Genomic DNA, 72089 nt, shown 5'->3' with positions numbered 1-72089 from the left:
TATTTCTGCAGGGGACTTCGAAGGGCTTGTTAACTGCCGCGCGGTATTAGCTGAGCGGTCTGGGGTACTACAGTTATGGACTGTGCGGCTGGTCCCGGCGGATGTTCGAGTCCTCCCTCGGGCATGGATGTGTGTGTTTGTTCTCGGGATAATTTAGGTTAAGTAGTGTATAAGCTTAGTGACTGATGACCTTAACAGTTAAGTCCCATATGATTTCACACACTTTTTTTTTTTACTTGTTAAGTCCGTGCCACGTCGTGTCTCTCTACTACGCGGGACAAAAGGAGGCCCGACACGAAGTTATGAGGTATCCCACGACTTTTGTCACCTCAATGTATTACTATGACAACTTGTTCCAAGCTTATACAAATACAATGATGAGCCAAAACAATGCTACGACCTGCTTAATGCGATTTGGCGCACCTCTGAAACGCTGCACAGCAGCCATTTTGCGCGATGTGGTTTCGACAAGTCCTCGGTTGGTTTCAGAATGTATGTGCCGCTAGATGTCTAGACACAGGTCACGCAGTTGCCGTAAATAACGGGCCCGTGGTTTACCTGCGCGGTGCAGCACTGTATAGCGTCCCAGGTTTGGTTCTTGGTTCCATTTCAGGCGTATTTGGTGGCCAATTCATCTGTGTGAGTTGATTATCACGCTCGTCAAAAAATTGTAGCCTGAATATAACCTAGTGACATCCTGCTAAAGATGTCAGCGTCGTCAGACAAATCATTAAGCATGACGTGATGTGTGTTGTCCTAATAATGTTCAACTAATCCACAGCTCTCACAGTGCCTTCGGTTACTATCACAGATTCAAAGAAGCCAGAGTGAATGTCCTCCATAGCTTTACAATGTCCCCATCAGGCGGCTTCCGTGGCTCGGTGCATATTTGGAGCAGCCGCTGGCCCGGATGACGGTACACCAGAACACGACCACGAACCTGGTGTACATGAAACGTGATTCATCCGACCAGCCGACACGTTTCACGGATCCACGGTCCAATGTCAACGATCTTGTGCCTGCTGCAATTGTAACTCCTTATGTGGTTTCATTAACATGGAAACATGAAAGGCTCCTCTTCTGGGAATCCTTGTGTTCAGTGATGTGTGCCGAACAGTGTGCTCCAAAACACTTGTGCCTGCACCAATTTTGTACTCTCTCCTTCACATTCTGTGATGATGCAATGACGTCAAACATCTTGCCCTTTGCTCATGGTTTCACCGTCTGTCAACCATTTTCCATTGGTGTTCACAACAGCAGCATGCAAACAGCCAAGATGCCCCTTGTGAAAGTAACTTACGTTCGCAGATTTCCCCATTCGAGGCCCCTATCGTCCCTAGGTTGATTCGCCATTCATCTCTGCTCTCCTTTCCTAACTAGCTCACGAACGTGCCACACCACGCAGCAATATTCAGTCTCGCAATGGACAGCGGTTATAGCTTCTGACTCATCATTATGTAACACAAGAGTGAAATGCGCTGAGCCAACGTAATTACTCTTAATTAGAACGAGTCCTACACCACTGTTTCCACTTGGAATGTGAATAACGCTGTCTGACTATAATTCACTTGAGCCGTGTGCGGTTCACGTTGTTGCCATTCATAGCTTGGCATCTTGTAATAGCGATAGTGGCGTCTCGTTTTCTTAGTGTGTTCACTGGCGCCACTACGTTTGCTCGCCTTGTCTGTCCGTGAGTGGCAGCAGCAGCGCTAATCGATAGCGCTTACTGTGGTGCCATCTTTGAAGCGGCATCTAGTATTTCCGGGTTGTCGTGTGTCGATCTCATTGGGACGGAGCAGCAATGAGGTCCGGCAGACAGTACTCACCCGACCGATGGCAACACACATGCACTGTCCGACGGAAGGATGTGGTCGCGAGAGTGCACAACCACGTCAAGGACCAGATTCAGCAAATTTTACTTCAATGGACCGTGATATTCGAGTAGTGCAACTTTCGCCTATGTGTGTGTGTGTGTGTGTGTCCGCCTGTCGAAATGCCCTCATGGCAATAAGATGGCAGTCGACGATTTATACTGGGATCTTTCCCGTGACTGACTTGAATGGCCGACCGTTGGTTGGTCGTTCGGTCAGTCGTTGCAGCGGTCCACGTGCATTTGGTCTTCCGACCGCTCTTGGCTTCTCCGTGTTTGTCCCAACTTGTAATTCGTTCGTGTTGTTTCACAGTGACTAGTTTTAGTATTGTGAGTTGTTGGTGGAATTGTTTTCCCGGATCTGTGTGTATCTTGTGGTTTTGAATGAGCAGTTATTTTAATGCTGTCTGCGTACAGGATTTATTGGGGAGTCGCGAAGTCAGCAGGTCGGTTGGGGACGTAACAGCAAACAGGTCCGTGCAGCGCGAGAGCAAGCTGGGGCTGCTGGTGGCGTGCTGCCACTGCCGGATCGAGGAGGGGTAGCTGCGTGAGCGACGACTTCGTTGCACACCGAACCCTGGACGTTTAAGCTGAGTGAAGAGTTAACTGCTAATGCAACCTAGACTATTCTGAGATCTTGCCTTTGGTCGGCAGATTGTTGGCCACAGGGCTCTGAGCCTGGCGGCAACGAGTCAAGTGTTTCAAGGCGGTGAAATATTGCAGCCGTCTCTCTCTTCTTTATTCATCATTGAATTTATTATTATTCTTATTAGTGAAGTGCAACCAGCGGTATTTTCTGCCTTGTGGTCGCTAACGCCCCAGTTACCTGCCCTGGAGGTTAGCGTACTTTTCTGGCAGTGTACCTTTCCTCGTCGTGTTTATGCTGTTCGACAGCCTCTTGTACTGTACTGCGCATATTTTTTTTTTTTTTTTTTTGGGGGGGGGGGGGGGGGAGGGGGAGATCTACCTGGGTTCTAGAGTTTCCTTCGGCCTTCGGTGTTTTCTGAGGACATAGTGCTGCCTGTCTCTTCGCCCTTGCCTAAAAATATTCCAGCGTTATACAGGTGATCCGACGTTATGCGGATCCGTTAGTCGGTCGATCGACGCTTAAGCTGCCTCTAGTTTGAGTTGCCATCCTGTTACGTGAGTACAACTCTTGGTTGCTTGTCTCACCTTACCTTATGTTTGAGTTACCTTCCCAGGCCAACTCATGGAACACTTGCTGAGAACTGTTTGTCTTGATTCCTTAGATTGTGATGTTTTTTTAACGATATTTGTAATTTTCTAATTATTGTTGGTGTGGCCTTCAGCCGAGCAATAATTTCACTTCTTTGGTGATAAGGCCTTCATTCGTGTTACAGTAAGGTTTTTTTTTTAAACAAACTTGTTTTAAAAGCAAGGGATTTATTTTAAAAGTGCCATTGGAATTGTTTTCCTGACTTATAACTCAGGCCTTCAGCCGTTTGTTATTTGAAATTGATTGTGGCCTTCAGCCAAGTGGTAATTTCACTCCATTTATAATAAGGCCTTCAGCTGTGTTACAGTTTGTTTTAAAACGAAGTATTTATCTTAACATGCGCTATTTGGAATTGTCCTTCTGACTTCTAATTCAGGCCTTCAGCTGTTTGTTGTTTGAGGCTATTGTCGGTGGCCTTCGGCCCTAAAGTTATGGATCTTTTTCTGTGATAAGGTCTTTGGCCGTCATACAGTCAATTGAGTTTTTTTAAGAGATTGTTTTAAAATTTTAGTTTCTTCAAATAAAGTTTACGTATTTGTTGTGCAACCGAGAGTAACTGATTGCGGCCTATCCACAACCGTAACTTTATCCTGTCCCATCCTGTGAAACCAGCTCTCATCACTGCATTGACAGACATTGTGAACTGAAAACTACACGCTAATGTGCCATATGCTTGTCGAGGTATGACTGTTGCTGTTTGCAGAAAGGAACGCCATACACGGTGATCAATTTATCTCGAATATCTTCAATGTTTACCATGGCCATTGGGTGTCTGTAATGCGGGGAAATGCGCACCACAGTGGCGACTCGACCAATATGCCACAACCTCTGCTACTTGATACAGCATCCTGAGCTGCGTCTCCAAACCAGACATTAAATTTCGTTGCTTCGAAGACTATGTCCCTCAGTCAAAAAATTCGCTCAGATTTGTCTCGTGGCGACAAACCAAAAATCGGCCAGAGTTCCCTTGTACCTAACCCCAAATTTATGGTGCCACGCAACTCTTACAGTTGCTGCAATAACCGATCAAGACTCCTCTCCGGATGTCTAATTGCGACCTATGTCCTCTCTTGACAATATGCAGTCTTGAGTCGCTTCCAAAGCCATATGCTCCATGTAGAACTGGTTGAAAAGCAAAATTCTATAAATGGCAGGCTGTGAACGTTGTCTTTCGCCAGTAGCGCATTTTTTCATGCCCGTTACTACCTCCCTTCAACAGATGGGCAGACCGTTCTCAACTAATACTCTCTCTACCACGACATCGAACACACACCGTCTGGTCCACGCCTCGTGCCACAATCAGCTCGCCAATGACATCGCTTCTCTCTTTGAGCGAGAACGCCAGCGTGGGATCCAGCACGTCACTCAAAACACCGCAAGAATTCTTCGAATGCCTGGGTGGCAGATGTCTACCCGTGCCAACCTGTTATCGCAATAGAAGTGATAAATTTTCTTTCACAGGTCAAGACGGCGTTCTCTAGAAGGCTAAAAGAAAAATCTTGTTAGGGCTGCCAGTGAAGGCTGAGGCGGGCTCTGTTCTCTGCAGAGATCAATAACGAGCACCCTCTGCTGATGCTATACAGCAGAGAACCCGTCTGGGGGCCTCTGCATCGAGCTGCCGCTAAGTGTGTGCTGCATGTCCCTGCAGAACACTGGTCTGTCTCCCGCTGCTGTGATCCATCCGCAACTGTTCCACGCACAACGGGAAGCGGACTCTTCGCCTATCAGCCAGCATACCTGAGCTCATGAATTCAGTACTTCTAAATTCCTAAATTGCCTGCCATAATGTAGCTGTTTTTCTACCAACAACAGCGGCGGCCAGCACACTCAATAGCAACCTTAGCTAGCCATGAGGAAGATGCATTTTCAACATGAGCACAATTCCAACACCTTGAAAAACAGCATGCAGAACTACATTACAACCAACACCGAGTCTGAGCAATGTCAGTCCTCCACGATGTTCATTGAATTGGTCACTGTTTCTTTACCGTGACACGAGTTCCCTAATCTGCATACGGCCCAAAACTGAGTGAAAGAGAGGCTAGCCCAAAGGACCAGCCACCTTTTACGACCCTCTGCTCACATAAAGTTTGTGTGTGGGGGAAGATGCACTTCAAAATATCTTAGTAGGTCTTGGAGAATCAAAGATTTTCAAACTGAAATATCTGCTGAGCCAACAAATCTAACTAAATGTGAATAAGCAGAGACGCACACCAAAGGGGGAGCCAAGTTTGTTAGCCTCCACAAGAAAAAAAAAAGTATTTAATCAACACTCAACATAGAAACAATCTCAGGGACATCAGAATAGATTTGCTTGCATCGTTACTTTAATTACTGCAGGATATGACGCTTAAGGCTATGCTGGCTGTTGGGACCATTGTTACATTGGACCAGCTTATCTCTTCAATCGTTTCCAACACAATTAAATATTTAAAAATGACAGAGGACAGAGAGGAAAACGATGTTTATACAAAGTAACCCTTTCTTGGTTAACGGGATAGATATGACTCACTAATGAAATACGCAGGTTTCAGCGTTGGTACATCTGTATATCACATAGGCCTACGTCTAGTGCTTGCATGTAGCGAGATGCCGTCAGAACTTGGAGAAAAACACTAAGTACCATGGGGTTGATATATAGAAGGCTATGAGCAATCAAATGGGGCGGAGTGTGTTTATAGGTGGTACAAGGTTCCAGTTTCACGAAAATCAGATGGAACCGCCAACTTCTCCATTTCAGTAATTCTGCTGGTTTGTACCTAATTTATATGTAGTGGGACGTTTATTCCCCATAACATAGAACGTAGAAAACGTTGGTGTTGGTGTATCAAAGCCATCTTCAAATTTATGTTGAAAACTTGTGTGCAATATTTGGCGTTTTCGTAGTCAGGAGAATGAACGCGTTTTGGTACTGATTTGTTATTTTTTTCCATAATTACCATCTAGATAAAATCACTGAGAAATTAAAAATTTAACTATGATAATCGTAGATTCACATGAAAATATGAATCTAATTAGGTTCATGGGACACACATGTCCCGCCTCACCAATTTTCAAAATCAATCAGCTCAAATTTTTTTTTTGGTACCTGCGGCATATTATTTTTATCACATAGGAAGACAGTTTTTGACATTTTATTTTTCAGATATACTCAGAATAAACTTTAACCATAAAAGGGTTAAAGAGTATACTAATTCATTTCTGTTACTTCACAAAATAATGGTCTCCCTCTTTCACTTGTAACGATTTGAATGGACTGTGTAGCTGGTCCCGGCGGAGGTTCGAGTCCTCCCTCGGGCATGGGTGTGTGTGTTTGTCCTTGGGATGATTAAGGTTAAGTAGTGTGTAAGCTTAGGGACTGATGACCTTATCACTTAAATCCCATAAGATTTCACACACATTTGAACACACAACGATTTGAGTTGACCGAGGGTCCGAGCAATTTACAATTACATCCACCTCTAACACTCATACACAGAACAAATATAACAAACTGTTAAATATTGAAATCTGTCTAGGTAAACAAAAGATAAGAAACACTAAGAATAGCTACTGGATGCAGTTTTTTCTTAACTGGAGCAAAAATTTAAATTAATGAGCACATGGTAAAAATACAATTATCATAATAGATGTTGAAGTAACTAATATCAGCAAAAATGAACATTTCTTTAACAGCAACAGAATTTCTGATAATGACAATGAAGATGACAAGTAGTTACCCAAAAATATTTCACTGATCAACAATGTCAGCCGTAGTCTAGGTATATAGTTTTTGACTAGTAATCAAAATGTCCATGGTCCGGGGTTCCAACCACCCCCCCCCCCCCACTCCTTCAATATTGAATAAAAACTATCAATAATGGCGGCCGAAGTCTTCCGGCATACGAGTCATCCTTGTTCTGCCAACGGCCTTGTCAAAGGGGCCGGAGGAGCCTCATGAGAAAAAGACGCCTTTCAACACGATTCTCACTGCCTATGCTACAAGAAATCCTCTGCGACAACAAACCAATCGCCTCGTACTAAGACATAGGGCGCTCACAAAAACACAGAGAAAGGAGTCCATACTGAGCATTAGCGACAGACACACATCCATGACGTGGACACCGAATCGATTACCTCACAAAAATTCCACCTCCTTAAAATTCCCTATCAGTGCTCATTCGTCACTAATTCCTAATCTATGCGTCCATGAATGCTCAGCTTACTCCCTCTTCCGGATGCACAGCCAGGCACAACTTCCACATTCCTGTGCCGAGTGCCCATGTTGCCTGCACGTGACACACACCTATTTCGCTATGTTACACAGCGCGCTATGACCAGTCAGATGAAACTGATTACATTTCGTGGGACGTAGATGGTCTGAGTCTCTCGTGTTGACCTCGAACTAGCCGAAATCTGGTACAGTAGTCCCCTGCACTAATCTAAGGCGAAATACCGGATGTTGTGACATGCTGATTCTATCAACGCGTTTCCAAAATCCGAGCGATCTGTAAACAATGAAGTTCCTTTGACTGTTCTCTATCTTAGCCCTCACAATATATCGTATACGCAAATTATTATTACACAAATATTAACGCTTCCAAAATAATCAACGCTGGTGGCGACACCTTAAACCAGAGATCAACACACACACAAAGTATTGAGCTAAAAAAGGACGGAAACACCTGGATTAGTACATTCGCGCTAGCAGTGCCAAGTCCCACAGATCTAACTGTTGCCAATCCTGTCAAATTGTCAAACTGAAAAACAGAAAAAAAATCGCGTTACTATAAAAAAATTCTTATTTCACAAAAAAACCATCGAAAACAATAATTATGCATTTAATTAAAATTATACTCTTTATAATTAAGCAAACTTACACATGACAACCACTACGCATTTGTCTCGTCTGCATAACAAAACTATAGGGGACAACAATGTCTCTAAGTTGCAAGATATTAATTCAGACTTTCCAAAGTCAAGGTCACAGTATTTCTCGAAATTAAGTTCTGACACAACATTACTGTGCCCTTCTAAGTCCTGCGATCAACTTCAGAATTTGAATCCTGTTCAGTTCTATGCAGACTACCAAGATCAGGATTCACAAGTTTGGCTCCCTGCTCCAATTGTAAATAAAATGTTAGAAGTTACGGCTACAGAAAACGAAATCCTGGTACAGGGTTTGCCGATTCTGTGCACAATGTCAATGATGTGAGTATATTTTGGTAATGTAGGATTCCACTCCTTGCCTCAGTCTGTCAGATAGTACTCTACGTGAAAGTCACCCTTCAGCAACACCACTACAAAACTACAAACAGTAGCCATTTTACTTTGTGTAATTAATATTTTGGCCCTAATGGTGAAACTGAAGTGGACGTAATATAATAGATGCTACACTGCTTCAACTACCTCCCACATGAACCACTTTAAAAAAGTTTGTAGCCTCTGATTACTGAAATTAAAGATGGTGAATGTGACTACAGATTTATTATCAGAAAAAGATAGGAGTGAAGGATGCTGTATGTTAACTGGGGACCTAGAAACGACTGAGAGGCTCCGACCCCGCCGCAGCCGCAGTGGTCCACAACCCCACGACGACTACCGCAGTCCACTTCACCCCTCCGCTGCCCCACACCGAACCCAGGGTTATTGTTCGGTTCGGCCCTCGGTGGACCCTCCCCCCCCCCCCCCTCCCGTCCCTCCCAGGGAACGTTTCACACCAGACGAGTGTACGAGTGTAACACCTATGTTTGCGTGGTAGAGTAATGGTGGTGTACACGTATGTATAGAACTTGTTTGCGCATCAATCACCGACATAGTGTAACTGAGGGGAACCAGCCCGCATTCGCCGAGGCAGAAGGAAAACCGCCTAAAAACCATCCACATACTGGCCGGCTCAGCCGACCTCGACACAAGTCAGCAGGGCGGATTCGTGCCGGGGACCAGGCGCTCCTTCCCGCCCGGAAAGCCGTGCGTTGGACCGCTCGGCCAACCGGTCAGGCTGAAAGATTTTAACTCGACGTAATTACTCTTACTTAGAAAGAAGGTGAGACGTACTGCTGTGCAGTTGATATAGTCAGGAATGGCTGGGACCCTACAGCGCGGTACCCCCCTTGGAATGTGGATAATGCAGTCTGACTATAATTCACTAGACTAACAGAGACTGTGTGTAAGCTTATTGTTATATCGCTGGCTTAGTTGTGGAGTATCTTTGCGGGCAGCCGCGCCTGTAGAGTCGAGCGTGGGACACAGAACTGTTATGTTGTGTAGCGTGTAGCTCTGCATGTGAGAGGCATTGTTAGTATGACAGTTGAAGTGTTGCTACAAGTGCTATTACAGTAAAGTGAAAAAATAAGCAAATGATTCAGAGAAAAATGCGTCAAGAAGTAATTTAAAAATGAGCAGTGCTGCTGATAAAGTATATGTGTATCCTCTCGTTGCGTGTCGTACCGTACAGTATCAGTCATTGGCGCCGTGTTCGATTTCCCAGAATGAACTGATGTGAATCGGTAGAAATTAGTTACCATAAAAGAGTGCAATCATGTGCCTGTGATTTGTAGCGAGCGTGAGAACGTGCGTTCGGTCATCGCGTTGCCGCATTATCAACAATTAGACGTGCCGCGACGTTTACGCGCACGCTCTAACAACTGAGAACTGTGAACTGTAAATTTAACTTTGTGAACATTGTTAAAATATCATTACTAGTGTCAAGGAGGACTGGTACCAAATATCTGTGTATGCGCGACGAGCGTAAGAACTTTCGTGCGATCATTCGGCTTCCGCTTCATCAAGAACCACCCGCGTCGTGTCGGTTACGCGTACGCTCGTCCCAGTGATATTATGGACAGATAATCATCAAGATTGTTAACTGTAATAAACAGTTACGACTTAGAGTGTAAACAGTGCAATCTGTGATTTCTTATCGTCTCAGAATATACACTCCTGGAAATTGAAATAAGAACACCGTGAATTCATTGTCCCAAGAAGGGGAAACTTTATTGACACATTCCTGGGGTCAGATACATCACATGATCACACTGACAGAACCACAGGCACATAGACACAGGCAACAGAGCATGCACAATGTCGGCACTAGTACAGTGTATATCCACCTTTCGCAGCAATGCAGGCTGCTATTCTCCCATGGAGACGATCGTAGAGATGCTGGATGTAGTCCTGTGGAACGGCTTGCCATGCCATTTCCACCTGGCGCCTCAGTTGGACCAGCGTTCGTGCTGGACGTGCAGACCGCGAGAGACGACGCTTCATCCAGTCCCAAACATGCTCAATGGGGGACAGATCCGGAGATCTTGCTGGCCAGGGTAGTTGACTTACACCTTCTAGAGCACGTTGGGTGGCACTGGATACATGCGGACGTGCATTGTCCTGTTGGAACAGCAAGTTCCCTTGCCGGTCTAGGAATGGTAGAACGATGGGTTCGATGACGGTTTGGATGTACCGTGCACTATTCAGTGTCCCCTCGACGATCACCAGTGTTGTACGGCCAGTGTAGGAGATCGCTCCCCACACCATGATGCCGGGTGTTGGCCCTGTGTGCCTCGGTCGTATGCAGTCCTGATTGTGGCGCTCACCTGCACGGCGCCAAACACGCATACGACCATCATTGGCACCAAGGCAGAAGCGACTCTCATCGCTGAAGACGACACGTCTCCATTCGTCCCTCCATTCACGCCTGTCGCGACACCACTGGAGGCGGGCTGCACGATGTTGGGACGTGAGCGGAAGACGGCCCAACGGTGTGCGGGACCGTAGCCCAGCTTCATGGAGACGGTTGCGAATGGTCCTCGCCGATACCCCAGGAGCAACAGTGTCCCTAATTTGCTGGGAAGTGGCGCTGCGGTCCCCTACGGCACTGCGTAGGATCCTACGGTTTTGGCGTGCATCCGTGCGTCCCTGCGGTCCGGTCCCAGGTCGACGGGCACGTGCACCTTCCGCCGACCACTGGCGACAACATCGATGTACTGTGGAGACCTCACGCCCCACGTGTTGAGCAATTCGGCGGTACGTCCACCCGGCCTCCCGCATGCCCACTATACGCCCTCGCCCAAAGTCCGTCAACTGCACATACGGTTCACGTCCACGCTGTCGCGGCATGCTACCAGTGTTAAAGAATGCGATGGAGCTCCGTATGTCACGGCAAACTGGCTGACACTGACGGCGGCGGTGCACAAATGCTGCGCAGCTAGCGCCATTCGACGGCCAACACCGCGGTTCCTGGTGTGTCCGCTGTGCCGTGCGTGTGATCATTGCTTGTACAGCCCTCTCGCAGTGGCCGGAGCAAGTATGGTGGGTCTGACACACCGGTGTCAATGTGTTCTTTTTTCCATTTCCAGGAGTGTAGTTGTTCATGCCAGACGTAGAACAGTGTTGTGTTTTGACGTTGAGTGGCTCCCCTAACTCGCTTGCGTATTTCGATAGATAATTTCAGGCAAGCCAGCAGCCAGCTGTGGAGCAGAATAGTACGACTGCCACGGGATTATCAGGTACGTGGTGTGGACAGGGCGCATGGTCCAGAAGTGAAAACGGTTTAAAGTAACCCCACCCATTTGTACTCCCGGGCGTGTTACATGTGAACGGAAAACTACACGCTAATGCATCGTATAGTATATGTCGAGCTACTACTGCTAGTGTTTGCAGGGACGAATGCCGCGTGCGGTGAGCAATTTATCTCAAACAGTCCTATCAATCCGGAGCATCACAGTGCACCGTCGGCAGGCTGCAATGCGGTAAACTGTGCACCACAGTGGGAACTCGACCGACGTACCACATATTATGTCCTGAATTACTTTGGGATTGCCAGTGAGGACGGTGGTGGTTGGGGGGAAGCCCAGGTGGCAGTCTCGGGCCACTTTTCGCCAGTGCCACGCTACCTGCAGCTGCACAAAATCCCCCAAGTTGCCAAGCCTGTACCACACACCGTAACACTCCCTGCTTGCAGTGGACTCAGTTGCAGTCGGCTTGCTGTCCTGTGTGTTGGCTGCACTCTGTGACTTTTTGTCTGTTCGTTTTTACGGTTGTAGGAGTTATTCTTTTATTTACCGTTACCGTTTTCGTTGTTACCGTTATTCATTGTTTCCTTTATTCGTTGCTAGTTTTACTCGTTGTTTCCGTTGTCGTTTTTTTCCGTTTTCCCTGTTACTATTATTCCTTGCTTCCATCATTCGTTGTGTGGTACTGAATGATGTCAGTGGGAAGTTCGTCGAAAGTTATATGTAGAAAAGATCGACGTCGTTCTCTTGTCCAAGGGATTATGAAGACATTCAGGAGACATGCTCTGGACGTTACGTGCTCATTTCGAGAATGAAAACCTTAATAGTAGTCCGCTCCTCTCTGTTACCAAAGCGATCGACAGAACTGCTGCAGCTTTGAATATAAGCAAAAAAACTGTTGTGAGAATTAGAAAGGAAATGTTCGACAAAGGAAAAAAAGCTGAAAACCATTGAAACTTAACACCTGTGGTAAGAAACATCGTATGGATAAGTGGATTACCAGTACCGATTCGTTTGCAGAGAATGCAGTTCATCGTAATGTTTATCATTACTATCACAGAAACTGACATCCGACGCTCAGGAGTCACACTTGGACTTTTTCAAAACAGTGGCACAGCTTTACACAGCCTTGGCTTTCACTACGGGCATTTATATGGCCTAAGCTGTTGATGGAGAGAGAGGATGTATTGTAGCTGCATGGCAGTGCCGATTTTTAAGGGATAAATGTCAAGAAAGTGGTGTGGCTTGACGAAACATGGTTAAATTCTGGTCACGTTGTTAAGGAGCGCTGGGCAGATGACACAGTTAAAGAAACAATGTCAATGTCTTACGGCAAGTGGTGCACACTTACCTTTCTTCATGCAGGCATTTCGCAAGGTTTTCTGCCAAACAGTCTCCTGCTTTTTGAATCAAAGAAAACGTATGATTATCACGAAGAAATAAAATATGTCACATTTACAAAGCGGTTCGAAGATTCACTAAAAATCGTATCTTAGAAAACCGTCCATAGTTGTTCTAGGTAATGTTCCTTACCATTCCGTTGTTGATGGGGCACTTACCATGACAAACCGAAAGAAGGACATGATTGCTTAGCTTCTGCGTCATAACGTAAATGTAAGTGATGACCTTAAAAAGGTAGAGCTTATGGAAAAAATATCTCGCCATAAGCTACAGGTCCCTCCATATGAAATCGATGAACTGGCAAAGAAACTTGGGCATACAGTCGCTAGGCTATCACCTTACCATCTCCATTCCAACCCAACAGAGTTAATATGGGCCCAAATTAAAGGTTACATTTGTAAGAATAACAATAAATTTACGCTCTCTGCAGTCGAAGCACTCACATGAGCTGCTGTCAGGAACGTCGCTGCTGATGGCTAGAAGAAAGCCGTCGAATATACGTAGGAAGCTCTTTTGGAAAGTTCAATGGAGGAGATGACAACAGTGACAGTGACGATCACAGTGATAGTGACAATTCAAGAAGCCACCATAGGGACGGGAGTGATATCAGAGGAGTTTTTCCATCATGGAACACAGGCAGGTCCAGCTACTTCTTTGGCGTGCGCAGTTTACATACGTACGTACCTACATAACAAAATTATATCGTTGTAGGTCTTGAAATTTTAATAACATGGACTTAATAGCAACTAATTCCAAAGGAAATTAATCTCAGGAATTCAGTGTGTACCACACAAAATAAATATTACTGTTTACACTATAACTCCTGTAATACAGAGGCCCTGTTGTTTGTATCGCTTTTGTTCTTTCCAAACAATAGAGATTGGCTCATTTTCTCGTGCCGAAACTGTACCGGCGTCCGATTAGTAGTTAAAGCGAGAGCGGACCCGTGTGCGTCATATTTAACTCAAATTATCTCACATTAGATATCCCAGGCAGAGTTCCAGTTTAGAACATGCGAAAAAAATACATCTTGAAGATTTCATTCAATGCAGTATTCACCTAACTTCAGCGACAAAAAAGTTTCCCACATGGCTAAAATTCGGTTACGTCGTGAGAAAACGCACTTTCGAATCCGTCCTTACATCATCTTATATTGCCACAGATAAACTGAAATAAAAACGTTGTATAGCTCTTCCATAACACAATGATGAAATTTTCATATTTATAAAGTGAATAGTTTGCCTGTTTGCGCGAGTTGAATGAAATATAAGTTACGTACTTTTCCGTGCGGGACGTGGCAACTCTGTTCTGCGCCTCCACGTGCTCATGCTGAAGGGTTAATAGAGGACCCGGAGCCTCGTCTCCAAGCCAGAGACGAAATTGCTATGCTTCGCAAGCCAAGGTTCTCCCTCAGAAAAATCGCTCAGGTTTACGGGAAAAAAAGACATTGTCAGGACTGCCCGTGAAAGTTGATGCGCCCTCTTTCCTCTGCAGGTATCAATTATTAACGCCCTCTGCTGAAGTGATCCGGCAAAGGACCTGTAAATTCCCTGGCGCCTGCCTCTGCATCGAGCTGCCTCATGTCTCACTAAAGGTGTATCCTTACAGAACGCTGGTCTACCACCCCCCTCCCCCCCACCTTACACACACAGCTACGCCCTATCCGCCACCATTCCACCCGCAGAGCGAAGCGGTGACCGAGAACCTTCACCTCCAGCCCAACATACCTGATCTCACTTTTTCATATTTTCTAAAGTGGGTGCTATAAAGTGGCTGTTATGCTATCAACACTAGCAGAGACCAGCACGCTCAATAGAAACGTTAGCTAGTCATGAAGATCACGCGTTTTCAAGATGAGCACAATTCCTTCACCTCGAAATTTAGCATGCAAAACTACATTACAACCAATACCGAGCCCAATCACTCTCAATCCTCCACACAGTTCACTGAACCAGTCTCTGTGCCTGCTTAACACGACACAAGTGCCATAATTTGCACAAAGCCTGTAGTTGAGATCACTTAGGTGAAAGAGATGTGAGCCTGAACGACTAACCACCTTTCACGTGCTCTGTCCAGAAGCAGTGATTTCGATTTTTCGTCGTTTCCCTAATTCGCTTTCAGAAAATGCTGGAATGGTTCATTCAACAATTCGACAGATGAACTTATATCTTGTCACTCCATAAGTGTGTATACTCATAATTATTTTTTTGAGATGGCAAGGTTAAGGTCATCAGGCCTCCTCATACATCTAACCAGCTATTCTACTTATTTTACATTACAATAAACATATTACACATTACATCTAATGCAGAGTGTAATATTTAAAAATTACTATAGTGCAGAAAACAACAGCGGAGAAAGACAGAAGCACACAGTCTGCATTCGTTTACAAGTACAATAACAAATAGAAATTATAGGAAGATACATTCAAACCATTCTTCCATCGAAAAATTCTGAGACAGATTTTATTGCTGGTGTACAAGCGACGTCAGCATAGTAATTACGGTTGCAGCTTGAGCTAACAAATGTAAACAGCAGATGTGCATTACACTAATCAGCTGTAGGTACGCAGTGTTAACTAGTGGAAGAGCGACTGTAGTGTGTCACGAATTACAATCCCGCAGCATCTCTAACTCAGGTGTTCAAGACATTCACCAGAATGTATCGAAGAAGAGAAAACTGTATACAATGTTTGTCCCGCACTCCTTCACTCCTGTACACAGGCATCAACGCGTGAAAGTCTGCCATGACTTGATCGAAATGCAAAACACGGACAGGTCTTATTTGAAAAAGATCATGACAGGTGAACAGACTTGATGTTATCAATATGAACCTATCACAAAAATACAAAGAGCGAAAATTCGCATGAAGAGTCAACGTCTTGACGACATAGTCGACATTCAAGTCATTGTGAAGTGTAAGCTGAACAGAATCCCCAGGAAGGCTTTTATAACACTTTCGCATGGCTGTGTGACCATTCTCTGCGTTTTATTCATTTGGGGGGAGACTGTATAGAGCACTTGGAGCATTAAAACCAGCATCTTCAATTTTTCTCTGTTTTTATTAATCCAGTTTCGAACCAACATTGGTGTACAAAACTTACGGACGAAAGTAACTTTTACATGATATGTCACTGTCAGCTAACAAAGCTCGAAGAAACTTTGACTGTGCATGGAAAGAATTGCTACAGCGTGGCTCTTAATAGGATGCGTGATCACTACGGACGGCAACGCATACTCCGCAACGTGCTCCCATGTTGGTCACAACAGTGGGTAAAGAGTTCTTGCGGTAGGTCGTTCCAGTTCTCCATCAGCGCTGTTGCGAACTGCTGGATGATGAAAGCCAATACATGGTCGATGGGCAAAATCTTCTTTTTCCAAGAGTTACTCCACCAGAGCAGTTCGCTGTGGTCGCTCATTATCATCCATAAAAATGAAGACAGGGCGAAAGGCCCCACTGAGAACACACACATGGAGAAGGAGGACAGTGCGACAATAACGTTGAGAGGTGAGTGAACTGTGTTCAAAGGTTTGTAAGTCAGTAGCTCACGTGACATTATACCTTCCCACACCATCACACCTGGATCACCAAAACGATCATGTGCAGTAGTGTCGTGCATTATGTGCTCTCATATGGCGAGAGGTGGGAACACTTAGTCCTCCCAGGAACATTGTCAGACATTATTACGGTATATTGATAATTTTTACTTATGAACCGTCTGACACATACTGAATAAAACACGATTTTAGTGCCATACGCGGTGCGCCTTTATTTTCTGCAAGGCATCATCATTGGCCTGGAATATGTACATGTGTTAGCTATTTAATTTACATTTTTGTCACTTTGCCTATAGGTTATGAACAGGTATGGTGGTTGGTATTTCCTATTAAGTAGTAATGTTTTGAACTGTACTTACAGGTTGCGTGGATAATTTCTTACATATTACGCTCTGTTGCATTTTTGATGTTGTTCTTCTTCTTATGAATTCCAATTTGCGGTTTTTTTTCCGCATTCCACAGCACTATGAACTAAACACTTGTTTCAATGCAATGTTTTGGTTTCTGTTGCCGACTGTCAAATGTTTTTGCCAAAGATCGAATGTTATTGCCAAAGTTTCGAGTTTAATTATTGAAGTATCTGTGGTCTGTTCGTGTATTCATTTGTGTGTGCGTTTGTGTGTGTGTGTGTGTGTGTGTGTGTGTGTGTGTGTAATTGTGTGGTATTTTTGTTTGTGAATTCTGGTGTGGTATAAATATTTTGTGTGTGTGTGTGTGTGTGTGTGTGTGTGTGTGTGTGTGTGTGTCCAGATGGTGTGATTGGAGGATTTGCCCAGGCTTATATGCTATTTTGAAGCCCTGTCTCTTTAGGATGTTAGCAACTGTGTGTTAGTTTATGTGTGTAGGTCATGGTGTACCATCTGGTTCTTTTCTGTGTAGTGTTGTCATTGTGTGTGTTTTTTGAGTGTGTTTGTAATTTATCAGCTTGTGAGTTCTTTTGTATTCTGGAAATGTTGTGTTTGTTTTGTATTTGTGTTTTTATTTTTTGATTGAGCCTGTGTACCACATGTGTGTTATAGCCGTTGTTCCTAGCTATTTGTATGATTGTACTCATTCCTTGTTCATAGTTTCTCTTGCTGAGTGGGACGGTCCATAAGTAAAAATTATCAATATACCTTAATATTGCACGCAACTGAGGAGGACAGGACTACAAAAGTTGAAGATTGTCAGACATGATCGTTTTGGTGATCCATATGTTATGGGGTGGGGAACCATAATGGTACATGGGCGTACTGACTTCCATATTCTTAAAGAAGGATATGCACACAGTACTCCTTCCCACTGTGCGTCTTTTCAGGGGTGCATTCGGCCCTGACTCCAGTTCTATAGAAGACACCGCGACAAACTGGTGAACAGCTTCTTGGAACGAGTAGGGGCTGCCCTGACCGGTCCTCCGAATTAAAACCCATTGAGCAGGTGCGAGATGTGTTGGGGAGGCATACTGCAGCACGTCTACGTACGCTAGAGACCGTCCAACAGTTGGCAACCGCGCTGGTAGAGGAATGGAACGCCCTACCACAAGAACTACGTATCAACTTTGTCGTCAGCATAGCAGCCCATTGTAGAGCATGCATTGCGCTCCATGATGACGACACACCCTACTAAGCACCATATCCCACTTTTCATATTGTTCAGAGGATGATCATGAATATCGGTGATGTCAGTGTAATTATTTGAAAAAAATGTCATTTCTGTTCGTCTCATTGTGTATTTCTTTCAGTTACTTAACTCCTGTACTATACCGTAGTTTGGTCCAAGTTTCATCGAGCTATGTTACTTGGGAGTGACACATTACGCGAAAATTACTTTCGTCCTTCAGTTTTGCAAACCAGTGTATTTGGACTGACGGGGTATGAGCGCTAGCAGAAATGGACAAGAGAGAAACGGTGGTAATGGGAGAAAAGAGAACAGCGATAAAACATAATTAACGAAGATAGTGAAAAAGAGAGTGAGGTGACTGAGGCTACAGTGGTGGTTGGTTTCAGTGTGGCCAGTAATGACAACACCACGTTGATACTGTGTGTGTTCCTAGAATGGGAGCAATGCCTATAGCCCACAAGATTGTATAGGGGGATAATTTTGACGTAGAGACTGGGTGCTACTCGTGATGTCTTATACTTGTGCTCCTAGTACACTGCTGAAGATAAGAGCTTTGAAGGTTGAAATGTTATACTTGTAAGTAATACTCAGTCACATAACATGAAGAATAATAAAAGAAGCAGTCAGCTGCTATTAACTAATAAGCAAAAACCAACACGGATGTAAGCTGCTGCAGACGTCATTGACCGGGAACCACTACTACAGGAGGTGCGATTTGATGTGCGATATGGATTGTGGCACGTAATTTTTACGGTCGCAGAGCTCAGCCTTCTCTGACAGTTTTCAGTATCATAAGGAGGTTGAGAAAGTCCACTGCGGCCACTGAGAATTACTTCAAAGGCGAATAAAATTATTTAGTTTGTATCTCCTTTTTTATCCTTCTTACGATTCAACGAAGATTTAGGAAGCAGCTTATAGATTATAGGCACGGAACATAGGAGTTATTCAATTGAGAAATACAGACACTAAGTTTTGCATCAGTGGTGGCCCAGTGCTATCTAAAAAACTACCGTTCTCTCTTTGGCATAGACTTAAGAATATTCGTTGTGATTAAATTTAGTATTATGAATTAAAAGGAAGGAGACTTGCATTCAAACGACGGGTCCAGACCAGATGTGCCATTCGCCGTTGCAGAAATAGATTTTTAAGCACACCCGGTGACTTTTTGTACAATCTCACCCGTTGCAAGGAGGCCAATTATAAATCAACTCTGCTTCCAAGTGTGATGTTGAAATAAAAAAATCTTATTCTTCCTAGAGAGTTCACATTGGAAGGGATCCGCTTTGGGATCAATGCACACCGTTTATTATGATCTAACACTTCTCGTGGGATTGGGATACCTGATCTTAGTTAGATTTGCGTATAGTCCAGCCACCAAAATTTAGCTTAGAGTAAGTTGCTGACTGAACTGAGTGGTGTGCCCACACCAAAGAAGCCTCCATTCTTGCTTCTTGTCGTTGACTGAACCCACTTCAGTTATCTGTCGGGCCGTTGCGTTGTTGGCTTGATGGAGCAGAGAAATGTCTAATGCTCTTGTCAGTATCCACATGTCTATAACACGTAGCGAGTGCTAAGTCGGCCAAATCTAAATGAGGGTCAACTCCCGGTGCCATATAAAGCAACAAGCTTCTCACTTGTGCGATATGTCTTTGATTTTAGGCGGATAAGCATTTTCTTTTGTCAATGAACACTAGTGACGTCTCTGAATTTCTACCCAGGTCGCTTTGATTCTTGCTCGCACATCATCATTCAGATAGCTGTCTCTCTGAAGCTGAAAACCTAGGTATCGGTAAGAATCCGCCTTGGTGATAGGAGCTCCATTAATTTGTACAGTTCCAGGAGATGGAATCGTTTCGTGGTAACCTCTCTTGTGGATATTTAATCGGATTATCATAGTGTAGATGGACACGAGTTGCAATATCGTTCGTGGTATCCGCCACCAACATCGCATAATCAGTGTATAGCCTTGTCCATTGTACACATTTCTGTAAGTCGCGCGTTGTAGTATCCGTTATGGTAACGAAGAGCAGCGGAGACACAGGAGAGCCTTGGTGAACGCCACCACTCACTGGGAAGCAGTCAGTCAGACCTGCAGAGCATCGCACCCGTCTGCGGGTGTTGTTGTACAGCATTTTAAGTTACTATCTGAAAATTGATGATAGCGAAGAGTATACCAAATATGTGGTACTCGATCAAGTGCCTCCTCAGGGTCAAGAAGGCCAGGATGTAGTAACCGCTTCTCGTTCAGTTTTTCCGTCAGCTGGTGTACAGCACAAATTGCATCTATCGTGCCACATCCCTTCACAAACCTACATTGATTTATTGAGAATTGGACTATGTTCCGCGAGCTGTGGTCAAGGATACATTCGAATATGTTCATAGTATGGAACTGAATCCGGATTAGACTGTAGGTGGTACATTCAGCAGGACTACGTTGACCTTAAAACTAGGTGGGTTATACTAGATGACCAGCCAGATGATGGCTTTGTCGTTAAGTTCCTCAGTGTTCCATACGTCTGCAGAAAGGTCGTCTGGTCCTGGAGACTTTTGTGTTCCTGAAGGCAGCTTTGACTGCATCTGTCGTGATGCATGGAAATGGCCCAGTCGTGCTATTGCCTCTCCGTATTGTCAGGTGAGGTAGGTCGGTACTGGATACTTCACTGAAATACTCTTGTCAATATTGCAGAATCATACTCCTCCTCCCCCTCCCCTTCCTCACCACTTGCGAGATGAGGCTCCTCGGCTAGTAACTTTTAATAGCAGAATTATTCGAATAAAAAATAATGGATACTGGGTTCTGCAGTAGCGAATCACAGAACGTTTCTTTGTCTCACAATGTGAGTACTGAGTGTTACTGAGTGTTACTTTGTACCTGTTGGGGGCCGTGTGGAAACGATTCCAAAGTGGTAGCATATTGCAATTACAAGATCTGATGCATTCTGATACTTAATTTGTTTACAACAGCAAGCAGGATTTTACTCATTTCTTCTTTCAACCATTCTTTTATATATCGCAGTACTTACATGCACTACATACTATATTACGTTTATGACAAAAGATAAAGTAAATATTCGATATTTCAATATTCTCACATATTTCATTTTCGAACGTTCTGGTAATTTGGTTTTCGTTTGCATTTTTATTGAAAAGCTATAACTACTAGCGCCCACATTAATGAAAGTTTATTGCACTAACGTGGAGCAAGCATCTGCCTTAGGGTTCATCTATTTGCCGTACATTTCATAACTAATACTATTCTGAACATGTTTATCAAATAGAGTCGAAATGAGATAAATTAGGGAATGGCAAGACGCAAAATAGCAATATTCAGCGATACAATTATTCTAGTCACTTGTCTTTCCGTTAAGAGCTATTTCTTGCTCTAATGAAATGTATCTCTTAAATCAACTAGGAGACCAGTGGCCTAACAGTTTCTCCCCCGCATTCGCCCTCTGACTTGTTTTGAAAGCGCGGTCGAAAGTGTGTCGTCTTCTGTGCTCCATAGGGATCAGTCTTCACTTTATGTGTTGTAGTTGTGCAGTTTGTTCTGTCTGAAGAAAGAGTGTGTGACTAGCTTAACAGATAAAATGCGTTTGTCTAAGTTCCCGCAGAGGTCCACCATACAGATCTGCAGTGTACGCAACAGCGAAGAGCTGTAAACCTACCGACAAACATCGCTGCGCGTCCGCTGTGAAGCAGATACATCACTCGTTACACCATTCGGTGTGAAGCAGTTCGAGAAGGTGGCGCAATTCACCACCTACTGCCCGCTGTTTATGTAACTGTCACGATTTCTCTGCCACGAGGCTGGATATCAAATGTGAGGCTAAGGCTGTAACCAATTCACAACAGCGTGCAAAGTGCAATTAAAAGCGTCGGTAGAAAAGAAAGCTGCAAACTGTGTTCTCAGAGTAAATAAAAGACAGCAGTTTATTTGTTGAACGTAACTGCAGACGCCCCGTGAAATGCCTCCGTCCTCATGCTACACACTGGCGCCTATCCACTATTAAGCGTAGTAAAACATTTGATTATAATTAACATTCGCGAATAACAGTAATACGCGACTAAAGCAGGTATTCGTCAGAGTGTACGCGTACGAAAACAGCCGGGGAACGGAAGAGAGGTTACAGTATTTTTCATCCCATTAATACGAGTCTATCGAGACTTAATACGCTTTGGTGATGACGACTGATAAGGAAGACAATGTTTGTTTATTTATGAACCTTTTTCATGATGTTCTATATCGTTTTAGAATGAAATAAAGTTTTTGGAAGGCCAAATTTTTATTTATCACATATGTCTTATACACTGTCACGTCGACGTTTTGTGTAACTTCACCAAAATTTTTGGATATATCGAACACCATTATAAGACAAATTGAAATGTTGTGGTTAGTTACACATTCTTTACTTGAACTGTATTCTATGACAAGAAACACAGGAGAAAGATTGACTGCAATAAGCTCGAAGAGAATAGAATTCCGAACTCATAAATGGAAAATACTGTAATTGCTGCATCACAGGTTTCAGTTTTTGGCAGTTGTTTGTCTAAGTTGCCATAATGCCGAAGCTGAAATACTGCAATATTTTAAATATCTTCACTTTTTGTTATCCCACAGTGGATTTTTTGGAGGCTAACGATACAAGTAGTATAATATATACATATCGATAAAATAGTGAGACACGAGGTGTTAACAGTCATTTTTTATGCGCAAGTTTATTTTTTGAAGAGCTTTTAATGATCTACGCTAGAAATAGTCATTTTTTATGCGCAAGTTTATTTTTTGAAGAGCTTTTAATGATCTACGCTAGAAATTTATCAGTTGTCAACTTTGTGGTTGTCCGCCATTTATTTTCATGTACAAACAACATTTAAGTTCCTCCACTCAACGTAATTTGTGGAAATCTGTAAAATAGTTGTACAGTCCAATTTTTGCTTCACTTTTTCAATATGATTTGGTGGAATTTGGTGAAAAATTCGTTTGTGTTCCTCGATTTCTTGATGTATACGATGTAACTTTTCACACAAGGTGACAGCTTTGTAACGATGCGGCATCAATACAGACGGCATTCTCTTACTTCTAAATTCGCGCGTGGATCCAACGTGTAGGTATCCTCATGGTGCGTTTTAGTTGGTATTATTAATGCACCAGTGGCACTCCACAGAGTCTTCAACGAAGGACATTAATATGTCTTCGTGCTTGTAGTGGGTACAACGATATATTTTTCGACCTTCCTTACCCCAATATCAGTACTTCGAATGTAAGTTAAATATTTTCCTACCCAACGTGTCTGGGATTCCATGTTGGTCGATTCGAGAAACAGTTTCACTAGCGGAAACAAAAAGTGTTAAACCTTGGAGCTCCAGTCCGACATTTGCTAAAGTTTGTGGAGATGTTTACCACACAACGCAAGAGGGCATGAAGATAGTCCCGTTGAACATGCAGGAAATTAGCCTCGTAATATCACCAAGAGTAATTTCTTGCCACGCCTGAAAGCCATTTTTGTCACTTCATGAAGCTTGCTAACTGCAGGCACGTATGATATAATACGTTTTCCCATCACATCTAAGACATCGTCTGTTGTTGACAGAACAGGGAATCAAGGAGGTCACTCAAGGATTCGCATACTCCTCGCGGTGTTTGTAGCCGCTTGGTAACGTAGTCGTGCAGTGTCTGACAACAAGGTTTACAATACTAACCACATTTTGAGGAGGATTCAGTCTCATTTCAGCAATCACCAAATGTTGTCATATCCAATAACTCCCCACACCATACTCCCGGACTTGGAGGGATAGGGTCTATTATCTTTCACTAGATCGTTTATAGGCACGATGGTGTCGATCTTAACGCCAGAAGCGGAAGGAATACTTGTCACGAAATAGTACGGAAAGCCTCTCAGTGTCCCTGTTGAGTCTGGCTCTTCATAATGCCAACCTCTGTTGCTTGTAGCACGATATCAGCAATAAAAGAAGTGGCGAGACTCCTGAACCCAGCTTCCAGGAATCTGTTCCCGACGGTTCGTGGTACCCCTCTGCCTGTAATCTCTTCCAGGATTTCAGCTGTTGTTATCTGTCAGTTTATCAGAGCCAGTCGAACAGTCCTGTGACTTTCTTGTGTTTTAGTTCTTCTGGAGGGATCCTTGCCTACTTTTCTTGCCACATCGTTGCCCTCAGTGCATCTCGTGACCACTGGTGTTGCAGTCATTGCATTAGAGTCAAGAGAATGTGCGATCTATCAGTATGATTCTCCCATGTCCCTCATGTCAATGATTCGACCTTTCTCAAAGTCCGAACGATGGTGACAAGCTATATGTCCTCGTCCTGTGGGGCTGTCATATTTCGATCTCGGCCTGAAAAATTCCAGTAACGTTAGACACACCCAGTATCCACCATGCACTAAAACCATTCTACACATACAAGAATGGCCTCTTTTCTGTACTGAAAATGCTGTAAATAACCTTGCGTAAGGATGAAATATAGTGGAAAGTGGAAGAAAGTGCTGGAGTAAGGATTAGTCTGGTTGCAGAGTCTGTAGTGTTCTCGAATCCACCACGTGGTGGTAGCAGGTGGCTCCATATGTACCGCTAGAAAGTAGATTACTTTTTCTCAGTTATGATCCGTTCCGTACATCTGACATATTCTGCATCCTGATATAAATGATATCGTAAAGCGCCTTTCACGAATATGTACTAATTGTTACTGAGTCTCATCGACTTTACAAAGGACTTGATTCATTTTCTGGCGATGATTTCGACTCCTGCTGAAAGACCTGCGGAAAACAGCTACGAGTATGCCAACAAATAGTCTCCACATCCGTCTGATGGAGCCTCTTGGTTTCTTCCTAGTTTATTCTCTGCAGCTGACTTGATTTTGTCAACGAGCTAACGGGATCCATTGGGATTCGTACAAAGAGATTTCTTTTAGAAGCGTCTGTGGTGACTGTTAAAGTTCTTTCCAGTGTTTTCAGAATGTCTAGAGCAGAGTTGTATATGGACATCACGATACTGGAACAGATGTTAAGGAAGAGCTATTAACGCTTTGAAATAGGCCTACTCTTGCTATTGTTACGTGGCAGCTTTTCCCCAGAATTGTCACACAACATATTTCATAATATTTTATGCTCATCCCCTTGGTCAATGTAGTCGGTCTCTTATACTGCGTCATAACTGCAGATAAAATTCAGTACTACAAGTGACTACCCAGATAATTGCTACTTCTCTTCCCTTCACATATTACGGTGAGGACCTTGTTATTTTTCCGCAGATTTCAAAGCTGGTTGGGGCAACAGAACAGAGCTGGGAGAGAAATTAATATGTTCAGTGCTGAGGGTTGACTTTCAGTGCAAGTAGTCAAAAGCGGAATTTGCTTCACCAACCACACATTCTGGACGGTTCAGAGGGCCAATTAGTTGCTAAAAAGACAGTATTGTTCGAGAAAATGGAAAGAATCCATTTACGAAAGATAGAATTTAAGGCAGGTCCAGCCTTTCACATATGCTGCTGCGTGAGAATCGCCGTTTGCCTTGGCAGCCACACCACAGAAGAACAATCGTTTTGAATCCTTGTAACAGGCATTTTGATTGGCTCATAGTGTTTATTTCTATAGAGCACAAACTTTATCATGTGTGTCCTCGTGGAAGCTTTACAATCTATCAACTTCAGAACCTGTCATGGATTGGGAGATGTTTTCTGGCTTCCTCCTCCTTCGTCAATAACTGCAAAATTTGGAGGAATTTCTTTAACTCAATTACAAAATTATTACTGGATGGAACTTGTAATGTCTGCTACTACTGTCTGGAGAGATTCCTTCACTGGCAGAAACACTGAAGTTTCCGAGCATTAAGATAGAAATGCTAGGTGGTCGTAGAGGACACTTGCCACTGGGGATCGAAGAGTAAACGAACTTAAGGTATGGTGATCGAAGAGCAAAGACCTGCTGTTATTTGAGACTTGCTGATTTACAGAAGGATGTCTTCACTTTAGTACTGAGTACAGAAGAAGAGTTGGACCAGTATTCCTAGCTGTTACTGCCGCTACCTTCTACATTCACACTGAGTGTGGTAAGAATGACCCGATGTTGCAATCACTTGAACTGATAGGGCACGATGTTAGTTAACTCCCATCAAGGCTAAAGGCACGGTTTTAATATTTCACATTCAGCCAGTTGCTTACATCATGCACTTTGGCGGTGTTAATTGTGTTTATACTTGTTTTTCTGATTCTTCCTTTAATCCACTGATCATTCTGGCAGTCATTGGTTGCACCCATAAATTATTCTCATGATTATGTTATTAAACGTTCATTTACTTTTCTCACTGGGTAATTCATACGCAGATGTTTTACGGTGATAAAGCTGATTGTTACAGTTACCACTTCTGTTATAAACAGATGATCCCTCCTCTCTTTAATATAACCAGGTGTGGTGTGGTACCCATGTTTTAATGCTTGATCACACTCTCCGTCCCCCCTTCCATATTAATTAGCACCCAATAAGGTAATTCTGTTTGTGCGACAGTATCACTATCCTTAAAATTTACGTGATCTTATAGAAAGCTTCCCTTTTCTGTAGGTCACGGGGAATAGGACTATAGCATCTTAGGGCACGCTAAACAGGTCAACTGGCACTCCGCATTACACATAACTAATAACCTGAATCAATAACGAAATATTGTAGGCAAAAAATTACTACTATGTAGTCCATTGCCACCCTAGCTTGTAAATGTGTAACACAATATATGTGAACCTCTGGAGTCACACAGTTTGTCTTGGGATAGAGAAAGCTGTGACCAGAGACTCATACAGCTAGGTATTTATTCGGTCGCACAACCGGCTGCGTCACATAAGCGCAGCAAGCAGCGAGCACACCGCAACAGATCCATGAGTGACACCCTGGTCCGCCGCTCTGCGAGCTACGACTATTAGTGGTGTTTGACTCTGACTGGATTAATCACGGATTTCTCATTGCAGTGTAATGGACGTGGTTTTTATTCACAGACTTGCAGCCAGCCATAAGGTTTGTTGTGCACAGTGCTTTTAACCTGTGTGGAACTTATATCTAATGATTCGCCTTTATCTTTTTCCCACATCGGCGCAGGGTCGGCATGGTTATTAATAAATTTGAGACGGTTAATCTTAGGGGTGACCAGATGCCCTTCCTGTCACCACCCCGTTACCCCACTGGGACGGATTATGTGTACACCAAATGTATGTGTGTGTGTTCATGTGTAGTGTGATTCACGTGAAAGTGATCGCAAGTTTTCTAAATCTTTGCGAGTTGCGTAACTGAGGTGGGACTTGGCTACCATCATGGTATTCACCTAGTGAGATGTGGGAAACTGCCAAAGAATCACATCCAGCCTGGTCGGCACACTGACCCTCGTCGTTAATCCGCCGGGCGAATTCGACGCAGGCCCGGCGCACCTTCCTGTACCGCAAGCAGCACTTTCAACGTGCTTCAACGTGATTCCAGACAGCCGACAGGCGCAAACACAACAGTTCACTGCCACGACTTCCGTCAGCGGTGTAGTGTCATGTGAATGTCTGGCAACAGCTCTGCAGTGTATAGACCGCTCCAAAGCGATGAGAGCGCTCTTGTAAGGGAGTCACTAATATTTTGTGCGTGAATCTTATGCGCATAGCATGTATATCGCTCTCTCCACGGAGTTCTACACTAAACTAAACCGTATAATGGGCACGTATTTGCTTTAGTCCACTACTAACTAGGCTATTGAGATACATCGCAAACATATTTGCAAAGACATCGAATGCCGGAGAGGCCATCTAGTAGATGAAGATACCCTCATACCCATAACAAAATAGTGCATATGACAGGTAGAAAGTAAAGAATTTAACACCCCGTTGGCTACGTGGTTCGTGGAGACGACGAGAAGCTCAGGTGGACTAGTATTAGGAAAGGTGTTGCCCCGAAGTACGGAAAAAAATTGGCGGGCGTGGGTGGGACTCGTGCACTGAGGTATCCGCACAAATTTCATTATGTATGCAGACAATTAACCCATTATGGGAGGCGAGCATCTCGACGATGTTTACCTGTTATCGACATTGATACCTGCAACATATCATTCCCACGGATCCAGGACTTTCGAGAATGCTTTTCAAGTCTGAAGTCGGATAACAAATGACAAAAGAATTTTTTCTTGTGATACAAATACAAATTCATACTATTCGGATTTTTCCCTTTACTTATAGTGTAAAGCTTTACTTCTTGATAAATTCAATGATTCTGATATGGGTTTTAACGAGTGAGCCTGCAAGTATCAAAATATATGACACAAATGGCCGTATATTTTATGGCATTGACTTAAAAGCTTAACATTTTTACACCACCAAACGACTGTAAACTTCAGTACGTGGCATACATTTCAACGTGATGTGTCTGCCTGTTCGCGTTAAAAGGGATCTTAACAGATGGACGGACAGACAGACAGTTTGATAACAAATGACAAAATTTTTTTTCCTGTGATGTAGCTACAAATTAATAATTTTCGATTTTTTTTACTTTGGGTGTAATCTGGAAGCTTCCTACCTAGCAAATTTGATTATCCTAGGTCAACGGAAATTGCCCTGTAGGTTCTGATGAGTGAGTTTGCGAATATCAAAATATGTGACCTAAATGTCAGTATCACTTGACTTCATTGACTTAGACGTTTGGCTTTTTTGCATCTGCATGACACCATAGATCTTAATATGTGACATGAATTTCAACTTGATACGTCTACGCTTTCCTGAGAAAAAGGGTTTTGAACAGTCGGACAGACAGACAGAGGACAACGAAGTGATCCTATAAGGGTTGAATTTTTACTGATTGAGTTACGGAACCCTAAAAAATCGAGAAATCTAAATCTATGTGTCAGAAAGGGTGTATCTACAACGTCCCTCGCTACTGCAAGTCCAGTGTCTTAACCGACTCCGCTTAGCAGCGCAGCTGATTATGAGCAAGCGGACGAACTCCGTAAATTCTACGTTAATATAAACTGAAGGGCCAAAGAAACTGGGGTACACCTGCCTAATATCGTGTAGCGCACTTTCGAGCACGCAGAAGTGCCGCAACACGACGTGGCATGGACTCCACCAATGTCTGAAGTAGTGCTGGAGGAAAAGTGACACCATTAATTTCGCAGGGATGTCCATAAATCCGTAAGAGTACGAATGGGTGGAGATCTCTCTTGAACAGCACGTTGCGAGGCATCGCAGGTATGCTCAACAGAGTTCATATCTGGGGAGTTTGGTGGCCAGCGGAAGTTTTTAAACTCAGGAAAGTGTTCCAGCAGCCGCTCTGTAGCAATTCTGGATGTGTGGGGTGTCGCATTGCCCTGCTGGAATTGCCCAAGTCCGTCGGAATGCACAATGGACATGAATGGATCCAAGTGATGAGTCAGGATGCTTAGGTACGTGCCACCTGTCAGAGCCATATCTAGACGTATCAGGGGTCCCATATCACTCCAGCTGCACACGCTCTACACCATCACAGAACCTCCACCAGTTTGAACAGTCCACTGCTGACACGCAGGGTCCATGGATTCATGAGGTTGTCTCCATACCTGTACACATCCATCTGTTCCATACAATTTGAAACGAGATCCGTCCGACCAGGCATGATGTTTCCAGTCATCAACAGTTCAATGTCGGTGTTGACGGGCCCAGGTGAGGCGTAAAGCTTTGTGATGTGCAGACATCAACGGTACACGAGTGGGCCTTCGGCTCCGAAAGCTCATATCGATGATGTTTCGTTGAATGGCTCGCTCGCTGACACTTGTTTACGACCCAGCATTGAAATCTGAAGCAACTTCTGTCACGCTGAACGATTCTCTTCAGTCGTTGTTGATCCCGGTCTTGCAGGATCTTTTTCCGGCCGCAGCGATGTTGGAGATTTGATGTTCTACCGGATTCCTTGTATTCACGGTACATTCGTGGAATGGTCGTAAGGGAAAATCGTCACATCATCGCTACCTCGGAGATGATGTGTCCCATCGCTCGTGCGCCGACTATAACACCACGTTCAAACTCACTTAAATCTTGATAACCTGCCATTGTAGCAGCAGTAACAGATCTAACAACTGCACCAGACGCTTGTTGCCTTTTATAGGCGCTGCAGACCGCAGCGCCGTATTCTGCCTGTTTTGAATACGCATGCCTATAACAGTTTCTTTGAAGCTTCAGTGTAGCACGAATTGACCCACAGTCTTTCTGGTTATGAAGCATGTAACTGCTCAAGGACGTGACCACCCTACAAGTTTAGTATCTCTTGAACACCCGATGTAAACTAATGGCACCTGCTCATGTCATTAGAAAGCAGTGGCAGCCATTCAGTTTAGCATCCAAGCAACTACCAGAACTTACGATCCAAAAAGCCGCGCTTGAGAATGGGATATTTCAGGAGTCAAATTTTCAGGTCTATTGATTAAAGAGATAAGGGTCAAGTGTTTCGTATAGCCCTCGGCCTTGCGATCATTTGTGTACCTATCAGAAGAGCGGGTATACTGCTTTCTATTTATTGCAAATCTCGTCGAAATTTTGACTATAAATTTTTTCTTAACCTGATGTTCTATATGAAATTCGAAACGTTTTTCGACATCATTACCATAATCGAGATTCAGAGATTCAAAGTTGCCGTACTTATATAGAAAACCGCTAAAACCGGATTTTCGCCGTTTTGCACCATGAACCGCAATTATTTAAATAACTAGCCGAAGCATATAGCTCAAATTTTGGCTGTATATTCCTTAAACATTCATCTGCAAACAGATTTTTTCCCCTTTTCGAAAAACTTTATTCGTTAACAAGGTACATCCGAAAAGCCATCATTTTCGGGTAACGAAGGGTACCAGTTGTAGGGATGGCCAGTCCTGTGATTTCTGTTCATGGTAAATCATTAAATTTTTTGTAGTATTTTCTTATGATGATGTGCTCGGGGAGCCTGAAACTTTTTTCGACCAGTGCGACAATATGGACAGCTATGGACAGGCAAGTGAATGTTATGGTTTTCCACAGAGTAGACTGCAGCGCTTTGTCACGAGGTGATGTGGTGCCGTAGTACACCCTAAAACTTGTATTAGGCAGCAGTGGAGGCTGGGCAATGTTGTGACGTATTATTAAGCCTTCGCATACGATATTACATGCGACGCTCGGCGTGAAGGAAGTTACTCATTGCAGAGGGTCGAGTTGGCCGTTGTAACCTTACCGGGCGGTGGCATTTGGTGGCTCGCTGAAAGTGGAATATTATCAATGTGAAGGGACTTCAGTTGATGTTGCACTAGGAAGGCGTTCTGCGCCGATGGAAAGATATTCCATGTGTCTGAGCTGAATTGAGTTTTGCTTCGGAATGATGCGTGTGAGCATGCACATTTGTCTAAAACTTTGTTCATTGTCCGTGCTTCACTCGTTTAGTGTGTTTGTCATGCTCCTAAAAACACTGAGCTTTATTAGCCTTATGTTAATTTAATATGTCAACATGCTGGATGAATACAAACGTAGGCTTCCGCGGCCGTTGTCACAGTCAATAAAATTTTTCTGGGTTTGTGAACGATTTGTCACTATGTAAAACTACCGACATTTCGGTCATTGTTGCAAGTGACCTCCTTCAGTGTGGATTTTTGTTTACTGCTGAATGAGAAAACTTTGTTTCTTATACACCTGCAGACGTGGCTGTTATGTAATTCTGATAGGCTGTTAAGGATGAAGGGAAGGGATATTAGAAGCTCTTTATTCGTTTTTTTTATTATTTCTTTCCACTGGTGGAGACTCGACGTTTTGATTTACGATATGCCGGTTGCTTTTCAAAAAAGGTATTTTATTTTCATATGTGTGTAAAGTTTGTCATAAAGTTTTGTGTGATTTCCATTTACTGAGTTATTTTGAGTGGACTGACTTATTGAAAATTACATCTTGTTTAATAACCTTAAATTAGCAATCATTGGCCCATTAGCTTGTCACACTGATCGTTCACTAATTGTTCTATTGAACGGCTACTGCTGTGTTTTCTTTTCAAGTAAAGGAACTGTTGATCAATTTTGCAGCGCCATTAACTAAAGCCGTGTGCATTTTATTTAAAGTTGGGTTTTAAAGTTTACTTATTCACGAAAACATTTTATGAATTATAGTTATTGCTTTTGTCTCACAATTCCGAGCTCAGGAACTTTTGAAATCATTATGCTGTAACGTATCTGCAACTAATATGTGTACCAGATAAGCAACCTGAGCTATCAGTAAACGGAATTTAACCCGAATAACACTATGTGCGTGTTGTATGTGTGCCAGTTTCATTGTCATTTAAGCCCTCAACAGATCGTTTCATGAAAAACTTAAACATTTGGATAAGCTATCTGACTGCTTATTTGAATATGAAAAACTACTCGAGCAAATGAACCTGTAACAATGAATACCTAAGCTATCTGACTGCGTTTTTGAATAAGAATTTACAAGTGAGACGGAATCTACCTTGTGCAACGGAATTTACTGGATTGGAGCACATGACATGTTGTGGAGTGTCCGTGTCTGTTTTTGACTTAAGTTTTGCACTCACCTCTTTAGGTGACTGCCTTTTTCCATGTGGTTTACAGCAATTCACAGTAGCATGTAGCAGCAGAGGCTAAATCTTATTGTTACTAAGAAAGAATTTAATATAAAGGAGTTCGCTTGTGTCCTATTAACTACAAAATGACTTGTGGGAAGGGATTTCATAAAATAAGTCTATTTAAAACTTCAGAATCATAGTAACCCATAACCAATAATAGACAATAACAATTACAATGACATACGTATCAATAATGGCTGAGAGCCAGATTAACAAATTATTTCAATTTCAAAGTTAAATCAACATTTAATAACCACAGCATATTTATTAATTAGATGTGGAGAGTAATTATTATTATTTGGAGGATAAGGAGGCTTCTTTAACTGACAAGCGAAACATGGGATTATTGCAAACTCGGACTAACAATCCACGAGCTTAACCCTGCAATTGCTTTTGCGCTACGCTTGCGAATTGCACCTTGAATTCCATCTACAAGCGTAGTTAAGCCATCTAAATCCCTCCTGGCTATATAAATGAAATCAGGCCTTGAGTGTGGTAAGATCTGCCATGAACGACGTGAGGGCAGCGTGACACGTCTTCTGTCTCCGAGCTCTCGACCGACACTGCTACTTCCACTTTCGCAGACAGGCCTCGTCTCACAACAACGCTTAGAATCGTGATCCCGTGCTTCACCCTCAGATTGCTACTATCGATATCTGAGTGCTTACAAAATGCAAAGAATAGCATTAAGTTGACTATATTGTTTACAATGTAATACAGAGTTCTGACACACTTCTTACAATGTTTACTGTTACATGTATGTTCGTTTCTTGTTTTAGAAGTTTCTTGTAACAACCAGTAACCAGAGAGTTTGTGATGCGGAGACTGTCACTGTTGCCATGATGTGGAGCGTGTTGTGTCCTTAACTTTAGTAATTAACGATGTTTTTTGGTCGCAGCTATTTATTTCATGTAAAATATTATACTAAAATGTTGTGACTTTAAAGTTGTTGCTTCTTGTTTATGTTCCTATATACTCTCGAGTTCGAAAGTAATTTTGTCCTTTCTCTTGTGTTCATAATTATTCTTGGGCTTTATTTAATTTGTTTGAAACCTAATTTTAGTATGAGAAAAGTTTCACATTTTCATGTTCAGTTTTTGTGTATGGAGGAGAGGGCAACTTCAAAGCGAACACATGGCAAGGATTCTCGGGTAATCACAAGGGTTCTAAGGTCACCAAACTATACTTAATGACGCGTTGTCTCTGTGTAACGGGCACTTCACGTCTTGACCTGGAAGTTATTCGATGGTGCCTTCTGGTGGTGTAAGTACCTTGCAAACAATTGTTTTGTCGTACAAACGCCGCAGCTTTTAGCGTACTATAGGTGCAAACGAAGTATGTTGCATATTTTTATGCAAAGCAGTGTAAAATGAAGTTGCATTGGATTGAATATGATTTTGAGTCAATCTTAAATTATGCGTGCGAATTTGTTGTATATATGTGTTCAAGTATTTAGATGTGTCGAAACATAAAAATAAAATGTCAGAACTTCACTGATCTACAGAATTCCTTTTATGTAAGCAGCATACCCTATTGCAACACGGAAAAAGAAGAGAACCAGATAAAAAACGCGAATATGCTCCTCCTTAAAAGATTTAAAAAAACAGAAAAGTTTGGAACCAGCCGTCTCAATCCTCATTCCATGTTCTTCACCAAAAAATATTCGCGTTTCTTTGTGCTTAAAGAGAACAGCAGAGAGACAGTTACGATGTAAGAGAGAGGACACATTGTCAGTGGGACAGAAAGAGAGAGGAGACAATGAATGGTGGGCGAGAGAAAGTCTCAGTGAATGAGAAAGAGGGATAGTTAAATAGCAATGGAAGTCAAAGACAGAGGAGGTAGCGATAGAGAGAACAGTGACAGTAAAACAAAAAGAGAGATGGATGAAGATAATAGCAATGGGAGCAAAACAGAGGACAGACAGTTTAAATGAAAAAGATCAGTAAAGTTCGTGCATAAGCTTGGAGGATCTGGACGCCCCCAGTCCACCGAACTTTAGCATGAAAAAATTTTACGACTTTCCTCCATCTCCTATACCGATGCGTTAAAGTTACGCAGTCTAAGAGTAAAAACACCGTGCAAACCACACCCAAGGACAAATGTGGAGAAGAGACAATAGGGGTTGAAGATACAGACAGCAGACTGTAAACAAGAAAGAAAGAGACAGTGGCAATGGGAGAGAAAAATAATGGGACAAATGCAGTGACAGTGGGACAGAGAGACAGTGAAATTGGCAGAGGAGACAGAGGTGAGGAAGAATGAGAGAAAGCGATGAAGACAGCGACAGTGAGAGAGAGAGATGATGAGTATGAATGCTTCACTGCAAAGAGAGAGAAGGGGAAAAGGATTTGGAATGTTTTGTGTTAGCCGGCCGGAGTAGCCGAGCGGTTCTAGGGGCTACAGTCTGGCACCGGGCGACCGCTACGGTTGCAGATTCGAATCCTGCCTCGGGCAGGGATGTGTATGATGTCCTTAGGTTAGTTAGGTTTAAGTAGTTCTAAGTTCTAGGGGACCGATGACCTCAGAAGTTAAGTCCCATAGTGCTCAGAGCCGTTTGTTTTGTGTTAAAAGAACGCGAACGTGTTCGCATGCAAAAATTTTGTCAGGAAGACGGAATGATGACTGAGGAAACTGGTTCCCCACTTTCCTGTCAGAGTATTTTCTGACAGCTGTATTTTTTATCTGGTTGCATTTTACTTCCGATTTTCTGTTCAAATGTGTTCCCTACACTTATATGTAGCGCTGCCAGATGGTGGTCACACGGAAGGAACTAGTTGCTAATAAATGTCATTACTCGAAAAGGAACTTTCGCTCTCACATGAAGGCATTTTTCAAATTCATTCAAGCCATGGACCACCATCTACGTATTTTTCTCAACATAGGTTTCGTTTTCTAAAGTATGTAAGTGACGATAATTTCATACGCAGAGAATTTTTTTTCCAATCACAGCCGTATTAGAGCACTGAAATTAATCGATGAAGCGAGTTGAAAATTTGTGTCAGATGGGGACTCGAACCCAATGCTCCTCTTCTCTATAACGGCTCCCTTCTACTAACTCGGACACCTCGACATTCTTTTCGGTCGCCCAAATTCCCAACTCGCTATACGCCACTGTGACATCCCTGTCCAGGTATATCTCGCTCGTAGCGCGACCTGTATTCCCGCGATACGAAATGAACGTGGTTTGTATCTGCATATATATATATATATATATATATATATATATATATATATATATATATATATATATATATATATCACGAAATGAGCGTCAAACGAAAAACTACAAAGAACGAAACTTGTCTAGCTTGAAGGGGGAAACCAGATGGCGCTTGGCGCTATGGTTGGCCCGCTAGATAGCTCTCCCATAGGTCAAACTGATATCAACTGTGTTTTTTTGAAACAGGAACCCCAATTTTTTATCCCATATTCGTGTAGTACGTAAAGAAATATTAATGTTTTAGTTGGACTACTTTCTTCGCTTTGTGATAGATGGCGCTGTAATAGTCACAAACGTATAAGTACGTGGTATCACATAATATTCCGCCAGTGCGGATGGTATTTGCTTCGTGATACATTACTCGTATTAAAATAGACCGTTTACCAATTGCGGAAAAGGTCGATATCGTGTTGATGTATTACTATTGTGATCAAAATGCCTAACGGGCGTGTGCTATGTGTGCTGCTCGGTATACAGGACGACATCATCCAAGTGTCCGGACCGTTCGTCGGTTACTTAAGTTATTTAAGGAAACAGGGAGTGTTCAGCCATATGTGAAACGTCAACCACGACCTGCAACAAATGATGATGCCCAAGTAAGTGTTTTAGCTGCTGTCGCGGCTAATCTGCACATCAGTAGAAGACAAATTGGGCGAGTATCAGGAATCTCAAAAACGTCGGTGTTGAGAATGCACCCGTACCATATTTCTGTGCAACAGGAATTGCATGCCGACGACTTTGAATGTCGTGTACAGTTCTGCCAATGGGCACAAGAGAAATTGCGGGACGATGACAGATTTTTTACACACGTTCTATTTAGCTACGAAACGTCATTCACCAACAGCGGTAAGGTGAACCGGCGTAATATGCACTACTGGGCAACGGAAAATCCACGATGGCTGCGGCAAGTGGAACATCAGCGACCTTGGCGGGTTAATGTACGGTGCGACATTATGGGAGGAAGGATAGTTGGCCCCCATTTTATCGATGGCAATCTAAATGTTGCAATGTACGCTGTTTTTCTACGTAATGTTCTACCGTTGTTACTACAAGATGTTTCATTGCATAACAGAATGGCGATGTACTTCCAACATGATGGATGTCCGGCACATAGCTCGCGTGCGGTTGAAGTGGTACTGAATAGCATATTTCATGACAGGTGGATTGGTCATCGAAGCACCATACCATGGCCCGTACGTTCACCGAATCTGACGTCCCCGGATTCCTTTCTGTGGGGAAAGTTGTAGGATATTTGCTATCGTGATCCACCGACAAAGCCTGACAACATGCGTCAGCGCATTGCCAATGCTTGTGCGAACATTACGGAAAACGAACTACTGACTGTTGAGAGGAATGTCCTCACACGTGTTGCCAGATGAGGTTGACGGACATCATTTTGAGCATTTATTGCATTAATCTGGTATTTACAGGTAATCACGCTGTAACAGCATGCGTTCTCAGAAATGATAAGTACACCAAGGTACAAGTATCACATTAGAACAACCGAAATAAAATGTTCAAACGTACCTACGTTCTGTATTTTAATTTAAAAAACCTATCTGTTACCAACTATTCGTCTACAATTGTGATCCATATGTTCGTGACTATTACAGTGCCATCTATCACAAAGCGAAAAAGTGGTCCAACTAAAACATTCATATTTCTTTACGTACTACACGAATATGTAATAAAAAATTGGGATTCCTATTTTTAAAAAAAAGCGCAGTTGATATCCGTTTGACCTATGGCAGCGCCATCTAGCGGGCCAACCATAGCGCCATCTTGTTTCCCCCTTCAAACTAGACAAGTTTCGTTCTTTGTAGTTTTTTCGTTTGACGCTCATTTCGTGATATCTATATGACGCTTATTTCGTGAGATATTTGTCCCGGTTACGATCAATGAACCACCCTGGATATTGTTTTTCATAGGGCAACGATGCGTCATATTATTTTTGGGTGACGAAACAATCATTATAACACCATGATCCTAATCCTCTCGATAGATGAGCGAAACACAATAGGCCCACTCGTTCGCTCTATCGTCCAATATTCAATTTACATCTACACACCATTGCACTAAGAGATCACAAACGAACATGAACAGCCGAATCAGTCATTTGGTCTCTGTAAATTGTGTGTAAACAACCCCATGCAACTGCAAACTTACAGAACTACCGATATTAGGTTTTAACTAAATCAACTCCCAAGTTTTCCATGGACCACCTTCCAACAGAAACAGTTGTACGAGGGCACACTTCAGATTAGTTGGGGCTTCCAAATGGGAACAGCACTAGGAAACAGCAAAGCAGGAGGAGACAAAATACACTTTCGATGGTCCTCAGCCTGGATCACTCACAGGTCTCAGTATTAGAACAGGAGGAAAGGCGATTTGTAAGAGTTTCGTTGTTCCATCTTAGCCAAACCTGCCGCATACACACGCATATATATACTCCTAAACGTGTTTTTACGATACCATGACATTTGAAGTTAAACTTTTCTAGTCAACTAGCGTTATTTGATTCAGCATTTCGACTAAAGGCTAAGTATTAAATACCTATGTAATATCTTCTCGTCAATCGATTGTGTGAACACGGTTGGACAACAATAAAACTAAAATCACGTCTTACCGTTACAAGAGATACCCCTCCTTCTCGTACGTCATCCCACGCAAGCGACGGCTTCTCTTACTCACCGAAGACGTTCTACGGGTTGGTAGTAGGACTAATTAAAAGAGCTGGCAGAGAAAGCCAGGCCCCACTCCTTATACATTCATCACTTGCTACAAGCATATCGCATCATCAGATGTTCCACACCGCGCTTAAAACAATCCATTAGCCCACAAAAGAAAGCTACGCGCACGACGAGCACGGGTGCGGTATCACACCGAAGGTGCACATGATAGGGATCACAGCTGTCTTACAGCTATTGAATCGAGTACCAGTTGCGTAGGTTCCCTACATAGAATGCCGCATTTTTAGGGAGAGGCATGTTCAGTTTTTATCGGTGAAACAACACTGTATAGCTTCTTACAATGCGCTCATACAACTTGTGTGACAGCATTCACTCGTTTACAACAAAATAACTTTGCTTAATATAAGTTTGTTTTTAATTATGGATAAAATTAAACTCATTTACAACGAAGCAACTTTACTTAATAGAAAAGTGTTTTTAATTTCGGGTCACGCTGAAATGTGTGAATGCTTTTTATATAAAAAAACAGATATCAGCCAGTTAAACAGCATTAGATTTCATGATCGTCAAGATTTAAGCATCATCTAATATGGCTGTCATAACAATGCGAGTTCCACCCATACATCTGTTACCGATTACAATGTATTTAGTGCTCGAGTTTCGATGGCTTTTAACGCGTCTATCTTCATTTTCGTGTGCTGTCTGTAACGTGCGATGTTCCTTAAGCAGATCGGCAGAAGAAGGACATCAGAAGAATCATAGTTTGAAATACAATTTTATGCCGTAATTTCTTTTGATGTGAAAAAGAAAAGGGTTACGGTACGTCTCTCGACCCGTCAAATTAAAAACGCTAGTTTCGAGGCTCTCGCATAAAACACTGTTAACGCCGCATTATGTATTCCTGCACCTCCAGCATTTTTAAAGTGAAACGTTTTGTCTGTCGCCAAACATGGGCTTGTTATTCCGGTGCTCTATTCCTGCACACGATACTCCGCAGATTAAACGACTTATGCAGCAAGACGCATCTCATTATCTGAAACCGATCTGATGTTTAACAGGAACGTTCCCATACGGTGGGAAAGATTTAATAGTTAAATGAGGACGAAATGTAGTGGAGAAACTCAAGTAAATAAAGGTAAGTTTTCAGGGCCACAGTGTACACCAAAATAACTTCCTTTCGCAGTATGCTGATGATGCAGCTTCATTTTTACCAATCATATACAGTTGCTCGCTCGACGAAAGATCTGTACCTACAGACTGCAAAATTACACAGAAGAACCAGTACACAAGAAAGGAGATACAAGTAATGCGCTGAATTATAGGCCCGCACTACTGACATCGATTTGGTATAGGATTTTGAAACATTTACAGAGAACAAAATGAAATACGAACTTTCGCATGCTGGAGTAATTGGAGGTCAGCAACTTCTGTTAATCAGTACAACGGAATAAGCAGCTATAGTTGCAAATTCCACTTTTTTATTTACTTGATGACTAATTTCGTTCAGGCCGGGACTCATTTTCAAATCATCATGTGCAATACAGGTATTGCAACATTTTTAAGCACACGCCAAAAATACAGAACACATTGTTTCAGTATTTGCCTACCACAGAGTCAAAATGTTATTTACTAAAATACGACAACCATGTGAAGATAAATATTTAGGTACTGGGAAGCGCAAGTGGACAGCATAGAGATACCTGGCGGTCAACTCCTCCCGCGATAGTAAGGAAACCTTCGGAAGGGGGCGCCCTATAAGGACATAGGACTACTTTTCTATGTATTACAATATTTTCCAACAATCTAAAATACAAACATTAATACAATAACAGTACACGTTAACAATGACTCTAATACTTTTAAAATTTTCACCAAAAAAGTCAAATACTTAAAATCACTGATTACTAAGGCACAGCAGCACCACATACGGCGCGTATAACAAAGTTCTATGACATGTTGGCAAGTAAAAATCATTAAATGTGGACCAAAATGTTAGTATTAAAAGAAGACAGAATAACAGGACATTAAAAAATCATCACTTCCAACACCTAAAAGCATAAAAACTTCACCGTAACAACTTTGCAAAGTTATATGAAGATAAAAACAATTTTTTTCCTGACGCGTTCCGGGTAAAATCAGACATTAAACCACAAAGCTATCTCTCACAAACCACCAAAAATTTTCTTGTCATCCCGGGGGAAGACAAAACATGAATACATTCATACCTGTTTGGAGTTGGGCTGTGGTTATAGAGGGAAGGGGGGAGAAGATATAGGGGGAGGATTGAAGGCTGGCCAACAGGGAGGGTGGGAGCATGAAGACGAAGGTTGATTATGTGGTGTTCACCAATAAATTATATAACAAATTGCTTGGGTTCTTTTTGTTAGCATATATTATCTGTACTATTACTCTTGAGTAACATACATGTGTGATTTCTGTGTTGAATCCCGTAGTCTATAGTAGTTCTTATTTATTCAGTTATAAAAATGGCAAATAGTCGTTCAATTTCAATAAGTTTATTTTTAATGCAACTGATAACATATTATTTACATTCTTGCCGTGTTTGCCTACTTGACGCTCTTTTTGTGCTCCTTCATCTTCATGCTCCCCCCCCCCCCTCCCCCGTTTTCCAGCCCCTATCTTTTCTCCCTTCCTTCACCTACAAAGCCATCCCCACCCCATAAGCCTACGAGCGCGTTTATGCTGTGTCTTCCCCCAGGATGGTAAGTACATTTTTGGTGCTTTGTCAAAAAAGACAACTCTGTGTTTAATGTTTGTTTTTACCTGGGACATGTCAGAAAAAAAGATTGCTTAATCTACATAAAATTTTGTAAATTTGTTACAGTAAAGTTTTTACGCTTGTAAAGGGTTGGAAGTGATGAAGATTTTGTAATGTTCTATTACTTTGTTTTCTTTTAATACTAACGTTGTGGTTACATTTAATTATTTTTACGTACCAATAAGGCATACAACTTTGTCATATGCGCCGTACTTGGCGCTGCTGTATTTTACTATTCAGTAATTTTAAGTATGTGATTGGTTTTGGTGAAGATTTCAAATGCAATTTTACTGTTGATTTGTGCTGTTATTGTACTAATTGTTGTATTTTTGATCGTTGGAGAATACTGTAATAAGCAGAAAAGGTTTCCTATGTCCTGAAAGTGTGCCCCCCTCCCGAGGGTTCCTTACGACAGCGGGAGGAGTAGATTACCAGTTATTTGAATGCGCCGTAACTGTTCATTTGCGCTTCAAAATATGTATATATTATTCTTGACGCAGTTCTTGTATTTTAGGGAATACCATTTGACTATCTGGTACGTAAATACTGAAACGATATGTTCTGTATTTTTGGCGTATGCTTAAAAATTTGATAATGCCTGTAATGTGCATTATCGCAAATTTGGTTTTCTGTCCTGTAGGATGATTTGAAACTGGGTTCCGGCCCAAACTAGTCATCAAGTAAATAAAAAAAGTGAAATTTACATACCGGCTCAGAAAGTATCATTCTTGTGTAACATAATTGGCTCTTCATTCACAACAAGTAATGACGGCTAGCGACAGAGGATCTGAAGCTGATTCCATATTTCTTGATTTCCGGAAGACTTTTGACACCGTCCGTCCCAAGAGGCTTCTAATCTAACTTCGTGCGTATGGAGAAACGTCTAAGTAGTGCGAGTGGATGATGTCCTGTCAGAAAAGTCACAGTTCGTAGTAATCGAGGAGAAGTCATCAAATGTGTGTGAATTTCTAAGCCACCAAGCTGCTGAGGTCATCGGTCCCTAGACTTACACACTACTTAACTAACTTATGCTAACAACAGCACACACGCCCATGCCCGAGGGAGAACTCGAACCTCCGGCGGGAGGGGCCGCGAAATACGTGCATGGCGCCTCAAACGACGCGGCCACTCCACGCATCAAATGAAACAGAAGTAATGTTTAGGGTTCCTTAACGAAGTGTTATAGCCCCTCTCCTGTTTATAATCTTGATAAACTATTTAGGAGACAATCAGAGAAGCTCTCTTAGATTTTACGCAGATGTTGGTGTTTTCTGTCGAATAAAGTCACAAGAAGATCAAAACCAATTGAAAAATAATTTAGCTAAGACATCTGTATGGTGAGAAAACTGGCAACTGCTCCTAAACGATCAAAAATGTGAGGTCTTCCACAGAAGAACCAAGAAAATCCGTTAAATTTCGGTTATAAGATAAATCTCAAAAATTTAAAGTTTGTTCTTTCAACGAAGTACCTAACGATAACAATTACGAATAACTGAAATTGGAGCCACCAAACAGAAAATGTTACGGAGAAGGTGAACCTAAGACTGCTTTTTAACGGCAGTACACGTGAAAGAGGCAACAAATCTATTAAAGAAACCGGCTCACTAAGCTTGTCCGTCATCTTCTGGTGTATTGCTATATGTAGTATTGGATGCTTACAACATAGGACTGATGGAGAACATTGAAAAACCTGAAAGAAGGGCAGCTCGTTTTGTATAGGGAAGAGTGTGCCACGGCTATGATACGCTTGTTGGTGTGGCGGTTATTAAAAGAAAAAGTTTTTGTCTGCAGCAAGACATTTTCACGAAATTACAATCGCCAACTTTCACTTCTAAGCAGGAATTTTTTTTGTTGACTCCGACCAAAGTTGGCAGAAATGTCAGCCGTGATGAAATAAAAGTACTCAGACCTCGCACGCGAAGATTTAGGTAGGGATATAGCCTGACATTACTTGTAGTTCTATTATTCCTCTGCCAAGTGCTTAAATTTGAACTGCAGAGTTGTGATCTAGATGTAGTAGTATGTGCCATGCATCTATGCAAAACAATACTCGGAAGCTTCATTGACCAACACAAAGCGCAGCGCACACTTTAAATATCTGGAAAAAGCACAAATATCAGTCCCGTCTCACGTTTTGGGAAGTGTTGAGTGGGGCCATGTTGATAGTATGAGGAAAACGTTCGCTGCTCCATCACCGTCCTGAGTCCTGTTGTGTCCGCCATGATTCAGTCTAATACAGTTACCAAGCGTGGAATGTGCCTCCTTTCTTTTTCTTTTCATAGTTGGGAAAGCTTGCATGCTGTTGGCAAACCCTGATGGGAAAGCCTCAACTTCGGAACTGACTTATCACTGTTCCTTGTCCTAACAGACCGTCAGGGGACCGCGAAGAACGTCAGCTTCTGGAAGCCTCTGAGTGCGTGGGAACCAAGGAATTTTGTTTCTCCTCAGTCTGATGGCCCTAAAGCAGGGTGCGGGCTTCACGTGTAGTAGTAGATAGGGCAGCAAGCCAGCGGCTCCTTTACGGAACCCACGCTACATCATCTCAATATCAGTCAGTTTCCATAAAGGCTAGGATATTATCTCGGGCCAGCGTTTTATAGCTTCCAACATTTTACTTTACTCTCGCACTTGCCGCGCTTTAGGTCAAGAAAGTTAAATGAAGACATTATCCCAGCTACATAGCGTATCTTTTACTCTTTTTTTGCCGGCCGCCGTGGCCGAGCGGTTCTAGGCGCTTCAGTCTGGAACCGCACGACCGCTACAATCTCAGGTTCAAATCGTGCCTCGGGCATGGATGTGTGTGATGTTCTTAGGTTAGTCAGGTTTAAGTAGTTCTAAGTTCTAGGGGACTGATGACCTCAGATGTTAAGAACCATAGTGCTCAGAACCATTTGAACAATTTTTTTAACTCTTTTTTTTAGTATATATACCGGGTGTTCTAAGAGTCGCAAGCTACATTTCCCCTAGATATTTGCAATTTCGTTTTGCAATATGTATCTCAAGTCATCACAAACAATGCTCATCACGTTTTCCTTGGGACGCTTTTTCGACAGAAAGCGTCGGTTAGTTTCCTGTTACGAACAAAATGATTCTTAAAGTGACATTTTACATGCCCATTCGATAGAGCGGCCCCAGATTGGTGTAGTGCAACATTAGTTTTATCGATATGTATTGAGAGGAGGAGTGAAACACGAAGAACAACCAGTAGTCGAGCAGAGAGAGCACCGCCTTCGCCCGTGCTGATTGCTACATACGCGCTCCTCAATTGCTGCAGGACTGTTTCTTTCTCAATACTTTTCGATAAAAGTGATATCGGACTAGACTAATTTGAAGCCGCATAATCGCGATGGAAAGTGAAATTCCACATTAAAAATGGTTTTGTTTGCAACGGGAAACAAACCGACGGTTTCAGTCGACAGTGGTCTAGCGTAAAAGACGTGATCAGCAGTATTTGTTTGGGGTGACCACAGGTACATATTGCAAGAAAGAAAATGCAAATAATTGCCGAAACATCAGAGAAAAATGCACCTGACGACACTTAGGATGGGAACCCTGTGAGTACGTCCCAGCCCTTTTTGCACAAGGTGTTTTTCACTGAGGTTGAGGGAGTACTGTAATGTGATGTACAAGTAAGTAGTAGGTAACAAAATTAAATATATTCAGACTGACACCTCCAAAAATATATCAGAAGTTTAGATTATCCAACAACCATCCTCTTGTTCTCAGAATTAATGCAAACATATTTGAGGTTGAATAACAAGTGAAATGTTTTTGTTCTACTGATTTTTGTTTATTTGTAACTATGAGGGTGGTTGGAAAAGTTCTCTGAACGTAACAGAAAAAAAACTCTTTTTATGTTTCAATGTTGTCTCCTTGTAGATTAATGCACTTGGCCCAACGATGTTCCAGTGCCTTCATCCCATCCCGAAAGTGAGTTTCCTCCAGGCCTGAAAAATAGTTGTCAACTCCAGCTATCAACTCTTCATTTGAAGTGAATCTTCGTTCACCAAGAAAGATTTTCAGTTTTGGGAAGAGATGGAAGTCTGACGGAGCCATATCAGGTCAATAAGGCGGGTGTGGCTACAGTGGGTGTAATTTTGCCATGGCGACGGCACATGTGTGCGGGCACACATTGTCTTTTTGGAAGAGGACTTTCTTCCTTGCTAAACCTGGACTTTTTTGTGTATCTTTTGTTGCAGTTTGTCCAGGAGATTAGCATAGTATTCTCCAGTAATTGTTTGCCAAGAGAGGAGATAATCTACAAACAGAATCCCCTTCGCATCCCAGAACGCTGATGCAATGACCTTTCCCGCCGAAGGAATTGTCTTTGCTTCCTTTGGTGGCGGGGAATCAGCATGTTTCCACTGCTTTGACTGTTGTTTTGCCTCTGGGGTATAGTAGTGCACCCAAGCTTTATCTGTGGTCACAAAGCGGTGCAAAAAATCTTGTTTGTTTCTCCTAAAACGGGCCAAATGTTGTTCCCATATGTCCAATCTCATGCGTTTTTGAACCAGCGTCAAGAGTCGCGGCACCCATCATCCAGATAATTTTTTCATTTCTCATTCTTCAGTTAAAATGTGATGTACTCTTTCAGATGACATCTGGCAAGCGTGAGCAATTTCAAGCACTTTCAGTCGGCAATCCTTCATGACCATTTTGTGCACTTTTGCCATGATTTGAGTAGTGACACATCTTGGTCGACCACTGCGCGGATCATCGTACAAGCTCTCCCGACCAAATTTAAATTCATTTGTCCACTTGGTAACAGTTGAATATGAAGAAGCAGAGTCCCCCAGTGTATTCTGGAAATCGGCATGAATGTACTTTGCTTTCATACCTTTCTTTACGAAATACTTAATCACTGTTCGAATCTCGATTTTTCCCATCTTCGCAAATCACTACGCGGGAACAACAACAGAGCCACGTCACCGCCACAGCTCTCTTCCAAGAGCACTGGCATGGCACGTATGTAAAGGCAACAGTGCAATGAATATCACGTGTACAACTCGTTGTGCTAGCGCTGACCTCTCGTGATAATTCCGAGAACTTTTCAAATCACCGTCGTAGTTTAGTGCGTACTGGACCATCTTGTAGGAAACAACTATCGACCGCAGGGAACGTTAGCCATTAGGTAACCAAACATTACAAACAAAGAAACAATCCACTTGCACAGGATTTTGTGTACCAAACTTGGCTTTGAACGTTGTAAATTACACTTTACACAATAGGCAATACAAAACTTAATAAATAATTGGACTACACACTATCACAATATTACAGGTTATGTGGTTATAACGCTGATGTTTGCGAGGGCGAGACATTGGTTGAGAAACCTTCAAATTGAGTAGTCTTCTTTTATGTTGTGCATCAAACATGGTTTTAGCATTGTTAATTACACTTTAAGCAATGGACAATATCAAACACAATAAATAGTTAAAATACATGATTCTTCGGTATTCCTGGGTATACGGTTATGATGCTATAATTTGTGAGGTCATGACATTGGTTGAGAATTGTCTGAGTGCTCTTCATACACGTTTTTCAAGAAACGTGTTATGCATTGTAAACTACAGTATACGCAATGGACAATATGAAACAAAATACATTATTAAAACACACAATATTACAGTGCTACAAGTTATACTATTTTAATGGTGAAGTTTGCGAGGTAAGCAAGATAAGGAATATGAAATTCTATTGTATTTTAATTTTGTATAGCGGTATGTGCCATTTTTATGGTATGTGTTTATGTGGCTAGTTGATTGCACCATGTGAAGCTTAAAAGTTTAGGATGTACTCATATGTAATTGATCATTTAGAATCAGATGGGAATTTTGAATCAAATCTTTGTTATCTTAGGTGCGTCTAACAGGCTTATTTATCTTCCTTTGTTGGCTATATGTACGACTTCTGAATGGACTTGTTATCCATGTCCTTCTTTCAGCAAATATTCGGAAAAGTTGTAGTCTGACTTATGTACTCTCCAGCTGTGTTCGTGTTCAATCCGCTTAGTTGCTGTAGCTCTGTTTATTAGACCAACATACAGCTTTTTATAGTCATTGCAAGTGGTTTCAGAAACATCTCTGTTGCTTAATCTCTTTTGTCCTTACTGTTGAATCAGATGTGAGCTATAGTGCTTCACACATAAAATGAAGTTTTGTAATAGCAATATTTGAGAGTTTTAGCTAATATGTCGGAGAGCTGTCCTAAATATTGGATAGTTCACGAGCCGGTTTTAAATATGGCTATTGCTGCAGAGGCTACACAAACGATTATACTTCTTTCTTTCTTGTGTAGAATTTATCAGTGAAGTCAGGGATATGGCCACTGCTAGATGAAATGCTTTTGACGCCGTCTAATTCTTTTTGAAAATTCTGTCTTGACATTGGTATGGGTGCAATACACTGAACCATGGAATGGAAGGCATTAAGTTTGTATGTCACTGTGTGCTGTGAAGACGTGGTTATTACATTATCTGTTGCAGTGAGTTTTCTGTAAATTTTTAAAGTATATATATGTGTCATGATATCTATGTCGAGGTCTAAGAAATTAATGGGCATTTTACAAATCTCCATGGCGAACTGTATGCTTTGGTGTTCTAAGTTTAGACGTACTGGAAATGCGTTCATCTGCCTTTTGGTACTGGTCCACAGCAACATTACATCATCTACATAAATGTACCTAAATTTGATATTATTACTGAGGGATTCGTAATGTAGGAACTATTTTTCGAAATGGTATATGAAGATTTCTTCTGAAAGAGGACTGAGGGGAGAACCCATTTCTAAACCACCTAGCTTTCTGTGTAGAGTACCTTCGTACTAAAAATAATTTTTCTGTAAACATATGTGGGTGGTCTGCCTTCTGTCTGTATGGGGTTGACACTAACTCTGTATAGTAGTTCTGTATGTTTGTAAATAAGCTGCCAATATCAAAAGATACTGGTTTTGTACTGTGGGGAGTTGTGGGTCTTCAATTTTGTTAACATGACCCACTGAATTTTTTAAAACGTAGATACTATCACTAGGGAGGAGAGGGTAGAAATAATCACAAGGAATCAGTCATGTAGGCTGTAGGAACAATTACAGTTTGTCCGTTTTTGCTAAAAATGTTACAAATGAATATAATATAATTAAGGAAAAACAGTTAATTAGAATAAAGCTGATGTTTTCTTGTTACGGTAAATACAAGCTGATTGTGAAATTGTAGTTTCTTAAATGTAATTTTAGTAGTTTCATAGTTGTTGGAGGACAGCAACTATCTACAAAATTTAAAAATTTCTTTTTATGAATATTGTAACTTGTGTTGATATTAATAGGATTCTAATACACAAGTATTAGTAATGAGATAACAGTCTGTTGCATAAGTTCCATTTCGTTATAATTTTCATGTATTTTTCATTTTTTATTTTTTTGACTTGTATCTTCTTAAGGAAGTTCACATACCTTCTGCTTGTAGGCAGCTGGTTAAAGATTTTGTACCATATTACGGAACTCTTCTCTAACCTCTGGAAAATGAAGGAAAGTCTGGATGGAAGTTACTTTCTCCTTTTAATGTTTTTTTTTTTATCCCGACTGGAAGGCGGCGGGTGGGTCTGCTCCTCTGATCTGCAAAGTAGGCCGAATGAAGGAAGTGAGTAGGAGCAGGAGAGGTAAAGCACTTCGGTTCTGCGTGCAAATTTAAAGTTGTTTAATATAGGCAAAAACAAGATAATAAATGGTTACATAACTTTGCGATGATGAGCACGTGCGAAGCCGTATTCCCGTCGTAAGTAGTACAAAGTCTCAATAGCAAGCCAACACACTCTGAAGTTGAAGCGATGTTTCCAGGCCGTCTGCTCTTGATCAACTGGGCAGAAAGCAGAGCGGCGCTCGTTGAGCTCCACGGTGTCAGCCAGAGGGCGCTGTGGTCGGCGTAGTTCGTGCGCTCTCGTAGTGCCAACCTACGAGAGTGCACTTTACGCTGTGGCATCGGAACTATCCTCGAGCAGCGGAGGTAACAGTGACACTTCGTGGACGAAAAGTTGTATCGAGGTGAAGGATCGAGGTAACTATATGCGCAGTCGTCGTCCATTGAGGGCGATTTATTGAACAGTGAACTATCGATATCACAAATATGGCAGTGCAGATTACAGTTATTTCAATACAAATTTTTTATGTCCACAAATGCCACAAAACGGAACTTTTAATGAAAAAATTGAAAGAAAACTAGAATCTTTAAATATAATCGGTTGTCCAAGTATTATTAACCTTCGCTTTTACAGCAAACATTCTCTACTATTCTCTACTGACTTTAGTCGAAATTCTTCAGAAATTATTCAACAGTAGAATATTGAACGAAACACTAACAGAAACAAAGAGGAAGCCATATTTAAAAATGCAGATTACAATGCTGATACCTGCAAGTAACATTTAGTGTTTTTTAAAGCCATTAAACTGACTGACTCTTTTGCAAGGAAATCTTAATCAAAACTTGTGTAGTGCATAGGAGGATAAAGATAACATTTTGAAGAATTTTCAGGGACATTTTTGAGTATTTTCGGTATAGGAGAGATATGATATCAGGTGGCTCATTACACATTATTCATGTTATTATGATTCACAGGGTTTGTTATCTCGATTACCATTGTTTTGTGAAAATAATTTCATAACAGTGAAAATTCATGTAATGCGTATAAATGTACGACGCAAAACGTAGAGTAATGCAACAACTCTCAGACGAGACACACAGTGTATTCAGTAGGTCATTTCAGTGCATGGTACAGTACTATGAACCCGTACACAAGACACATGTCGGCCCACTTTTCGTTAGTAAGCTTTTCCATGCTGCTGCGTACCACGGCTAACGTACAGGTAACATCGCCGGGAAAACAAAACCTTGGTAGAACCGAGCAATACTGAATACAAGCCCGAGGCCGAAGGTGAACAGGGCTTCACCGTTGTCGGCAGCAGGTACCGGGAGTGAATGGAGGAAGTTTATTTCCGAACAAGACACAAATCGCATGCAGTCGTTATATGCACTTTTGCTCACATATTTTGAGTGCAATAAATATACAAAAGTAAAGGTGGGAGGGGGGGGGGGGGGGGCAAGAAATCAAACAAAATGCATTTCTATGTAACAAGCCACCGGCGTCCACGGCTCCCTTCTACCAAAATACTCGGAAAACATCCCGTACATCATCAGAAATAGTGGTCAAATGACTTGTTAAATAGGGTCCATTAAAGTTGGAATCTGTATAATGATCTTTCATTCGTTAACGTTCCCTCGAGCAGCGGAGGTAACAGTGACACTTCGTGGACGAAAAGTTGTATCGAGGTGAAGGATCGAGGTAACTATATGCGCAGTCGTCGTCCATTGAGGGCGATTTATTGAACAGTGAACTATCAATGTACCCATTCGGCCCTGAGTTATTGAACTTTTCTTTGATGACTACAACGCCTTCCGATTTCTCTCTTGATTTTGCGCCAGCCAATCGAACTTAGCCAGTGTAATCACATGTCACAGGTCAATGGAAGAACACATAACCTCTAGAGACTCCAAACCAAATTTACACAATAAAATGATGTAAAATACTTTTAAAGTGTTGTCTGTACTAATGATAATATATCCATGAATAACGTTTATTAAAATTGTTACTTGCTCTCGCAGCAAATGTGTCAAAACAGGGTGTCCCTCATTTTACGACTTCAATAGTTTTGAGCGGTCACCCTAGTGTATCGTCTGAATGACTAAAACATATTTGTGCCAAAATTTGTTTCGATCGAACCAGCGTAACCAGTACCGACTTGGGTGCGAATGTTCGAAGATTTTGCTTTGGCGTCACCTCAGCTTTACAGTGCGTGCACGTACAGTGCAGTCAGATGTTTATTTGTTTCCGATCGTGTCGCACTTATTTTCCAGTCGCTATCTAAGGCGTTACACCAAGCACTTAGTGCTAAGGACCGTGTACTTTTAGTAGGAGATATAAAATACCAAGTAACTGCACACAAACTGCCATAAAATACAAAAGACCTGGAAGTTTTATTTTATAGCCTTTAGTGAAAGTGATAATCTTGTGTTTCACAAGTGTATTATATTCTGGGAGACAGCAAGAAAATTGAGAAAAGGCAAGAGAAACAAAAGTGCAGAGTATCTACTTCCACATCTTCTGCTGTACTTCCTTCTTCATCATCTGAAGGATCAGATAAGGAATTTTCAAGTTCATATGAAATTGATATTGGTGATAATGAATTTTTAGAACTTACTTCTGAGAGTAGTTCTTTGAAGAGTGCTGCAAGGCGAGGTACCAAAGACTTTAGTGTTGTGCTCAAGAACGTTGTAGACTGTATCCGGATTACAAGAAAGTGAAAACATTCTCTAGAATTTCAGTCACATTCTAAAAAGTAAATGGTATTTTTAAATTTGATTTTATGCAGTCCTCAACAACTTTTACATTGTCTCAAAACCACAAAACTTGAAATTCCCAATATTAAAATTTGTTGCTCTGGTCAGCATGTGTTAACGTCGCCCTACGGAGACGCATTTTCCCCCACAGTAAATTTAACCAAATAAATAATTTTTAAGGGATGAGCTAAAATTTTACGGAAAAAAGTATTTCAGGTAATTTAAGGGACACTAAATGAGAATTGGGAAAAAATAAATTTTATTATATTATAGATTTATTAATGATCTGTTTTTTCAGTATCTCTCTTTGGCATTACAAAATGCGATTACGTCTTTTGCCCAGTGAAGGTAGTGGGTGAAATGTTCTCTTCCATTCGTTCTCCTCTTCTCATTCACCATTTTCTTCAGTTTCTGGCTAGTGTTTCCTCTTGCTGCAGGATATTGTTGGAACTACGAAAGAAGAGAGTAAAGTGGTTTCAACTTTTAGTTGCTCACAGGTGTAGCAAAAGTGTTCATAGAGACCGAAAATATGAAAATTGATATAACTAAGAAAATATTTCTGAGGAGGGAAAATAAATTTCCACGTTATTTTCTTCTACAGAGTTAGAAGCAGGCAACGGTTAACAACTTTCCAGTTCTGTTATAGAAGGAAATGTGGCTAAACCAACAATAGTAAACTCTCGCTCACGAAAGCAAACTCCACTGCTTAGATTACGATGGTTACTAATTTCTCTTGTCACCTATCTGTTGTTCTGTAGAGGTTATTCTACAAAGTTTCGCGTGTGAAGCATTTGACGTTCGTTCAAAAGGCAGTGAACTTTGCTAACGGACGTATCGTGTAAGATTCAAGGAATCGCTAAAGATGAACACCAAGTTCTGTAACAAATTACCGAGCGAGGTGCCGCAGCGGGAAGCTTCTGCAATCAAACTGGGAAGGGCGATGGTTCGAATTTCTTTCCAGATATCCAGATTTTGGTATCTTGTGATTTCTCTAAATCGATTAATGCGAATCCCTGTATGGTTCCCTTGAAAGGGCGCGTCCAGTGTCCTTTCTCACTCTTCCGCTATCAGAACTCATACTCTTGCCTAATGATATAGTAGCAGCGACGTTAATCAACGGTCTTCCTCTCTTTCTGTTGTAAATTCAGAAAAATGGTGATGAGGACATAGTGACTTTTGTCCCAATGGACAGACAGGAAGCTTAAGCAGAAAAAAATTTACGTCTGGTCAAACGCTCTCGGAACGGGAACAGATCTGATGACTGTTCACCATGTCCATATCTACCATCAACAGCCTCAGCGACAGACGGCATCCAACAAGAGTAGCACATGCTGCCCAACACCGGTGACCGTCGCTGATGATGACTGGAAATTAGCAAGGACACTGTTAACAGTATGGTTAATGGTACTTAGGATATCAAAGGATCTTTTCCCAAACTGGGTCATACAGACTGATTGACGTGCAGAAGACAACACAGATGAAACAGGTGGCGATCGTACTGATACATGAGACCAAGATACACTTTTTCTGGAAACCGTCATCACGAGGGAAGAGACCTGGTGCTTCCAGCATGATCTAGAGTAGGCTTAGCCATCGTCAAGGTAACAGTACAAAGCTCTATCAGTCACATTTAGACTGACGTATTGGATCAACGTTTTGATCGACTGCAAAAGAAGTCCTCACTGGGGATTCAGCTTTGTAAACATTTCAAAAGTCTGTTGCGTAGAATAGAAATAGGTTCGACGGTGAATGAAAGTACTTAGTTTATATATTTCGTTTTCTTTGTTTCCAAAAGCACCTTGCATTAATTGTTATATATTTCGCGCAGGTAAGGATATTGTGAACGATCTACGTAATATATTTTACTTAAGAGGAAGGGGGTCCTTCCGGATCTTTCAAACAGCATAACCTGAAACTGCTGGTTCGATACCCGGAAAGCCTGACTTGCATGAGAATAACCAATGACCTAATTAATCAGATCTGATGTATAAACTGACCAATGAGCACCAGCGTTCTAGGAGTCTCTAAATATTTATTGATCTGTCGAAGATATTTTTATAATCCAAATCTGCGAGGTATGATCACTCGTTCTCTCCTTTGTGAATTTTGAATGCTGGTTTTTACCAAGGGCATTTATGTGTAGTGAGGTTAATAGTGTCTCCAAAGGCCGCTGCAAAATGAATATAGCTGCAGATGAAAGTCAAATGACTCATTGTACTAAAAATGTATATGATCTTCCTAAACAGGAAAAGGTAGTACGACAAATAATTCCTAGAGTATGAGATGAACTCTTCAAATAAGTTTCCGTTGTAAAATAGAAGTTCATCAGAAATAGAAATATAACTTCCAAAATCATAGATGGAGAAATATTTGTGGAAACAAGATACTTATTGTTTAATCCATTACCGGCCATATGCAAGAAAATAGGAATTACCTGTAACTAGAGTTAAGACGAATAATAATTAAACGATCCTTGCCAGTGTACGTTGATTGATATTGTGAGCAACGTCCTTATTAGATGAGCTATTAACGTGAAGTCCTTAAAGATAAAAAAACAGACACATTCCGAACAGGTCTGCAACGCCAAACGGTTTTGACTGGCCTCCGTGTCATCCTCAGCCCTTAGGCGTCACTGAATGCGAATACCGAGGGGCATGTGGTCAGCACGCCACTCTTCCGGCCGCATGTCAGTTTCTGAGACCGGAGCCTCTACTTCTCAGTCAAGTAGCTCCTCAGTTTGCCTCGCAAGGGTTGAGTGCACCCCGCTTGCCAACAGCGCTCGGCAGAAGGGATGGTCACCCATCCAAGAGCTAGCCCAGCCCGACAGCGTTTAACTTCGGTGATCTGACGGGGACCGGCGTTACCACTGCGGCAATGCCGTTGGCTAATAGAATACAGCTGGTTTAAAATGCAGAAAACTGTAAAGCAACAAGCCATCTTCTGTAATCCCTCGATTTTGGGGTGCCGGAGTGGAGGATAAGTCTAGGAAGTCATATGTGGACGCCAGAAACTACCGAGCGAATTCAATTCTCACACCTTTTGATCCTCGAGATAGTGCGTCTTAAAATCCAGATATAAATTTACATAAGAATAAAGAGAAGATATTTTCGTTGCGTGGATGGAGGCAAGTTCCTGGAAGTACCACAACAATACGAGAGCGATAAATTTTCAATATTGGCACCTTTCCATAATGCAAATGTACTTTAGATTTACCTCCACAAGTTAAACAAATGTGTGGCCTGACAGAGTTAATAAGCTCCTGTGAAAAAACCAAAAGTTTCATTGTTTGTGAACAGTAAATTACAGTATAATAACGCACGAACCAAAGAAAAGTGTGTTTAGGGTCCCAGTGTGGGAACGCTAACCCTTGTGCCTGTAGTTTCGCTGTCCGCCACTCCCCCCCCCCCCTCCCCGTCCCACCTATTACGTAGATGGTTATCGGTCTGCCGCCACCTCTCGGGTTGTCGTGGGTCAAGGCCTAAGCGAGCAGCTCCCGTGTTATGAACGGCGATGCCAGCCGCCTCAGGGCGTGGCCGCTCTGCCGGACTGGAGGGTCGCGTTAACCGCGGCGGCCGTCTGATGGAGCGGCTTCTGCCGACCTGTAATTTCCCCCACGCGCTGCGAGTTCACATCCGTCAACTAACAGCTACCAGCCCGCCCAAGTAGCATTCCTACTTACCAAGTGTGATTTTCACACAGAGTGCAGATGCCGCCGAAAAAGACAGGGACAGCTCTGCCTCACCACCCTGCAAATGGCTTGAGTCACGCAAACGGCACTGTTTGAAAATGATTTTTTTTCCCTTAAAGGTAAAGGGTTTTTATGGTGCAGATTTCAGGTGAAATATTTTGGCTGTGTGGCACTCAGCGGGACTCTGGAATGGTTCCATTCAAAAGCAATCAGCACACGCGTTATGACATTTGTCCCACTGGCAGATGAGATAATCAGTTTTTGTTTCGTAGATCACGAGCGGGCGCTGACAGATCCACAGCCGCACCCATTCTTGCATTCCTCGTCGGACTGAAACCGACGTACACACATGCCTCTCTTCAGGTTACCAAAGACGGTGAGAGATCCGGACTGTTCGGACTGTGCTGCAGCGTTTCCCAATCAAACCGCTGAACCGTACCCTTCGTCCGATTGGCAGTGTTGAGGTGGATGTTTTGGTGCAACAGGATGACTCCATCTCACAGCCCGAGGGCAGACAGTGGAGACATTCCAATCTCTCCTAACAAAGAAATTCGACGCTGTTCACCCAAGTTCCGGTAAGTAACTTTGACTGCAGGACTCTCTGCTCATGGAATTCCTAGAATATGTAACCAGAATCAATGCGCAGCAATATTGAAGACACTGAGCAGAAACTGTGTCGTGGGTTGCATGTCAACTGTGAACGCCGGATTCCGCCTCATTATATGAAGATGGTATCTGTTCTTTCGGACACGTGTTCGAATCCTGCTCATGCCGGAATGGTAGCTCAGCGTGTTCGGTCATAGGGTTAGCTGCATCCCGTAATAAAAGAACTTAGTTAATCGAACAACAACGAACTTAAACGGGTGTCTTACGACGTCAGCCCCGAGCAGACGCAACTAACGAAAGCGAACAAAAATGAGATTAAAAAAAAAAAAAAAATGGGTAGAGCGTCTGCCACGTAAGCAGGAGATCCCGGGTTCGAGTCCCGGTCGGTGCACACATTTTCAACAGTCCCCGTTGGTGTATATCAACGCCTGTCGACAGCTTAGGGTCTTGATTTAATTATCATTTCATTCCGCATCATTATGTTGCCGTGTGAGCTGCGGATCGAGCCGGCTTATCGACTTATCAGCTTAACCGGCAATCGCCCCTTCCTGTACTGTTATAATTTTCAACACGTCCTACACATAGAGCCTTATTTATTTTCAACGGAATCATTTTTCGCTTGATACAGAACATGTACTCATCTTATTGATCTGAACTTGGCAAAGACGAGCGTCTGTGTTTTTTAGCGTTTTCCTTCTAAAATATACTTTCTTGTTTCCTTTGTTTTGTTTTAAGCCTTATTTGTGTTACCGCCAGATTCTGAACTTGACGAAGGTTTTTTGAACATTTCCTTTCAGTCTGTGTATTGTTTTAATTTTATTTTCACATTTATGTTTAACAGGGAGAAATCTGCTCTGCGAAGTTTAAGAGCGCAAGCACGCATCTTTCCCGTTCTCTTATGGATGTAACAAGCCTTGGGTACACAGTGGATTACTTCTAAAAGTTTTCCTCGAGTCAAATCCGTAATAGTGCCTTTCTGGCGCTGGCGTTTCGTATCGAACTTCGACAATTACTTCCCTGCACGACGGCGTCGCAGTTGCCGCTGGGCTGCGGCTGGGTAACGGCCTGCACCGCTAGAGCCTTCATAATCCGTTTGTATTTGATCGGTATTTTGTAAGCGTGATTGAGAATGAAGTCAGGATTCTAGGGAAGTATTCCCGTGGCCTGATTTATCGTTTCCATCGGTGGCTGACTTTCTCCAACTTTCACCTAACTTTATTCAGCCTAGCTTTCTTCCTGCGTGTCCTTTCATTCTTTCTGTTAACCTATCTGTTAAAAAGCCATCAAGGATTTGAAGACCACTCGATCATATGGTTAAGAATTGTACACAGCATACGGAGACAGGAATAAGGTCGCAACACAATTCGCTTCGGCAAATTCTAAAATCTCAGCAGAAGAGCAACGAGATGTATTTCCGTTAGGAATTAGAGTCACCCTTGCATGGAAGGAAGTGTTTTATAGAAAAGGGTAGAAACTATTTCTGCGGTTACATATTGTCATTTTTGAGACATCATAATACCTGAACCAGGTGGCATCGAAATAGACCACTAAGACTTTTAAGTTCTCGTCTTTAAAGACATGAATTATAGACAAAAAACCTTCGACATTGCCGCAGGGGGTGAATGCGATGATATCAACTTTCTCCCCTGAAGTCACTGTAACAAATTACTTTTTTTCCCTTTCTCTACTACAACATGGCTCGATCAATTGTTCCAATGCAATTCCTTTCCGTGGATATTAAAAATTGGATTTGGCTTGTCGAAGAGCTCATCCGACGGACGTACTTCAGTTTCCTCGATAGACACACCGGGATGTCTTCTTGAGAGGTATCTCAGCAAATCGTCGGTCCTTACAATTTTTTTCGTTAAACTTGTGATCGATCTAAAAGCTTTCAGGGAAATTATAGGCAAGCTTTTGAACATTTTGCGTGGTCATAGAGAATATAGGGAATGTGAACTATTGAGTCTTTTTAATAATATATGAACAGCTCTTTAGCTTCCGTCAGTTGAAACGTCACCTTAGAAAAATTATACACGACTGTGCTTAAAGTGACACACAATATTTTTAGCGCAACGCAATCCGATTTTCAAAAATCCCTACAAAAGAATGGCCCTGACCAACATTAACCTATACGTTTCACAAATCACTTACCTCACAAAAATCTTGGTTACTCGAACTACTGCAATACAGCGAGCGCCACTACTGCCAGCTAAATAAAAGATTCAAACTACGAAAGGCACTAACTACTGATAGGCATAGTTAGCAAATGAAAGATTTTAATAGAGAACAAACAATGTATCTACCTTAATAGTCATCAAAAGTCATAATATATATAGCAGTTCATGACATCCAGTCTTACAAATTTCAAAACTCCGCCATTTCTCTCCCCACATCCACCACTGCTGGCGGCTCACCTCCAACTGCGCAACGCTACGTGCTGTTAACAGCCAACTGCCCAACACTACAATGGAAGACAAAAATGCAAACCAGCCACAGACTGCACACAGCACAGCCAGTGATTTTCATACAGAGGTGGCGTTACCAATAAAAAACCTAAACAGCCTACTTACATAGCCCCCATGCTCCCCACAAAAAATTTTATAAATTGTTTTGGGCAGTGGCCAATACAGATTTGAAAAAAATTTTCATAATTACAATAACAAAGATATCAAATGCACACACTTATTGATACAATGTTGGTCAAAAGCTAAAATTTTCTCACAGTCCATAAAGACAGTCCTGATCGTTCATCACAGTAAAATAGCAGTGTTTTTCTCAAAGTCTGAGCAGTAAAAGAAAATGCACACAGAAGTGGTAGATTTCCATGCAGTCTTGAAGAAGTAGTGTTGTCCTTCCAACGGAAAGACAGTGCTGACTCTCGACATGCAGACAGGTAATGGGCCACAACAGAGCAAACCCACTGCAGAGTCAGTCGACGTTTTGAAGAATATTGGTAGGTAGGTCATCACAGAGCAGACCCAGTATAGTCTTGGCAGAGAGTACGGTATAGGTGGGCCACCAAAGGTGCAGACCCACTGCAGTCCTTGTAGAAATAATGGTATTGGTGGGTCATCAAACATGCAGACCCACTGTAGTCCTTGTAGAGACGGCCAGCAGCCATCTGCTGCGACTGTGCAGGTGCACAATCACCATCGAAGAGTCTTGCGGAGAATATAGCAAGTCCATAAACCACCACTTGTGCACTCACAAAGTTTTTGGAATTGTCCTTAGAACCAGCAATGCTGTTATCCAGTCACTTGCTGAATTATCAACACACGTGCAAACACTAACAGTCCCTACTTCTCACATATTGTCCATATACTATGACCAACGTAAATGTGTGCAGTGAAATGGAACTTACAAGTTAATAATATGATGATCTGGTGTCAATTACAATTTTATAACATAAGAATACAATTACAAAGGTACAAAATACATCATTAAAGAACATAACAATACAGATAACATTTGTAGTACAGGCTTTACAAAAGAATCGAAATAACATATACATCAGTGTTACAGGAATTATGACATAAGTACATACATAAAAGATCAGAATAACTTTCGAAACATCAAATTCACACATGAGCATTAAAACAGAACAGAATAAATGCTGGCCGTAGTAGCCGACCGGTTCTAGGCGCTACAGTTTGAAACCGCGCGACCGCTACGGTCGCAGGTTCGAATCCTGCCTCGGGCATGGATGTGTGTGTTGTCCTTAGGTTAGTTAGGTTTAAGTAGTTCTACGTTCTAGGGGACTGATGACCTCAGTAGTTAAGTCCCATAGTGCTCAGAGCCATTTGAACCATTTGAACCAGAATAAATAATGTCTAAACATCTTTACAAAGAAAATAATATATTATCAGAAAAATTCTACAACATAACTCTTATTAGCTAAACACATTAAGACAGGAAAAACACAAATTCACATAGTGTAATAACACAAAAATACAGGACAGGGTTTGTTTTCAGTGTGACATTTGGTACTGCAGTCCACCCCAAAACTTCATTCCATATATCTTTCCTCTTATTTCAACATTTGTTTCCACCAAAAAAATTCTATCCAAGCGTGCTTTCCGTATCTATATGTTCACACATTCCTTACCTCATTATTTATTTTCCATTATCTTACGTCCCCTTAGAAAAATTATACACGACTGTGCTTAAACTGACACACAATATTTTTAGCGCAACGTAATCTGACTTTCAAAAATCCCTGCAAAAGAATGGCCCTGACTAACATTAACCTATACGTTTCACAAATCACTTACATCACAAAAATCTTGGTTACTCGAACTACTGCAATAAAGCAAGCGCCACTACTGCCAGCTAAATAAAAGATTCAAACTACGGAAGGCACTAACTACTGATAGGCATAGTTAGCAAATGAAAGATTTTAATAGAGAACAAACAATGTATTTACCTTAACAGTCATCAAAAGTCATAATATACACTCCTGGAAATGGAAAAAAGAACACATTGACACCGGTGTGTCAGACCCACCATACTTGCTCCGGACACTGCGAGAGGGCTGTACAAGCAATGATCACACGCACGGCACAGTGGACACACCAGGAACCGCGGTGTTGGCCGTCGAATGGCGCTAGCTGCGCAGCATTTGTGCACCGCCGCCGTCAGTGTCAGCCAGTTTGCCGTGGCATACGGAGCTCCATCGCAGTCTTTAACACTGGTAGCATGCCGCGACAGCGTGGACGTGAACCGTATGTGCAGTTGACGGACTTTGAGCGAGGGCGTATAGTGGGCACGCGGGAGGCCGGGTGGACGTACCGCCGAATTGCTCAACACGTGGGGCGTGAGGTCTCCACAGTACATCGATGTTGTCGCCAGTGGTCGGCGGAAGGTGCACGTGCCCGTCGACCTGGGACCGGACCGCAGCGACTCACGGATGCACGCCAAGACCGTAGGATCCTACGCAGTGCCGTAGGGGACCGCACCGCCACTTCCCAGCAAATTAGGGACACTGTTGCTTCTGGGGTATCGGCGAGGACCATTCGCAACCGTCTCCATGAAGCTGGGCTACGGTCCCGCACACCGTTAGGCCGTCTTCCGCTCACGCCCCAACATCGTGCAGCCCGCCTCCAGTGGTGTTGCGACAGGCGTCAATGGAGGGACGAATGGAGACGTGTCGTCTTCAGCGATGAGAGTCGCTTCTGCCTTGGTGCCAATGATGGTCGTATGCGTGTTTGGCGCCGTGCAGGTGAGCGCCACAATCAGGACTGCATACGACCGAGGCACACAGGGCCAACACCCGGCATCATGGTGTGGGGAGCGATCTCCTACACTGGCCGTACACCACTGGTGATCGTCGAGGGGACACTGAATAGTGCACGGTACATCCAAACCGTCATCGAACCCATCGTTCTACCATTCCTAGACCGGCAAGGGAACTTGCTGTTCCAACAGGACAATGCACGTCCGCATGTATCCCGTGCCACCCAACGTGCTCTAGAAGGTGTAAGTCAACTACCCTGGCCAGCAAGATCTCCGGATCTGTCCCCCATTGAGCATGTTTGGGACTGGATGAAGCGTCGTCTCACGCGGTCTGCACGTCCAGCACGAACGCTGGTCCAACTGAGGCGCCAGGTGGAAATGGCATGGCAAGCCGTTCCACAGGACTACATCCAGCATCTCTACGATCGTCTCCATGGGAGAATAGCAGCCTGCATTGCTGCGAAAGGTGGATATACACTGTACTAGTGCCGACATTGTGCATGCTCTGTTGCCTGTGTCTATGTGCCTGTGGTTCTGTCAGTGTGATCATGTGATGTATCTGACCCCAGGAATGTGTCAATAAAGTTTCCCCTTCCTGGGACAATGAATTCACGGTGTTCTTATTTCAATTTCCAGGAGTGTATATAGCAGTTCATGACATCCAGTCTTACAAATTTCAAAAATCCGCCATTTCCCTCCCCACATCCACCACTGCTGGCGGCTCACCTCCAACTGCGCAATGCTACGCGCTGTTAACAGCCAACTGCCCAACACTACAATGGCAGACAACAATGCAAACTAGCCACAGACTGCACACAGCACAGCCAGTGATTTTCATACAGAGTTGGTGTTACCAATAAAAAACCTAAACAGCCTACTTACACAGTATGTATCCGAGGCGTATTCTACCGGTAGTGGAGCTATTAATTTTAATTTATCTTTCAAGGTTCATTCTAGGAGTGCCGATACTTCGCGGAGCAACTTCTTCAGAAGAACCATTTTTGCCCTGTTGTATGTCTCAAATTTTCTTCCGTATAGTGTCCACGATTTGCGTTCTCCCACTTGTATTTTTCCTTGTGAAGTACGTGAAGTACAGTCGGTGGAACACTACGTATAAGAAATTATTGGCCAACTCCCTCCCATGTTTTGGGGACTCACTGAATGGTAGTCACCTAATTCAAACAAGTCAGCGACTTCTTCCAGGCCCCTAGCTCACAAAATTACGTAAACTGCTGATAATGAGGTTTCTTATCAATACATTTTTGTAAGTTTAGTACACACGTATCACATTATCGCAACCTGAAACACGATGTTTGCTATTATCTGAACACGTACGTAAACTGTAATGAGATGCAGCACCATCAAGCCTCAATTTCGTGAAAATATGGAGGTTGGCCATCTGTGCCACTGGGGCATCTCGCCCCACTATATCCTACATTTTATTTTATTCGGTTAAGGAATTGTCTGTATCCTGCTTACAGTATGGATGTGCATGTATGTTTCGCAAGAATGTTCACGCTTGGTATTGTTGCTTTAAATGAAAAATAAGTGCTAATCACGTAGTACGGCGACCAATCAAATACGAAACAACAAGGCCAATATCAGATTTACTGGGAAGACAAAAGTTATAGGTCGGACAATAACAACACAGGCCTTAGGTAGCCACGAGTTGAAAAGCGGCGGCAGGAAGGACTGTCTCCCAGTCCTCCCCTCGTGTCTCGCAGACATTCTTCTGAGCTTCGTGCAATAGTGCCGCGCGTGGTATTCACAGGTTTGGCACCTGCTGCGCATGTCTAAAAAGGCCTCGACATTAGTTTTCAGCACACATAAACATATACTTAAACAAACTCTACTCTTTCGTGTTTTGCCTGCGATGTCACGTCTCAGGAGTAAATTAAAAATAACCAGAATCCTTCTGTTCAGAACGAGGTATTCCGGCGATTTCCCTTGATTTCCAAGCAAATGCTGCAACCGGGAATTCCTTCCCAAATATTCCGAATTGGGATCCCTCTCTGCCACTATCAGCTCTCCTGAATGTGGCTGAAAAGATTTGGCCTCTACAATGGTCCTATCTCTAACAGCCCACTCTACCCTTCGGGATAGACAATGAAGCTTATAAGGAATGATATAAAACTTCACATTTCGAATATTATAGGTGACATATCGTAATCCGGTACATAAATGTCGCTATAGTGCTCACTATTCTGCCACGCCAGTCATCGGCTGTTTGGTGCTTGTACAGCAATGCATCTGCATGTAAACGAGAAATTTCTAAAAAAATCTAAATTCATTCATTGATTCATATCATTTTTGCCCTTATGGACAGTGTTTGAACTCAAATATTTCATGATGACACAATTTTCACTTCTTTCCTTTCTTCCTTTTCTCTTCCCAAAATCTCTTCATCCTTTGACTATGCTCTTGTTTTCATTGTTCCGTCCATGATGCTCACGTCTTCCTTTTCTCATTTACCATACAATTTACGTTCCTAATTTTGTTCCTGACTTCCCTGCTGTCTTTCATCATTTCGTTTGTTGATCCGCAGCTGCTTTATGTCTTCCTCTATTTCATGGTACCAATTTGTTTTAAGGCTTGAATGTTTTACTAGTTTTACTGCATCAAAGATTCCCTTTGTAAGTCTGGTGTTGTCCATTCTCTGTATGTGTCCGTAGAAAATTAGTCTGCGTTTTCTGATCATGTCTGTGAGTCTGTCAGTGTGTTGGTATAACTCACTGGTAGGTCTTTTCATCCATATGCTATCTTTGTGTATTGGTCCGAATATTTTCCTGAGAATTTTGCGTTCTATTTTTTCTGTCTCTATAATGCCTGATGCTCCACTTGTGGTCGTTTCTGACGCATATAGTGCTTCCGGTAATACAACTGTTTTGTAGTGTCTAATTTTGGCCTGTCTTGATATGCTCTTCTTATTATAATGTGACCAAGTGAGTTTGTAGGCTTTCTGGAGTCTTTCTGTTCGTTCTATGTTGGATGTCTTGTTTGATCCTACGATTTGTATGTATTTCCCTAAATATTTAAATTTATCGACTCTTTTTACGGATCCATACGTCGTTTGCATGATGTGTACATTGTTGTTTTGTCGTTCCGTGTATTGAGTCTTCTCATACGATAAGGAGACTGGCTACACTACCCTTTTCCGTCTTTTTTTTAGTATACTGCTGCGCGGTGTGTGATCCTTACCTGATAGAACTGACGGAGTACATCGAGAAAGTTCAAAGAAGGGCAGCACGTTTTGTATCATCGTGAAATATGGGAGAGAGTGTCACTGAATTGATGCAGGATTTGGGCTGATATCATTAAAAGAAAGGCGTTTATCGTTGCGACGGAATCTTCTCACGAAATTCCAGTCGCCAACTTTCTCCTCCGAATGCGAAAATGTTTTGTTGGCACCGACCTACATAGGAAGAAACGATCACCACGATAAAACAAGGGAAATCAGAGCTCGTACGGAAAGATATAGGTGTTAGTTCTTTCCGCGCGCTATACGAGATTAGAATAATAGAGAATTGTAAAGGTGTTGCGATGAATCCTCTGCCAGGAGCTTAAACGTGATTTTCAGAGTATCTATGTAGATGTAGATTTCCTTATTCTAGAGCCCTCAAGAAAGGCATTCGTGGCCGCAGATTTGCTTCGGACGAGGAGATGCCCATCTGAGTACAATCATGATACCGTAGGCACCCGCAAACACTTTTCAATGAAGACATTGAGCTCGTGTCTAACAATAGGAGGAATTTATTAACAGTTATGGTGATTACTTTTGAAATAATAAACATTTTACTTACTTTTTGAATCTCTCTTTTGCCTTAAAGTTCTGAAAATTGCGCGATTATTTAAAGCAGCAACTAGATTACGATCTTTCTTTAGTGAAACAGTTTTGCCAAAAGACTTTAGTACTTAGAGTTTTCCTGTGTTATCCTCCGCTTCGATGCCATTATAGTCACAGTGTACCTGGATACATGACTTCTATCCGTTTACTGATTTCGCATAAGACCAAAACTTCTTTGGATTGTTTTTTTTTTTTTTTTTTTTAAGTCGGTAGATAGAATTTTAATTGCGAACGCCATGAACGCTCAATGCAATTGGTCTCCTTAAGTTAATTTTGGCTCTTTTCAGTTACTGTTTATCTGCGAGGCTTTGGCTGCATTAAATTAATTTCGTGGTAGCTTTCTAACACGCCTGTCGAACGACGGCGGGTCTTTCTGTCTGTCACAACTTCGCTCAGATCATATTTGTCTAAGGCGTGTTGTACAGGGTGTCCCAAAAGTCAGAACCGAGCTAAATAACTCGAAAATGGTAAGAGGCAGGGACGGGTTGATATCGATATAATCAGAAGGTATGGGGGAAGTTTTTTGGGTGACGTCTGGGAGCAGTCCGCCTTATTGGTATCTGCCATACTGGATTCAGGTCACAAGAACAACAAGATACCGACCAAAGAAGAGGCGATCGAAATCATCCTGCCAGCTGGTGACCGGAGTTCCACACCGATCACGAGGGGCTTCAACCAGCGACTGCATGGCAGGGGACCGGTCACGAACAGTGCCATCAGGAAACTGATCAGAAAGTTTCAAGAAAATGGATCTGTGGCATATAAGCCCCACACAGCAACTGATGAGGCTACGACCAAGGCAGTGTCAGCAGCAGTATCCACGAGTCCCGTCCAAGGCATCAGGCGACTCGTCCAAGGGTATGGCGTTCCTCAGAGCAGGATCCAGAATTCTACAGAGACAGAAATGGCATTCACTCGAAATGCAAATAAAGCAACATCTAGCGAAGACGACTCTGATCGGAGGCTGCAGTTTTGTAAGTGGGTGTTAGCACAACAAGCCACTGGTCACCATATTGCTTACAATATACTCTTTAGTGATGAGGCGAATTTTTGCACTTTAGTGGTCAGGTCAACAAGCACAACCTGCGATACTGGTCATCGGACAACCCAAGGTGGATGTCTTCCTGTAGGGCTCAAGGACATGGCAAAATGATGGTATGGCGCGGCATTTTAGGAATGCGTCTCATTGGCCCTCAATGCTGAGACCTATGAGCTGATGCTGGATGAGGTTGTCATGCCTACGGTTCTCAACGAAGACGAGACATTTCCTTCGTACTTTCAGCAGGATGGGGCGTCACCCTATTATGGCGCCTGTGTACGAAGACGGCTTGACACGCAGATCCCCTGCGTCGTGGTCCCGTCAAGCGGCCGCCACGTTTACATGATCTGGCTCTCCTAGATTTCTACCTGTGGTGATACCTGACTTCTTTCGTGTAGTCCATGAAGATTTGTAATGTGCAGCACATGGAACAGCGGATTACGGAAGCCTGTGATACTCTCACATCCGCTGTGTTGAGTCGTGTCCAAGGAAACTTTCTCCGACGGACACGGAAATATCTTCATGTACACGGACAGCATGTGGAACAAATCCTGTGAAGTTCACTTTGCAGTGTTTTGTGTGCCACTGGTGTCGTGATTCATGACGGATTGCACGTGTTATAATAAATGACGCATACCTTTTTACCTACCAAAGATATTGCAAAACGAACTTCACCATTCTGCTTGTCGCCAAATTCTACCCAGAAGACATGTATCATATGCCTCGCCCCCCCCCCCCCCCCCCCCCACTGGAGAAATGTGGGTTGAATCCAATACAGCGGATACGTATATGGCCGATGGCTCTTGTAGATCACCCAAAAAGTTTCCCGCTTCCCCTTTGCTTATAGCCACACCCACCCCGTCCATGCCTCTCTACTGCACTGAATATTTGGAGAAACAAGCCACGGTTCTAGCATCAGTTACCGCAGCTGCTGAAACAATGAAGCATAACATGTGACTGGAAAAAGACGATGGTTGTAATGTAAATTAACTACTGCAAGACCAACTTCCTGGAACGGAAGTTGTTTCATTGACTTCGATTTTTAGTAGCATTACGGAAAATATATTGTGCTCTGTGATGACGGATTCCGCCGATCGAACGACTCCCGTTTACAAATCATTACGCTGTCTACAAGCTACGAGGTATGAAACCCAACTTTATTTTTCCGAATCTGAGATTTGCGAACAAAATTTCGTTACGCAACAGTGAAAAAATGTAAAAACGTAAATAATGTCAATTTTTGAAGTTTTTTGCTTGTAATTCATGAACTATCAAAATGAAAGTACGTAAAATTTTGTACAGATTTCACGGTGTACGAACCGCTGAGGTTCAAACGCTAGTTGAAAATTATTTCCATACTTCGGATGCCTTCGAATAAAAAAACGCTTTTTCCACTCTAACACTGTCATTTACAGCAAAGTCTATCAGCGAATTCCTCCCAGTTCCCTTCACACACATTAATTAGGTCGTTTTTCCAAACTTAGATGATGTTCAAGTTATTTAATTAAGTCCGAAACTGTACAAATTCATATAAAAAATATTGAGATTCCAACGACAAATATTGAAAAATTATTATATATTATAATATTATATTGTAATATGACCAAAAGTTATAGGCACCGTGCTGGCTGAGGTTCTTCGAAGGTGGAGCACATAAGAGGTATTCTGCCCTATCAGCTGGTCAAAATTCCACTTTCCATGTGTGAAAAATTCCGTGAAAGCATAAATTCCGGCGATAATCTGATGGGTGGACCACTGTTGAGGCAGTGTGTCATCTGCTTACTGTGCACTGATACGCGGTAGAGCTAGTCTGTATTTACGTCCCCCTTGCAGTGCATCTGAAGCTTGAAATCGCTCTGCGCTTGCGAATGTGTTAAAGTGTGTTTTTACTTGAAGTGTGGTGAAAAGCAATATGGATTCCGAAGACTTGAGGATGTACCGTTATTTATACTTACTTTCATTTATATTATTTACTACTTTTATTAGTAATCATTATTTTTTTTTTGTAGTTCAAGGTGTTTCCCTAGGTATTTGCTATACAGTGTGATAAAAAATTCATTCTTCTACAGGAAATGTTAGAAGCAGCCTCTGAATACCGCAGTTTGATTTTGTACGACTGTTTCACATTAATGAGTTGTCAGTTATAAAAGAATGTCACTTCAGAAACGAATGCTGTCAAATATGCGGTCTCGAGGCAGGAGTGCAGCAGCAACAGAAATGGCTGTACGGTTAAGATGACTTCAACGAGGAAAATGAAAATTTATCTTTTAAGATGAAAGGTAAGGTTTAGCAGTGAACGCACTCCTACAGGTGCTGTCTGACTCGGTCTCAACATACACTGAATACACCAGTGTGACATTTAACTAATTTCTGTTTCCTGCGGGGGTGACTATCACATCTTTTTTCAGTGGATGGTATTAACTATAAAACTTCCTAGCAGATTAAAATTGTGTGCCGGACCGAGACTCGAACTCGGGACCTTTGCTTTTCGCGGGCGAGTGGTGTACCATCTGAGCTACCCAAGCACAACTCATGCCCCGCCCTCACAGCTTTACTTCTGCCAGTACCTCGTCTCCTACCTTCCAAACATTGCAGAAGCTCTCCTGCGAACCTTGCAGGACTAGCACTCCTGAAAGAAAGAATATTGCGGAGACATGGCTTAGCCACAGCCTGGGGGATGTTTCCAGAATGAGATTTTAACCCTGCAGCGGAGTGTGCGCTGATACGAAACTTCCTGGTAGATTAAAACTGTGTGCCGGACTGAGACTCGAACTCGGGAGCTTTTTCCTTTCGCGTTCAGAGTAAAAATCTCATTCTGGAAACATCCACATCCCCCAGGCTGTGACTAAGCCATGTCTCCGCAATATCCTTTCTTTCAGGAGTGCTTGTTCTGAAAGGTTCGCAGGAGAGCTTCTGTGAAGTTTGGAAGGTAGGAGACGAGGTACTGGCAGAAGTAAAGCCGTGAGTCGTGCTTGGGTAGCTCAGATGGTAGAGCACTTGCCTCTGAAAGGCAACGTCCCGAGTTCGAGTCTCGGTCCGGCACACAGTTTTAATCTGCCAGGAAGCTCATTCTGGTATTAACTATAGTTCTCCACAAAATCTGAATCACGAGAGGTGATGAATTTCAGTAACAGTAGCAAAAAGGTACAGAAGACGTAGAAGTGCTGGAAATGGCCTTAACGTGATTGTGACCAGTGCTGACATCCTCGAATATCCACAGTTACCAGGTTTTCTTTTTAGGATTAAACTTGTGAATAATTATTTGCTACAGTAGCACGAGAAATTAGACTAATTGTGTAGACTGTGTCTTCCCTTAGTGTAGATTCAGCCTATGATAAAAGAAAGGGGCATGAATGCGCTGCACAACGGTTTGTGGTAAAAAAAAAAAACGTAGTCTTGAGGCATGATAGGCTGGGAGACCACCAAAGACACGTTCAGCCGCCTAGTTGTAAATCTTTTTCCCATTATTGGCGCACACAGGCACATTTCCTTCGCGAAGTGTGAGATCTGTGTATTAAGTGTATCTGATACGTCTAGATGACTGTAATGGTGGTATAGTGTCACTTTGGTTTGTACGATTTTGCTGAAACAAACAACAGGACGAATCTCTGTACTGGCACATAGCCTACCCCTCTCGAATAACATGAAAGTGGCCGCTGAACTTAGCATCCCCATCCGACTTGCGGATCCGACGGGCGGATCAACATCAACAGTGTCTCACGCCCTCACTTCATGAGACACTGATGGGAGGAATGGAATTAAATCCAGGACATTGCCAACCGAGAGTGACGCACCCGGAGAATGACCCTTCCAAGTACCGGACACGCCCGGTGTTGCTTAACTTCGGTGATCTGACTGTACCCGTTGTAGTTGACGAGGCAAGAGCGTTTTCGTCGTGGTAACGCTATCAGCAGGAACTGCAGCTCCTAGCGAGATTACGTTGTACTTACAGCGTTTCCTGACCTATAATTTGGTCTTACCTGTAGTCACTGCAACGTTTATCGGACATTTGTGACGCCAGGTTCCTGTGTGTTCGTAATTTGGAACGTAGTTGACAGCCTCCGTGAGCAGGCCTACTCAACACCTGTGCTCTTAACATACAAACGGCGCACTTTGACAGGCCACTAAAAGTTCAGGTTACACTGCATTAGAAGAACACTGACCGAATAATACTGGTAGCGGTTTTTTCTTTTGTACGCGCTACTACCATCGCACAGATAAAAGTTCGTCTGAATTACAAACTTGCTTCTTGATGAGAATTCTTTATGACTACGGGTGTTATAAATGTTCCGTAACTTTCGTCCAAGTCTTTCCGTAATGAAACGGACACAGCGTTATATCCTGTCACGCCGAGCAGTCAGCATTCAGCTCTACAGATAACGATGTGAAGCGAGTCCCGATAGCCCGTGACCGCCTCTCCGTGGTCTGGCTCGGTCCAAAGCTACGCTCGCGCCTTCGGTGACAGTGGCCAGTAAATGAGGTCCACAAAGGGGGACATCAAAAGGAGGCAAAAGGAAAGGCGGAGGGGCCACACAGTGCGGGCCACGCCCAGCTCCACAGCTGTAGAGCCGGCCACAGCTGCCGGCCGCTCCCTCCTCAGGCGCGCCGCCGGCCCCCCTCAGCAGCTCACGGAGCCTACACCTGCTACTGGTGCCGCTGCTCACTTGTGTGTTGACGTCTGCACCTCCTCGCTTTCAGCTCCATTTAACAGGTTAGCTATCTTTATTTATTCATATGTGACGTACCACTATGTTTGAGTAAGAGGTGGACGTTATGAGAGAGTATAACTGCTTGTTACATAAATAATGATCGTGGAGAATCGTGGAGAGTAATATTACTTTACCTTGAGATGTTTCAATTCCAATGTTTCATAAGCTCAACGGACAAAATACACTCAAAGAAAAACATACACTACTGGCCATTAAAACTGCTACACCACGAAGATGAAGTGCTATAGACGCGAAATTTAACCGACAGGAATACGATGCTGTGATATGCAAATGATTAGCTTTTCAGAGCATTCACATAAGGTTGGCGCCGGTGGCGACACCTACAACGTGCTCACATGAGGAAAAAAAATGGTTCAAATGGCTCAAATGACTCTGAGCACTATGGGACTTAACATCTGTGGTCATCAGTCCCCTAGAACTTAGAACTACTTAAACCTAACTAACCTAAGGACATCACACACAACCATGCCAACAGCACGATTCGAACCTGCGACCGTAGCGGTAACGCGGTTGCGGACTGAGCGCCTAGAACCGCTAGACCCCCACGGTCGGCCAAAAATGGTTCAAATCGCTCTGAGCACTATGGGACTTAACATCTGTGGTCATCAGTCCCCTAGAACTTAGAACTACTTAAAGCTAATTAACCTAAGGACATCACACACATCCATGCCCGAGGCAGGATTCGAACCTGCGACCGTAGAGGTCACGCGGTTCCAGACTGAAGCGCCTAGAACGGCACGACATGAGGAAAGATTCCAACCGATTTCTCATACACAAACAGCAGTTAACTAGCATTGCCTGGTGAAACGTTGTTGTGATGCTTCGCGTAAGAAGGAGAAATGCGTACCATCACGTTTCCGATTTTGATAAAGGTCGGATTGTAGCCTATCGCGATTGCTGTTTATCGTATCGCGACATTGCTGCTCGCGTTGGTCGAGATCCAATGACTGTTGTCAGAATATGGAATCGGTGGGTTCAGGAGGGTAATACGGAACGCCGTGCTGGATCTCAACGGCCTGGTATCACTAGCAGTCGAGATGACAGGCATCTTATCCGCATGGCTGTGGATGGTGCAGACACGTCTCGATCCCTGAGTCAACAGATGGGGACGTTTGCAAGACAACAACCATCTGCAC

Source organism: Schistocerca serialis, chromosome 2 (assembly GCF_023864345.2).
Source record: "Schistocerca serialis cubense isolate TAMUIC-IGC-003099 chromosome 2, iqSchSeri2.2, whole genome shotgun sequence".
In the NCBI taxonomy this organism is placed as follows: Eukaryota; Metazoa; Arthropoda; class Insecta; order Orthoptera; family Acrididae; genus Schistocerca; species Schistocerca serialis.
Note: the sequence above shows the minus strand (reverse complement) of the source record.